The 70,366-nt window shown below is 47.8% G+C and overlaps 4 protein-coding genes and 1 long non-coding RNA gene across 9 annotated transcripts in view; 2 read left to right on the forward strand and 3 right to left on the reverse strand.

Annotated features, from left to right (window-relative positions):
* The first annotated feature begins 1,489 nt into the window (after positions 1-1,489).
* On the forward strand, positions 1,490-8,626 carry LOC106866079. Of its 2 annotated transcripts, none has more exons than XM_024459366.1 (2): positions 1,490-4,295; positions 4,798-7,822. In XM_024459366.1, the coding sequence occupies exons 1-2, from the start codon at positions 4,260-4,262 to the stop codon at positions 6,067-6,069; spliced, it is 1,308 nt and encodes a 435-aa protein (XP_024315134.1). In that variant the 5' UTR covers positions 1,490-4,259; the 3' UTR covers positions 6,070-7,822. The 2 variants fall into 2 exon arrangements, 1 of the variants encoding a protein (XP_024315134.1); XR_002963427.1 differs by lacking the exon at positions 4,798-7,822 and adding an exon at positions 8,146-8,626 and having other exon boundaries at positions 1,506-4,295.
* Positions 8,627-9,007: 381 nt separating this feature from the next.
* Positions 9,008-11,389, reverse strand: LOC100830313. 3 transcript variants are annotated; one of them, XR_730801.3, is made up of 6 exons: positions 10,749-11,386; positions 10,551-10,619; positions 10,401-10,447; positions 10,041-10,306; positions 9,609-9,956; positions 9,008-9,272 (listed from the first exon to the last, which is right to left on the reverse strand). It is a non-coding gene; the product is annotated as an uncharacterized LOC100830313 (long non-coding RNA). The 3 variants fall into 3 exon arrangements; XR_001405898.2 differs by lacking the exon at positions 9,008-9,272 and having other exon boundaries at positions 9,381-9,956; positions 10,041-10,295; positions 10,749-11,389; XR_001405897.2 differs by lacking the exon at positions 9,008-9,272 and having other exon boundaries at positions 9,381-9,956; positions 10,749-11,387.
* A 1,167-nt stretch (positions 11,390-12,556) lies between these two features.
* On the reverse strand, positions 12,557-17,377 carry LOC100836150 (IAA-amino acid hydrolase ILR1-like 1). Its single transcript, XM_010233627.3, has 5 exons — positions 16,925-17,377; positions 15,618-15,743; positions 14,420-14,734; positions 13,529-13,657; positions 12,557-13,231 (listed from the first exon to the last, which is right to left on the reverse strand). Exons 1-5 carry the CDS (start codon positions 17,279-17,281, stop codon positions 12,824-12,826), a joined length of 1,335 nt encoding a protein of 444 aa, XP_010231929.1. The 5' UTR covers positions 17,282-17,377; the 3' UTR covers positions 12,557-12,823.
* A 37,283-nt stretch (positions 17,378-54,660) lies between these two features.
* LOC100837077 (vesicle transport v-SNARE 13) lies at positions 54,661-59,344 on the forward strand. 2 transcript variants are annotated; one of them, XM_003569174.4, is made up of 5 exons: positions 54,661-55,309; positions 55,412-55,470; positions 55,764-55,952; positions 56,754-56,924; positions 58,946-59,344. In XM_003569174.4, exons 1-5 carry the CDS (start codon positions 55,216-55,218, stop codon positions 59,096-59,098), a joined length of 666 nt encoding a protein of 221 aa, XP_003569222.1. In that variant the 5' UTR covers positions 54,661-55,215; the 3' UTR covers positions 59,099-59,344. The 2 variants fall into 2 exon arrangements, with proteins under 2 accessions (XP_003569222.1, XP_024315524.1); XM_024459756.1 differs by lacking the exon at positions 58,946-59,344 and adding an exon at positions 57,452-58,307.
* Positions 59,345-66,368: 7,024 nt separating this feature from the next.
* The window catches only part of LOC100836768 (UPF0587 protein GA18326), a 4,596-nt gene continuing 598 nt past the window's right edge, over positions 66,369-70,366 (reverse strand). The window contains exons 3-5 of the mRNA XM_003569173.4: positions 67,793-67,960; positions 66,832-66,942; positions 66,369-66,715 (exon numbers count right to left, since the gene is read on the reverse strand). Coding sequence (XP_003569221.1) covers positions 66,674-66,715; positions 66,832-66,942; positions 67,793-67,960 — 321 coding nt within the window. The 3' untranslated portion in view covers positions 66,369-66,673. The remainder of the gene's footprint in view (positions 66,716-66,831; positions 66,943-67,792; positions 67,961-70,366) is intronic.

The following is a 70,366-nucleotide window of genomic DNA, read 5'->3' on the forward strand; positions in this document are numbered from 1 at the left end:
GTGGGCCTGTGGGGGGGACACATGGCCATCGCTAGCTCAACTGACAAGCTGCGAATCGTTAAACAAAAGAATCGGTTTACGGAGGGAAAACTACTGCTCTGTCTCGTTCAGTTCACAGAGAATCATGTACATGTGTGATATCTGTACTGTAACCGTGGGTCAATAAAAAGGGTTGATTCCGTGAGCCGTTACGAGAGTCGGTGCTATCACGCCCGGACAATACGTGTCGATGGCTTGGTAGCTACGGCATGGAACTGAAACGTGACCCAAGCACGGAGCATCCTCAGGCCTCAGCCGTAGCCCGTAGGGTCAGCACCCATCAGCGACCAAACTGTTGGTGAAATCCGATTGCCCTGTCCGACCTGGCGAACTTGCCGTGCACGACGGGCTGGAGAACTTGCGCTAGTAGAGGGTACGAGAGCTCCGACCTTGAAGGTGGAAAAATGTCGAGAAACAACAAGCAGCAGCCAAACTAGCATTAAAATGGTTGAACGAGCGAAAAAGTGTGATCAAGGGGAATGATCAAGGTACTTCGCCGCTCCACCTGTCTTCCTGGGTACACTGGAGAGGCCGTCTCGCCGTTATGCGTTATTACAGAGGGCACAATCTAAGCTTATCCCCGGGTTTGTCGTATGCAGATTCAAGATCCCTCTCATGCCGCTCTCCTGAGCGGCTCTGCCAACAATGGCACATGGCGACAACAGGCAGGGTCGCAGGTTAGAAGCAATGAAAGCTTTTTTTTAAAAAAAAAACTTCTACCGTGACATCATTATAATAGTATAAGATGATTCAATAGTGCGAACCATATATCCACTAACAAACTGAAATTCCATGTTTTCTTTGTCACGGATGCATACGGTTGTATTTTTTAGATTGCAGCGTTGAATCATCTTATACTATTGTCATGACGTCGTGGTAGAAATTTCAAGATTTTTTAGAACTTTTATATTGCTTAACCCTCCATGGGCGCAGGTTATACATGTGTACTGCTAGTAATTCTAGCTAGTTTTCTTAATGTTAATCACGCACTGTTTTGAACTAAACATTATGTACATATTATATATGATCTGTATAAGGGACTCTTATCAGCCAACCAACTTCCCTAGCGAGAGCGTGTGCAAGAGCGAGAGCGCGAGGGCTCGTCATGAGGAGGCTTGGCACCATTTTAAGCAGGAAGGGACGGGCGATCTCCCGATCGCGGATGATGGTGGTCGTCTCGTGACTAATGATTGGATTGAGAGTCAGCGCTGGTCGCTTGGTCGATCTTCGACGAATCACGCACCATTGGAGAGATTTGTTCACACGTGTGTGACACAGGGGGTGGCGGAGGCGCTCCGTGTACCGTTGGAGTCATACCGTAACCCTAATTCGAATTCTTGTGGAGACTGGGCTGGTGCCGGGTCCGCCATTGCCGTCGGTGCAATTGGAGAAGTTTCGTGGCAGTAGGCCTTTTAAGCCTTGTGTGGTGGTGCATGTTCATGGGCCGGATGTGGGGATTGGCCACCATGGAGGTCTGTCGGAGGTGGGATTGGACCATTCCAGTGGACAGGTGGCTGCGGGATTCCCAGACCACGGAACCAGGGTTTCAGCGAATCCCGGGTTTGGCGTGACATCGCATATACTAGGAAGATGCGGGGTGGTGTTTGTTAGGGTTCCAACTCGCCTAGTTGCATCTGTTCCAGTTGTTTCGGTTCCACCAGTGAGATACGGCGTCGCGGGCGATTCTAGGTCATACGCGGCTGTTGCGGCGATTCCTCCACTTCCAGTTCGTGAGCCAGGACGACACATGGAGAGAGATAGAGAGGTCGATTACAACCACGACAGTTCCAAGGGGATCGGAGATCTCTGCCGCGTCCCGGACGCGAAGGTGGTGCGCGCGGTCGAGGCCGCGGTCGGCAAGATTGGCGAGATGTTCCTGAGTTACGGATTTGTGAAGAACGGCCGTCGGGAAGCAGATCTCCTCCGCGCTGAGCGCCGGGCGGAGGAGCGGAGGTTGGATGAGCTTCGCCGTAAAAAAGAGCGCCGTCAAGCTGCTGAGCGTTGCAGATTGGAGGACATCCGGAGGGGAGAAGAGATCCGCAGGCTGGAGGCGCTGCAACGGGAGCGGGTGGAGCGCGAGGAGCACGAGGAACTGCGAATGCGCGAGGAGCAGCGGATCCGCGAGGTGGCTCTCGAGAACAGGCGCCGCGAGGAAGCTGCCGACCATGCCGCCTATGATCGGCTGGGGCATCGGAGGGAGATCTGACATACCAACGTTACCTCTTCAAGTTCGTCCTTGCCATCGGCTCCTCTGGCTAGAGGTCACGCTGGTGCTCTTCGGGAAGGTCAGGCTGCAAGCACTTCGTCTGCCAATCTGAGGTATGATTCTGCTCTAGCTTCATCGGGGGAAAGTTATGGACATAAGAGGGCAGTTGTTTCTGAAACTGTTCCTGTGATGCCTGTGATGGAGATACCTATACCTCACATCCCTCTGGGATGTGGGGGTTGCGATAATTTGGGAAATGAGGTGATGCAGTGTCCTGAACGGAAACCATGGGATTATGTGGCGCCATACTATGGTTCTCCAGAATTTGATCAGGGCTTTTATTCGATTCCAGTTCATAGGGCTAGTGTTGCTGTTAAGGAGAAAATGTTCTATGGCTTGATTACTGTGATCAAGGGGCCGGTGGGTGCCAGAGATATTGAAGCTAAGCTTCAGGGCCTTGCTGGGCCAGAATGCACTTGGCGCTTTTTTGCTAGATCTATCACTGATTCTCAATTCCTGGTACGCTTTCCCACTGAGAAATTGTTGTCTGATGTTTCTTACTTCCCAAGTGTGACCATGCGCTCAATTGCTAATGCTCTGATGAAAGTGGAGAAATGGAGAGATGATATTCAGCCCAAAGCTAAGCTCCAGGTGGCCTGGTTTAGGGTAGGGGGCATACCATCTAGTTTTAGAACTAAGGAAATTGCTTTCTTTGTGGGAAACCTGGTGGGCAAGGTCAAAGGAGTTGACAGGAGCAGTTTATTTAATGAGGCTTATGTCAGCGTTCAGATTGCTTGCAAACATGTGTCATTGATCCCTGCTACAAGAGAGGGGGAGATAGAGGAGGGCATCTATGAGTTCACTTACACCAGGGAGTTACCTGGGGAACCAGCCAGGGTGAATACGGAGATTCAGGTGTCTGAATCGAACTGCTAGATGACGTCGAGTGATGAATTCAACGATTCCAAAAAAACTAAGAGATGGATGAAATTACGCAAGGAATCCAGGTCTCAAAAAAAAAGGAAAATGGGGATATGGCGAAATCGGTAGACGCTACGGACTTGATTGTATTGAGCCTTAGTATGTTGGTGGGGGTACTACTTCTGATGCTCAAACACCAAAGAGACAGAGGATTGGGGATACCTGTACTACTACTGCTTCTCAACAAACCAATGTTGGGTGCTCTACAGTGGATTCTTCTCATATTCATAACCAGTGCATGACCATGATTCCATACGATTTCGAAAGGAAAAACAAAGGCATTATTATTCAACAACCCCAAACTCTAGCTCCTGTTGCTGAGGAAGTGGAAGAGGATGAGGAGGAGCTAACACTGGCTGACAGAGTTAGATTGCTAGGTTATGGGGATTTCAGCCAATGTCCTTCTGGCATTGGAGATCCTGGACAGTCTTCTTCTGGTGGCACTAATGCTCAGATGCAAATTATGGTGCATAATCAGGTTCCTCTGCTTGGTGACCTTCAACATACAGTGGCCAAATCTTTTGCAATGACTGACCCTTTGATGGCCCAGATAACAGGAGATGCTCAGGATACCGGGGGGGGGGGGCTAACATATCTTTCAATAGCTTCATGGCACAGCTTTTGAAATCTGGAAGTGATAAGAGGTACATGTGGGCTGGGACCTATGGAGATGTTGCAGGCTAGCAACCTGTTGTGGAACACTCTGCTGATAGTAGCAGTTCTGCACCTTCTCAATCTGGTAGTTCTGAAGGTCATAGTGGCATGTCTGTGGAAGTGGGTGAAGAAGTGCATACTGGAATTCCAACAACTGTGATTCATGAGTTGGAGCATGTTGTTGACCAACCTTTCAGCTCTTAGGAGGATTCTCAGCAGGATATTCCCATATCTCAAGAGGTTCAAGAGGAGGCTTTTGTGGAGGGGGCAATGGACATCCCAATTTCCCAGCATGATGCTCTTGCTGTTTAGATACCACAGATCAGGGTCAGTGAACGATTGAGGAACATGGGTGGAGGCAATACAAGAGGTGCAGCTCATGCTTCTTCACTTCACACTTCAAGAACCATGGAAGGTACCAATTTAAATTCTGTTAATTCTTTTGCTATTCTTGCTGATGATGAGATTCAGTCTAGAGCTCTTGAGCTTGGTATACATGTTGATAGTTTATCTTTAGATACTATTCAGGTCATGAAAGAATTAGAAATTGCTAGACATAATCTTGAATTAAAAAAAAAACAACCTCAACCAGCTGAGGGCATTGCCATTGCTGATGGGGAAGTAATCATTTTAGACTGGAAAAAAGATCATGTGGATGAAGAGGGATTCACACCTGTCATATCTAAAAAACCCCAAAAGAAATGCAAATATGTGTGCAAGGTGAAGCAGGCTGGCAACAGGAGAAGACCAGTCTCCTCCTCTGTAGGGACTGGTGCTTCAGCTCACTCTGAGTGTGAGTCTTTGCCTGTTGTCAGGATAAGAAAACCAAATCCTAAATATCTATGATTGGGCTCATATGGAATAGTAGGGGTGTGGGTAAAAAAGGATTTAAGTCATATTTGCAGAATGTGATACAGGGTTTGGAGGTTGATTTTCTGGGCATACAGGAGACAATGAGGAAGACTTTCACTGCTGGTTTCTTTAGGGGCATTGATCCTTTGAATCAATTTGCCTGGAAATGGGTTCCATCTTATGGGAAATCTGGGGGCATTTTGGGAGGATTCAGGATTGAAAGATTTGACATTCTTGATCACTCCATGGGGAGATATCATATCAAAGTGAAGGTGTGGGATACGAAATTGAAGTTGAAATATTATGTTATTATTGTGTATGGATCTGCTCAGGAAGAAAGGAAAGATGAGTTTCTTGTTGAATTGGGAGCTGCTTGTGGAGATCAAGAACTTCCCATGCTAGTTGGAGGGGACTTTAATATCTTAAGATTTGATAGTGATAAAAATAGAAACAGGAGAAGGAGATGTAAGAAAACTGATATGCTCAATGCTATCATCAATACTCATGAGCTGAGGGAAATTGTTATGAGTGGAGGACAATTTACTTGGTCTAATAATCATGTTATTCCTACTTTAGAGAAATTGGACAGAATCTTGGTAAGTTCTGATTGGGAGGATCTCTTCCCTTTGATGACTGTGAGGAAATTAGTTAGAGAGCTCTCTGATCATAATCCTTTAATCATTGACACTATGGAACAGGCTGAACCAAAAAGAAAGAAGGAGTTTAGATTTGATGTTAGCTGGTGCAAACACCCTGACTTTTTGGAAAGAGTTAGAAAAGTCTGGGAGGAACCTATTCAAGCTGGAGATAGCCTTGGGATCATACAGGGGATGTTGAAAGAAGTTAAAAATTCTATGAAAGGTTGGGGACATAATCTGAGGGGCCAGTTAAACAAAAGGAGAAAAGAGTTAGCTGATGAGCTACATGATCTAGAGGAAATACAACCTCTATCCACTGAGATGCTAGCCAGGAGAGGTGATATCAATGCTGCTTTGTTTGACATATATGATGAGGAAGAGGAATACTGGCAGAGGAAAGCTGGGCAGAACTGGCTTCAGAAAGGGGATAATAACACAACTTACTTCCACAGAATTGCTAATGGCAGGAAAAGGAAGAACACCATCTTTTCTTTACAAAATGGGGAGGATGTGATACAGGGTACTTATGCTTTACTTGAACATGCTACAGATTTTTACAAAAAACTTTTTGGCCATGCTGTTGGTTTTCAATGTCAGTTGAGGGAGGACATGTGGGCACCTGCTGAAAGATTAACTCTGGAGGAACAGGACATGCTTGATGTGCCATTTACAGAGGAAGAGGTGAAAGGCATCATTTGATTCCATGGAGAAGAATAAAGCAGCTGGTCCTGATGGAATTCCTATTGAATTTTATCAAACCTGTTGGGAGATTATTAAAGAGGATATGATGCACCTTTTCTCTGACTTTCATGCTGGAACAGTTGATATGAGCAGAATCAATTATGGCATTATTACTTTAATCCCAAAGGGAGCTGATGCTGATGCCATCCAAAAATATAGACCCACATGCTTGCTCCAAGTTCTGTTCAAATATTTTTCCAAGGGAATGACTATTAGGCTGGGCCCTTTGATGCCCAAGCTTATTAATCCTTGTCAAAATGGCTTCATAAAAGGGAGAAACATTATGAATGGTGTGTTAGCTTTGAATGAGATACTCAGAGAAGCCAAGTGCTGTAAACAACAAGGGGTGGTGCTGAAACTTGATTTTGAGAAAGCATATGACAAAGTCAACTGTCAATTTTTGTTCCATTGTGCTCAAATGAAAGGTTTTAGTGATAGATGACTGGGTTGGATCAAAGCAATAGTGACTAATGGGACACTAAGTGTTAAAGTTAATGAAGTCCTTGGACCATACTTTGGGAGTCATAAAGGTGTCAGACAAGGGGATCCACTATCACCATTCCTGTTCAATCTGGCTGCTGAATGTCCTTGGACCATACTTTGGGAGTCATAAAGGTGCTGAATGTCTTGCTAAAACTATGTCTGGGTTGAAACTAAACTTCCTAAATAGTGAGATTATGATGATCATACCTGATGATGAGAAGTGCCAGGGTTATACTGAGATGTTTAATTGTCAGACAGGAGAGTGGCCTATAAGATACCTGGGAATGCCTGTCAGTGTTGATAAAATAAAAGTGGCTGACTGGGTGATGTTAGAGGATAAGTTGGAGAAAAGACTGACAGGTTGGAAAGGGGGAGCTTTGTCCATTGGTGGCAGAGTAACTCTGCTGAATGCTTGTTTAACAGCTACTCTCATCTATCATATGTCAATGACCTTGTTACCTAAAACTAACCTGAGCAAAATGGACAAGATCAGAAGAAGATTTCTGTGGCAGGGTGGGGAGAGAAAAAGGAAATATCATTTAGTGAAGTGGGGACTGATATGTAGACCCAAGATAAAAGGGGGGCTGGGTGTGAAAAATTTAGAATTATTCAATATCAGCTTGATGTGCAAGTGGTGGTGGAAACTAGAGGCAGAGTCAGGACTATGGCATGACTTGATCCAACAGAAATACTTGAAAGGCAAAGGCATATATAACATCCAGAACAGAATTCATGATTCCTTCTGCTGGAAGAATCTGTTGCAAGTTAAAGATCTATATCTGAAGGGGAGAAGTGTGATCATAGGAAATGGAAAACTAACTGATTTTTGGGGGGATGCTTGGTGTGGCCAAATATCTTTTGCTCAGCAATTCCCTAGGATATATGATATCTCCAATGAGGTGGGGCTGACAGTACATGAGGTAGCTGCTAGGAGATGGAGATTGACATTCAGGAGGTGGCTGGATGAGCAACTACAGGAGAATTACAGGAAGCTGAGAGATAAGTTGATGGGTGTGCCTCTAAATGATCAAAGAGATACTTCAATATGGAACTGGTCTAAAACTAGTAAATTCACGGTTAAATCGATGTATGACATGCTTACCTATGCTGGACCACACAGATCGTTTAAACACATCTGGAAAGCTAAAATTCCATTAAAGATCAAAATCTGGCTATGGTTAATCTGGTACAATGCAATAGCAACTAAAGATAATATTAAAAAAAAAAATTGGGAAGGGGACACTACTTGTCGTTTTTGTGCCGAGGAGGAAACAATTCACCATCTGTTTTTCCAGTGTGCCGCTGCGCAATACACCTGGAGTGTTGTTGGTTTGATGCTGGGATTGAATAATCGACCCACTTGTTTTTCTCATTATTTTTGGTGGATGGAGACATCTACAACGGTTGGGCGAAACATTCAGGTGGCTTGGTTAGCTGCTATGTGCTGGGCTTTGTGGAAACTTCGAAATAGAGCTTGTTTTGAGAAAAAAATGATTAGATCACCGGCTGAAATAATTTGCCTGGCTTGTGCATATATGAAATATTGGGCAGGACTTCACACGGCTGGTGATGATGATCGTCTGCGAGCGGGAGCTGCTGCCTTACAACAGGAAGCGTTGAAGCACCATCCAGCTCAAGCAAGGATCGATGTACCCAGAATCCAGGGGCGAGATGATGGCGAAGATGCACAGGAGAGGTCGGCTGACACCTGAAGGAAGATGGTCATTGATGGTTCAAGTCGCAGCTAGTCTTTTTCAACAAACTTTTATGTGGCGATCCTCTGTATTGCATGTAATGATCTCCTACTTTGAACTTCCCCTTAGTGGGCTTTTGTGTATGTGTGTGTGCTGGACTGCCCCTGCAGGCAGCAACTTATTTTGCTCGGCGGCGTGAACCTCTGTTCCGTTATCTTGATAATGGAACCCGATCGAATGATCGTATGGGGAAAAAAATGATCTGTATAAAAAAAATTAGTGCTGCGATGTTTTTGTCAATAATTTTGGTAAATATTACGAGATCTTTTTTGTACTAATTTGTTGTAAATATCATGTGTGTTTAATCGATCGGTTATACATACAGACCCCTGATGCTTCCTACGCTTCAAAACGACCGTCAAAGCAGTACCAACACATCTCTGAAATTTCCTAGAGGACAAGGGTCTGAGTTGACACCAAGCGTCCTAGATGTGCTAGTCACTTTTGACGAGTTTTAGGCAAGGAACCATCAGAAGTACTAGATGGGATAGCGGCCTTTGCTGCGCCGTAGAGTTTATCAACGATCTTTCCGGAATATAGCTTAGCATCTCTTCCTAATGACAGTGCAAAGAAAGTGCACAGGGTAATGCTCGCTGGATGAAAGAAATACCTTCAATGGACTGAAGATATAACTCTTAATTACAGTGCTAAGACCAATATAGAACAAATTTGACAACGAATATATTTACATATTCACACCTAGACAATGGCATCTTAAATAAATATATTAGACTGATTGGTGGCAAGACTATGCCAAAGAGATATTCAGAATTTGGACAAATGAAGCACCAGATTCACTTGAAGTAGCATGAACACAATTCTGGCCATAAAACCTAATTAGAACTTGCCTCCGCAAACAAAAATAAGTTTGATAATTTACCCCAAACACAGCCAAGACAATCTTTTCGGCAAAAGCCATTGGACCTGTTATAGAAGATGGTAATCTCATCAGACAACAATGCATGTCCTTGAGCGATTTAGATTTAGATTGTTTTCCACCAAAAAGTACTGGAACTGAAACTTGATCCAATCTCCAATCAGAATCATCTAAATGCTCAAATTTCACGGGAAGTCAACAAAGGTCAACAAGGTCAGTCGCAAAGAGTTAAGAAGAGGAAAGTCAAACCCATGACGGCACACTGTATTATCTTATCATGAACTGTGATGTGCCCAAAGCCTGAAGCATTTCTCACTGGATAAATTTGTATGACTGGAAACTTGAAACACATTTGATATAGAAATTTATAAAGAAAGTACAACCTTTTTATCCTTCTCAACATCTCCAGGCTGACCTCAGCGTCAGCATCACCGGGCTGGATCCTCTTCCCGAGGCCTTTGTTCCCCCACCAGAGGCTCTCCACCATCATCTCGCCGCACCACTGTATTCCCTTGGCCAGGTTCTCAGCACCCGTCGCAAGTGAATATTTTGATACATGGCAAAAAGAGACCACCTCTATCGAAATGAATCAAGTAAATATAGTTAACACCAGGTTAAAATTATAGGTGAAGGGAGTTTAGGATATTCAGGCATCTGCAGAGAGCTGCTTCTTTTGCTTCGACAACTTTGCTTGCAGTTTGTCGATCTTTTGTTAACAAGATATTGGAACACTGCAAATGCAACAGGAGACAAGGAAATGTTAGGCAATGGTAGTAGTACCTTACAAATGAACTCATCGAGGCCGGCAGTTTTACCTTGAAGTGATGGCGTAGCACACGATTGCAGTGCAGATAGCTAAGGAACAATAGCAATTGTGTGAACCACCAGCAAACCCTCTTCAGATAACACAATTAGTAGTACCAAACAGGAAGGTAAGTTTCTGAACTCTGAACAATTCCTTGTCTACTGCTCATGTCTGTAGGTGTAAACACTGTAAACACTACAGACTACACCAGTGTTCTTACTTCTTCAGAAAATAGGACGCCCCTTGCCTTCTTGATCTCGCCGCTCTGGTGAACCCCTAATTAAGTCATCAGTAACTAAAAACCAGCGCATACCTCAAAACGGAGAATTTTTACATGTGGTGGCAAGGAAGGCGAACGGCAAGAGCTTACATTTCACCTCCTTCGCAACAACTTGTAAAGATGCACGCAGAGGTCCTCTGCAAGTGACCACGCAGTAAGTTCAGTCTGTCTGGGCGTCATAAATCGAGAGCACGAACAATCCCAACCAAATTTACTGCTTTCGAATGGTACTTGCACTACCTCGTCGACCCATCCGTCCTTGCACTCGATGATGTGGGGGTTGCTGCAGAGGCTCGCCATCAGATATATCTGCAGAGCAAGCGTGAAAACAAAAGCTTCAGAATCCATTAGCTGCCAACCAAACCAATCGTCCCCACGAGACAGCTGTTACCCGAGTGGGGAATTTGCGAGGGTTTAAGCTTCTGGTAATTAGAGTACCTCCTGGTAAGCAGTCCGCTAGAACGTGTCGTTGTGCTTCGACAGGCGGATCTTCTTCATCACTTACCTACCGAGTGAAAACACGAAGAAAAAGAAAAGAGAAGGAGGAGGAAGGAAGGCGCGGTGTGGGAGTAGGTAATCCCTCGTTTGCCTAGAACAAATTCATGTGCTCAAGCATCAGCGCAAACAAAGGGAAGGAGATAACCTCCAACGGCCGCGCTTCCAGCCCCTGTCTCCTCGTCGCCAGGCCGCCGCGTGTCCAGACGCCGCGGGCCTCATCTCCGCCCGGCGCGTCGTCAAGCCGCCGAGCCGACGCGCGGCTCCGCTCCCTGACCAGCAGCGCCCCCCGTATTCTGCAGGCTGGCTCTCACTGCAGTACACAGCGCGCACACCGCGTCCTCTGCCTCTGCCGGCCCAGTGCCGCCACCTATCTGCAGGTACGATGCGAGATCCACCAAGGGGCGCCGGTTCTGCGGAGAGAATGGAGACGGCGGCGGCGATTTGGCCGTAGGAAGCCGGATTGACAGGAAGCAGCAGCTGCAGTGGTGGGGATGAGAAGAGGGACGGGGGCGGCTGCGCTGGAACAACGAACGGGTGCGATCACAACACACCAACGGCCAGGATAGGAAAACGTGGACACATAAAAAGAGCCTCAGATCCTCCGCCTTCAGAGAAGAGAGATATTTAGAGTCAAGTGCGACCACTCCTCCGACGCTTCCTTATCTCAGGGGTTAGAGATGATTTGACTCCTCTGTACGAGCATAAGAGATGACTCCTCCTGACGCTTTGGCTTTGTGCGTCAAAAGTGGCCAACTTTGTTTAAATAATACAAATTAAATAATCATGTTTGAAAATAATAAGCGTTTTTCAAAACTTTCAAAAACCTAGCAATTCGACTGAAATTAAGACACGACTGAAATTAAGAGAGCAAATTAACAGAAACTGGCTACAGAACTGAGGCACGATTGGACTGAAAATAAAAAATTTCGTCCAATCATGCCTCAGTTCTGTAACCATCAGTCAATCGTGGCTCCGTTCTGTAACCAGCTTCTGTTAATTTGCTCTCTAAATTTCAGTCGAATTGCTAAGTTTGTGGACGAAACACAAGCTATGTTCATTTAAACATGCATTGACCATGCAACTAAGTAGCTTGGGGAAGATTTAAACATGCAACTAAGTAGCTTGGGGAAGTTGATTAGTTCAGTCGGAGATGATTAGTTCCAATCGGCTTGGGCGAAACCAACTGGAACTAATCAGCTTCGGCCAGACCAACTGGAACTAATCAGCTTAAGCTGAAACTAATCAGCTTCGCCCAGACCAACTGGAACTAATCAGCTTAAGCTGAAACTAATCAGCTTCGCCCAGACCAACTGGAACTAATCAACTAATCGGCTTGGGCCAGGCTGACAGGCCCTAATCGGCTTCGGTCAGGCCGACTGGAGCTAATCGGCCTGGCACAAACCGAGAGAGTTATTTTTGAAAATTCTAAAAAACGTGTATTATTTTCAAAAATAATTATTTAATTCGCATTATTTAAAAAATAGCTCAAAAGTGAACTTAAAGGAATGACGAGTTTTATAGCAGTGGATTCATGTGAATTTAGCTTCATTTCAGCACAGGTAAAAATTGTCATGAAATCCCAACTAAATGGTAAAATGCAGCAAAACATTTTGACTAGTGTAAAAGCTGTCACGAAGTCAGAACTAGAGGGGCAGAAGTGGAATTACTCCAAATTAAATACTCTACCATCATACAAGCTCCTGAAAGACAACTGCCGAGCATAAAATTGCAGCCGGCGCACAAGCTGATTTCATGTGATTGCTTAAAAATTTATTCTTCGCAAGAGCTTTGACAAATGGTAGATCCAAATGGTTATAAATTATCGACGAGGCATTTTATTTTGTCCCAGTACTGCACCGAAGATTACTAGTCGACTCGGATAAATGCTTAGAAGTCAGGAAATTATGTACAAACTGTTGCACAATCACCTGGTGACTGCGCGAGTCCGCTTGATTTGGCACAGAATCTTTCTTTTTAATCAATTGCAGTTCACATTAACCAGATTTGGGGCACATCTACAGCTCGTCGCGGGGTTCCGACTTGGCAGCTTTAACAGGCTGGTGCTCAAGCAGGTAGCGAGCAGCCAATGACGTTTGCATGGCCGCGCCATACGGCATTGCATCCTCGTTGATGGTGAAGTAGGGAGAGTGATGAGGCGCCTGTGGTCCGCGGGTCTCGTTGAGCATGCCCACGAAGTAATAGTATGTCGTGGGAACGGCTTCGGCATAGAAGGAGAAGTCCTCAGCACCCATCAGTGGCTGCCTGTCTCTCACGTTGTTGGGGCCAACCATCTCACTGGCCACCTTCCCAAAGAAATCGTGCAGCTCCGGGCTGTTGATTGTTGGGGGGAAGAAAGGGCGATCTTTCTTGAGGAAGTCCACGACAGCGCTGCACCGCTGCACAGATGCCTGTGACACTATGACCTGAGACAAGAAACACAACTTGCATAAAGGTTTAACAATGAATTGCAATATCATACCGCAGTCAAGCCACATCAATGAGGATCTCGTTAAAACAGTGAAGTAGAACGACATGTCCGTGAAAACTAAATCCACAATTTCAGTTTTAGGGTTATGAAAAGATGAAAACTAAATCCACAATTTCAATTTTAGAGCTTTTAATCAATTTTCGTAACTCAAGAGAGTATAATGCCAAGCAGAGAATACAGAACTAAACGACCAGAAAAAACACTGAAAAATTCTAAGTTCTAATGCTGTTACCTCTTCAATTCGTTGTTTCAATTGATTAAAGCTCTCTTTTAAAAAGGCTCGGAAGGTGCCACCTATTGTAACCGAGTCAGGGATAACATTGAAGGCTCCACCTCCTTGAAACTTTCCAACTGTTACCACCTGCAAGACAAAGCCAACCAATGGATGGAAATAAGACACTGGAGTACAGAGGAATGATTACGACCACTACCTAACTAATATAGCAATGCTAAAGGGGTGACTAGTAATATCCCCACTTACCAAAATAGTGCTAGTAACGAATATCTATATCCTATAATAGTAACGAATATCTATATCCTATAACAGCCCAGAACATGACAAGGGGAACATGATGAATAGATATAATCTATAATACTGTATTACTGTAATGTGCAGAAAATCGTTTCATGCATGAAATCATGAACAGCTAGATCAAACAGTTCAGGAGTGAAGGTGGCAAAGCTTGAATGATGAAGCATTTGATGATAGTTATATGCTAATAACTATGGAGATGACAGTTTCCATGTAAGGATGTGTAATTCATTATCGAAAAAAAATGTTAGGATATGATTAGCTAGCATGCAGTAAATCAGAACCAACAGTTTTCCAGAAGATGGTCTTGTTAATCCTCAGAATCCTAAAAAGTTTTGATTGTTAGCAAATGGGTTTGCCGACAGCCCGACACACCATTAGGTTCACTTGTAAATTCCAAGCACATGTACATTATTCCCTTTCTTTAGTCCCATATAACACTAGAGTGAAAGCATACATGGAACTTCCACCAAAATAAACCATTTAAATCACATAAATATCTATACAGCAAAGGCCAATAAAAAACTATGTAATTCACATAAGATGTACACATCATTAAATGAATTGAGTAGCTTAAGGATTGAATGGCACCTGTGAGTCCAAGGGATCAGCTTCTCGGGAAACAAGTTGCTGAAGGCTAACGATGACATTCGATGCAGCCAGTATCGGATCTATAGTGTGATGAGGAAGTGCAGCATGCCCTCCCTTTCCACTTATTACTGCCTCAAAGAATCCACTCCCTGCCATAATAGGCCCAGGCCTGGATGCCAGCACACCGATAGGAACAATGTCAGCTACGTGAAGCCCAAACATGGCCTCTATGTTTTCCACAGCTCCATCTTCTACCATTTTCATTGCGCCCCCACCGCCTTCCTCAGCTGGTTGGAAAAGGAGAACTACAGTACCCTACGGTAAATAACAAGACATTCATAACACTGATATTTCGGGGTTAATTAAATTTCATGGCTACAAGATAGTTTTGTTTTTTTGGCTGAGGATTGCAAAATCTCAACAAGAACAGATACTTCGGCAGCCACATGGTTTAGTTTGTGTAGGACAAGAACACAGACCTATAGGGAAGTGGGGACGAAACAATTCTTGCAGCAGCTGTATGCTGTCTGACCAGAGCTAAATGATCAATTATTGACCAACTGAATGACCACGCACATTTTCCAGGAAGAGTGTCATAAAAAAAATGATATCGGAAGGCTGGTTTGAAACATCAACCAATGAATCACCAAATTTGTGCATCTGTTGAACAGAAGTGTCGAGAAAAGGAGAAACCCAAAACCATTCCAACTATCATTCGCCAAAATCTCCAAAGCAGTTCATAAAACCTTGCATGCTGGAGTGGGAATTAAGCACATGCCAAATTTTACCTCCTTTAGTTAAGAAACTAAAATTCGTTTAGTATATCTGGTATACAGAATCAAGCACTGCCTGAACTATGAAAGTTGATATAGCTGTCAAAATACTGCATCACCACATTTCTGTGACATGAACATCTAACGTTTGCAACTAGTTTGTACCAAGAGTAGGAAACCGCAAGCATGATGGGGCTTAAGATGGAACGATCTTATGACTACATTTTGTTAAAATTCTTTGCTGGGAGACTACTGTTAATGGAGAAATTCTGAAACAATGAAATGATGAACCTATCTGAACTGTCAATCAACAAACATTCTTCCAGTATTGAAAGAGATAATTAAATTCCTCTTGCAGCTTTTCATTGTAAAATGAGGAATACGCAATCCTTTTTTAGAAACACGGAAAGAAATTTGTAACCAACCTGCAACTCATCACGGTGCTCCTGAAGAATCTTGGCAGAGCCCAATAGCATAGCAGTATGTGCATCATGGCCACACCCATGCATTTTCCCAGGCACTTTGCTCTTATGCTCCCACTCCACACTTTCCTGAAAATGGAACAAAAGGGTAACTTAAGTAATATGACCTTTCAAATGGATAGAGTGAGTGAATGGCAGCCAAATAAAGTCTAAACATACTTCAGTTTGGCCAGAGGAGGCTTACAACACTTATACTAGCACCAATAAACAATTCAATGAAAAAATACAAATGTCCAAAAACTGGGAGCAGAAATTATGCTACCCTTCAAGACAATGTATGGTCTAAAAGCAGGACGCCAGAAATTCTTAAGTTCCTAAGTAATTATGTATTTGTATATCAGAGTGAGGAAAAAAAGATCTGATGCATAGATTCTGATAAAATACAGCGACCTAGTTCTGATACAATCAGATGTTAAATGATGTGAACAATTATTATCGACTTATATAATAGCAATATAGCAAATTGACTCATCAACACTCGGGACAAGATTCAAGCCTAATCATGCACATAGTCAATTCACGTGGTTCATTACCACAATAAGCAAATAACTAATGTTGTATGATCCTAGTCATAAGACGAGGAAACTAGCTAGGACTAAGTTAGTGTATTTCCCCCCTTTTTTTGTTACGAAAAGGAATGTTTGCCTCAAGCCATCTAGCGAGACTCAAAACTTCAATACTCCCTCCGAATACAGATCCATAATAAGTGTCTCAGGTTTAGTACAACTTTGTACTAACTTTGTAATAAATCTGAGACACTTATCAGCATTAGTTTGCATTTCCCTGCTCTCAGTTTCAAAGATATGAATCCTACTGAATTGAAGGTTTGTTTACAGTTCAAATCTCCGCCACAAGCTTTTCATTACTTTGCTGTTCCTACACCTTTATCTCAATCCTTTAAATGTGAAATATGACCTCTCAAACAATATTACTAATAAGGTGTATCAATCCAGCTGGTTTGCTTTCGGATATTTCTGAAAAAAGATATGTTGCTATCTCACTTCACTGATATATTGTGCCTAGCATCAGAAGAACAATTCGTCTGAAAAACTTACTCATAAAAAGCAGTACTCAAGAAAGCCTGCGATTCTGTGATCGCAAATAAAGTAACTATAGAAATGGATCGAACAACCAAACCAAGAAAAATTACATCTACCCAGCGTCAGCAAGCCAAAGAGCGATGGCCCAATAAAAACTTTAGAATTCAGGGGCAAGAAAGGACAGGTGAAGGCAAAGCATAAGGTAGCGACCTGCATGGGGAGCGCGTCCATGTCGGCCCGGAGCGCGACGAAGGGCGGGCCGCCTGTGCCGACGGTGGCGACGACGCCGGTAACGGCGAAGGGGTGCCTGTAGGGGATCCCCATGGCGTCGAGCTCCCGCCGCACGAGCTCGCTGGTGGCGAACTCCTCGTAGCCGAGCTCCGGGTTCTCGTGGATCCGCCGCCGCACCCCGACCATCCAGTCCATGAACTCCGCCTCCTTGGCCCGCCGCAGGAGCCCCGCCGGGTCGTCCAGCCCCGCCGCCGCCGAGCTCGGCGCCGCGGCGGCGGCGAGAACGATGGCCGCTGGCAGCAGCAGGAGCAGGAGAGGCGAAGCACGCGCGGCCATGGTCAACAACAGTAAATTCCGCCGCGCTGTTCGCGTTTTAGTTTTGGACTCTTGTATCGATCAGGCGAAACGTGCACGATTCAGGCCCGGCTAAGGCTACTAGGCTATCAAGGCTCTCTGCCTGATGGTGCTACTAGGCTAACTAGGCTCCCTAGTCTTTTGTTTTGAGACGTTTTGGTTCTATGTGATGTGTAAATGGTTGGTGGATTATCTAGTTGGTTCTCACTAAGTGACTAAGGCTCCGTTCATCCCTCAAATTAGGAAGACTGAGACGGATTGAGAGAGATTTTAGTTCATTTTCTTCTAATCCTTCTCAATTCAGGGCAAAACACCAGAAAGACGAGCCAGTCCTAAGGCTATTTCATTCTCCTTCAAATCCCCTAAATGTAGGGATTGAGAAGAAGAAAAATTTACATTCTCAACCCTGTCATTCCCTTTGAGTTGGTTTGAACGAGGACTAAACATGCTAAAGCATCGTAGAAGAACTACCAATCGTGCTACAGTAAGTTTTACGTCAAAACAAGAGTAAATTTCATTTCTTTACTGAATATTAGTGACAAAATTTGTCATTAATATTAGTGACAAAAGTTGTCATCTTAGCAAATTTAACTTTTCGCACCACAGATGAAGACAAAAAAGGATTACGAGAAGCCGCCATAATTATGACAAAAGTTGTCATCTTAGCAAAAGTCGTATATTTTACAACTTAGATAGAGTATGACACGTTGGGGCCACCATCTTGGCTAAGCTAGCTAAAATTTGTGCATTTCTTTTAGCAGTATTGTTTTTTGGGGTACATTATCTTCTTAAACCTTACTACAGTTCATTTGGTCCAGCAATCATCCATCGAAGATCGATCGATCGACTCATGAGGCCATGATGATTCTACCATTTTCAATTGGGACTTGGTAGAAATACTTTCAAATGCATGGCCAGAGTTAAACTGAATTTGTTGTTCCCTTTGAGGCATGGGTTGAAAATTGAAATGCTTTCTTCTCAAAATTTCACATGTGTTTAACATTTGCCGAGACTGAACAAGCAAAAGCAACTCGCATAGGAAGCCTTGCTGCCCACTGCAACACTAGGAATGTAGCATGGAGGGCCACATTCGACTACGAGAGCTTGCTGTCTGGTGGCCTGCCCCAACGTTCTTTGCTGCTCAAAATTATATTTCGGGTATCTCAAGTTGCTCCACTATGCTGTGGTTTATTATTTAACAATTGACACGTTGCAAACGATTATGCTGTAGCATTGTTAATCGTAGCAATTGATTGTTCGCCAAAGTGCCTGACCTCCCTTAATGCTTTAGTCTTATATGCAATCATTGTCTCGAATAGCCTGTGCTCGTGAATAACAACCTAACCTCTAGTCACAGACATTTCAACTCCGGCAGGTTCGGGGCCGGATCCACCCATACCAGACCAGCCACCCGTGGGCATTCCCGACACTGTGGCCGGCTGCTTCACGGGGCCGCGCGTTAAGCGGATGACTTTATTAACTTGCTAAAACTTGCTTACAATCAGTTCGCAGACTGTGATAAAGAAAACTAGGTGCAACATCTGTCCAATCTTCTGCAACGCCGTTCAAGGCGCCAAACCTAGCACACTCATGCGCTGGCAAATTCGTCCCAGGCCTAACAAACGAAATGTCAAAACTAGTAAAAAACTGACTTAACTCCTCAATTTCACACAAGATAGGAGCAATAATTGCTCGATGCTTCCTCCTCTCTACCCAGAGACGCACAAGGTCAGCACAGTCCGTTTCAAGGATGAAAAATGCAAAACCCTTCTCCCTGACAAAAATGCAGGCGTCCCGTAAGGCCAAAGCCTCGATGATCAAAGGATCAATAATCTTCTGGTAAACACGACATCGCGCCGCTATGAAGCCAACACCGCCCCGGATCACCATCCCACCTGCCGCCCGGTCATCAGATTCATTGATCGCACCATCACCATTTACTTTGATAGTTCCCATTGGCGGTCCATGCTAGGTACATGCCGGCCTAGGTTGCTTCCCCGAGCTCCCAGCCACCTTCTTCTCCAACAGAGATCACGACTCTGTAATTGATTCAATGGACTTAATCGCATCAAAACCAATATCTTCATGCGCCCATCGATTTCTAGAATCCCAGATCCCTGCCATAATAGAGATGATCAACTCCCTCTTCCCTGATCAAAGTTCTGGAGACACATAATATCAGTTGCCCATGTATCCAGATGCAGCCGTGGAGTCTGTAAGTGAAGCATATTCCTCGCCGCTGCCCAGAATTGACGTGCATGGGGACATTCCATCATTGCATGCAAAAGTGTTTCTACTGAAGATTTACACAAATGACAGGTGCTTAAAACCTTGACATGCCGCCGGGCTAGAGTTGCATAATCGGGTAAGATACCTCGCAACACTCACCACCAGAAGACCCAGACCCTTGGTAAGACATCCATTTTCCACAATTGCTTCCAATGCTGTTGATCGCTGGCCATCGAAATCGACGCCGCACCACTCTTGGCACTTTCAGTTCGGTCACGCACTGCCACCAGACTTCGGTATGCCGATCTGACAGAATAAATGCCAGATTTCTCACCCTGCCAGGCTAGCCAATCACTCCCAGCAGTCAGCCACAACGTAATTTGCATGATGAGATCCACATCAGGTGCAAGGAAATTGTCCCGGATTTTCTGCTCATCCCACTTGAACAACCTCGGCTCAATCAGATCACTCACAAACTCCACATTGCTTGCTTGCAATCCTCCAAGTGGCTTCATCGAGATGGAGCCCGGAATCCATCTATCATTCCAGATCGAGATAGAAGAGCCATCGCCGACCCGTTTAATGAGTCCTGATTCGAGGGCACGTCGCCCTGCTAAGATCGCACGCCAAGTCTTTGAGGCAGTTCTGGGAGCAACCGCCTCCATGAAATCAACATTGTGATAGTATCTACCTCGTAGCACTTGCGCACATAAGGAGTTTGGCGCCATTAACAGCCGCCACCCCTGCTTACCAAGCAAAGCTAAATTAAAAAGCTGCAAATCTCGGAAACCCATACCTCCAGCACACTTCGGCTTTGTCAGTTTATCCCAAGAAATCCAGCGCATGGCCCTTCGATCAAGCGAGCCACTCCACCAGAAAGTAGAAGCGATGGAAGTCAGCTTCTGGCATGTCCCCTTGGACAGCAAAAAACAGCTCATACTATATGTGGGCATAGCTTGAATAACAGCCTTGATGAGCACTTCCTTGCCGGCATAAGAAAGTTTTTTTTCCGCCTAGCCATTAACCTTACTTCGGACACGATCAGAGATATAATCAAAAGATCCACTTGTAAGCTTCCCGACTGCAGTAGGCAAACCAAGGTATTTCTCATTGAAAGCCTCAACTGGAATATTAAGTTCCCCCTTGACTAAACACCTTGTTGCCTCCTGAATGCTAGGACAGAAGAAAATACTATTTTTGTCGCAGTTAACAAGTTGTCCCGAAGCTTCATTATACATCTGTAAGATATTATTTAAGCACCCAGCTCCCTCAACTGATGCATCGATGAAGATCAGACTATCATCCGCAAATAACAAGTGGGTAATCCACGGCACTCGGTTGCACACTCTGAGTCCACGATCCACGAATCCGCCAGTGTAGTTATTCAGCATCGGGAGTTCAGGACGAGGACGAGGAATAGGGTGGCTGGGTGGGTTGGCCGATTAGAGGGATTGGGCCTTAAGGCCTTTTAGGCTTATGCATTGGGCCTTGAGGCCTTCTAGGCTTATGCATTGGGTATTTCCGTATTTGGGCTAGGCCAAATTTTAGTAACTCAATGTTATTCTGAACCAGGTTTTCGGGTTTGGGTAAGGCACTGCCATACCTGACGGGTCCGAAAACACCCCAATTACTTCTCCAGAACCGCACTCTAATCGGGCCTAGACCCATCGAGTAATCGGGTTTCGGGTACCCATTGCTATCCATAATTCAACCGACACGTTTGAGGTTTGAGTTCGCCCCACTGCCATCTTCGTGTCCGGCTGCAATCCATATATAGTCCCTACCTAGTGATGCGCGCCTTCACATGTTCACAGAAGATCTGCCCGTTCTAACCTTGTTGTCTACTAGTCACCGGCTACCAATACACACCTCCTTTCCATGTTTTATCCATTTTATAAGATAGAAGCAGTAAATATATCGTCGTTTTGTCTTATTACGTTATTGATTTGATACTGATATAGAGACATACCCCCCACACCCATACAAGAAGCCTCACATCCAATCTCGGAGGTTTGACAAGGGTCAGGTCAGCATCGAAGCCCTGTGCCAAACGGTAAATGAGGCCTCCTATCTCACTAGAAATAGTTGCTTTAAGAAAAACCTTCGGGTGAAAACCTAGGTCCTTTGGACCGGCCAGCGGTGGCACATGGGTGTGTGGGCTCCTAGGAGACGTTATTTTTCCGTGGATGCAGTGACTTTGGTGGACGGCGTGGAGCGACCTATATTGGCCTCTTCCATCCATTGTCATAGATCCTATGATTCGTGTTTTGCGATGAGCTTCACGTTCCTCAGTACTACAAAACCCCTTATCACTTACGCGTTCAAAACCCTCTAAGCTGACGCAAATAGAAAGCGTTAGGAATCAAGTGTCAGAAATGACTCGGGTACTATTAACGTTTTGGAAGGCGTCATAGATGAGGACAACCATCTGACGCTTCTTTCGGCGAAGTGTCAAAAGTGAACTCCTCCAAGCCTGAAATTAACACTTAGAGATCCCTCTTGTCACTGCAGAAGTGTTAGTGGTGATTATCCGCTGACGCTTTCTTGCTTAAGAAGCGTCACATGAAGATTCTCCAGGAATGCACGCGCGCCCCAGGTTACTGCTTTGACGCTTTTACGCCTAAGAAAGCATGAGAGAATATGCTCTCTTGACGCTCTTTGTGCTTTGAAGCGTCAGCAATCGAGCGTGCGGTTTAAAAAAATTTAGACCACTAGTGTGTTTTCCTCCCAACATCAGCGCTCAGGATTTTAAACACAATTAAATTAATTGCACAGAGCCACTGAATCGAATGCAGGATAAAAAAATTTCATTCCTTTGAAGGTCGAACATTCATTGCATTGCATACAAGATCCAAACATAAATTGCATTGCATACAAGATCAAAGGTACATATAAGCATCTATGAAAACATCTAATTAGATTGCATAGATCGTCCCATGGCACATCGTCGATGGCGAGGCGATGGTAATGCTGCATGGACGATGTGGATGCTGCATTGGCGATGGTGATTGTGCCATAGCATGTCGTCATCGGAGGTCGCGCTAAAGCACTCCTTGACGGTGAACGGCGGCGATGACGGAGTACAACATAGTGGTGATGGACTACGAGAAGGGAGAGCATGCGTATAAGAATCATGGAAGTTGATGGCCAAAGGGAAAATTTCTTAGAAATAGAATCCTCAAAATTTCCTATAAAATTCCTTCGAGTCAAAGAGGCCTTTTCTTCTACACACAACCAGCTGGCTACCTAATGATATGTTGATAACAACTGACGCACACATGCATGCCCTAGACCCTGACTCACAGATTCTCTCGTCTAATCTCGTAACTCACAACTACATGAAGCCGGGGCCCTTAGGCGAAAAAAAGAAGACAACCGAAACAGGCCCGCCTGCCCGATTGCTTGAGACGCCTGTCGGCGGTAGGCATCGTTCACTCGTTCAATAGGCCATCGCCGGCCCCCACCGTTCCAATGCTCCACTTGGGCGACAAGAATCCAATTACTAATTGAAGTGATAATCAATTGATGGTAAGATTTTATTGAATTGATTTAGCAAATTTGTAGCTTCGTATTATATTCTAGTTACTAATTGTTTCATAAAATTGTGATTTGTAATCTTTGGAACGAGCTGTTAAATAGTTTGACAATTGTTTAGGTTGAGAAAAAATATCCCCGGATGACATTGATATTGAGATCATCGCTTTGTATCTAGCAAATGTTAGAAGTTTTAAGTTAACAATACTAAAACTACTCCGTACTTGATATGAGTATTGTTTTTTGATGCAATATATTTATCATTGTCTCGAAGTTTATATTAAGGGGCCGGATTCTAGTTTTACCCCAGCCCCCAAAAATCTCAGGACATTGCCTATCCAACGGCCACAAAGATGGCACAACGGCATCTCCCCTTCATGTCGCATCGCACGGCAGGCATCTCTAGCATGTTGCAACTTTGTCGGCTTCTACATGCAAATAAAAATAAACATGAAGATACATAATCAAGATTAAGGGCAACAGTTTCCGTCTCTTCATTTTGAGATCACGATGCTACAATTTCTTGTTCTAGCAAATTGTCTAGATTTGCACCATTTATCTTCGATGTTTTGTTCATCGTCTGTAGTAGTTTGTATAGCTAGTTTAATTTATGTTCTTGCGATCATGATTTATCTACTCTCTTTATTACTTAAATCTCATGGTAAATTGCTCATGTTTTCAATGGTGTCAATGGCGTGCTTGTCTCTGCCAAGACCGCGGCGAGAAGACGTGACGTCAAAAAAATGCGACCGCCTCCGTCGGGGAGCGTGCCGATACGATATACTCCCTCTGTCCCATATTACGTGACTCAAATTTGTATAAATATGTATGTAAGTATATACTAAAAGGGTCCACATATGGATTTGTTTTCTGAGAAATAATCAGTTGACGTATTTGCACCGTCCGATGTCCCATCGGCACCGATTCCCTGCGAGCGCTCGTCCGCCCTCTTCAACGAACCAGCGAGATGTGTTGTATCGTGTGTGTTTTCTTTTTTTTAGGCATCTCTTACATTACAGCTATACAATCTGAACTCACGCAATAACACACGCCACACGCACACCACACGTACACACGCTACCCCTAGTGCGCAAGACAGACCTTTCAAACTAATACACGCTTACTAGATTCCCAGAGTCACTGGACTCTGTCGGCAACAAGTACGTTGCACTACCACTAAAGTACATGCGTGGGAGAGGCGGAAGCAGGAGGGAATTAAATCCCAGAGAGACTCTCAGGAACGCCCCAACCGGGGATCAAACCTGATGAGGACATCCTAGCCATTGACACTACACCAACAGTCAATGGACCTATCACACGAAGTCGTGCCAAACTGATAATCGATCAGGTGAACGCTAACTTAAGTTTATCTCCCAGCTTCCACATGTTCTCGAACCTGTAGTGTCGTAGCCCAGGGCTTAGACACCGGGGATGCGAGGCACCCCCTTTCAGGTTCGGCAGTGGGCGTTGGGGATCGCTCCGGCGATCGCCGGTGAGGCCATTGTCAAGCGTAAAGATGCACAAGACCGTTTTACCCAGGTTTGGGCCACCCTGAGGTGTAAAACCCTACGTCCTGCTTCTGAGCTTGTATTAGCGAATGAACAAGCGTTTACAAGTTGCTGGGGGAGTCCCAGGGCGCTCTCTCCTTTCCTGCTAAGTGCTACTTGCTATTTCAGGGCTTAAACTAGTAAGAACCGAACCGAACCCTTTGACCGTTGGCGATGGTCCTCCTTTTATACTCAAGGGGATACCACAGGTGCCTTGATGCATGGGTGACAAGTGTCGAGCTTAGACCTTAGGCAGCTTGCCCTTGCTGCGCTGTCATGCATGCACGGTACAAAGCACTGCACCCAGGGCGGTACGTGCCTTGGATTCACTAAGAGCCACTCACGGTGGCCTGACTTGACAAGGAACCACCCTTCTATCGGAGCATTTAATGCTTGCTTGTGCCACACTCCTCGCCCTGACGAGTCCTGCGCACAGGTAGCCTGCCGGGGCGGCCACGTGGCGCAGATGCTCTGCCTGGTGGGCACCGGCCCTGTCGTAGGCGCCAGCGCCCGGGAACACCCTCCCGGCAAGTGACCTTCCCAGGGGGGCGTCCTGACCAAGATTCCCTTGTTGCCTTCGGGGTAACCCCGTATCCCGGCTAGTCCCGCTAGGCCGGTGACTTCCCGGGCAGCTCGAGCGGTGCTACCTAGGGTGTTGTCCTGGCGGGAAGCACGTGGAACGACCCATGTGTTAGGCAGCGGTGGTACCCCGGGTGGCACTGGTGCGACAGTAGCCCCCGGGCGTGGGCCGGCAACGCCTGCTCCCGGGCGAACTCATTCTTGGTCGGTTGCCGGGCTACGCCCTTAACCGACGCGTGGGTCCCGAGCCGCTTCAGGTGCCCGTTTATGCGTTACTCCAAGGACTCCGCCGTTACGGGCAGAGTGGTGGGGGCGAGGTTTCCGCCCTAACCTCCCCTTAATCGCGGGTGGTTAAGGCCACGTCCCGCATTCCCCCTCTTTAAGCGTAGTTATCCCCAGCGCACCCGTAGGGTGCGGATGCGACCGTTGCTTAGCGCCCGGGTGCTATAAAACCCCACCGCTGTGATGAGGAGCAAACACTTAGCCCCCAGCCCTTCTTCCTCATCCCCATTCTTCCTTGAGCCCCTGAATCCTGCTAGTCTCCGCCCACATTCCCCATGGCGCCCACAGCCCCCAAGAGAGGGAAATGCTCCAAGAGTTCTGCGGCCGAGGAAGGCGAGAAGGCTCCCAAGAAGCCTCTCTCGGAGAAGGACCAGAAGAAACAGGAGTTGAGGGCCATGCAGGCCTTCTTCAGGCTCGGCTACAACGGCGAGGGGCTTGACAAGATCCGGCACGCCGTCGCCTCCCGGTTCAACGAGTACGGCGAGACGCTCGTCTTCCCTGCCGGCGCCGACCACCAGGACAACGACTTCCGGGTCTTCGCCCGCTTCATCCTTGCCGGGCTGGTGCCTCCATACTCCCTCTTCCTCCACGCACTCATGGCGGCATACCAGCTCCGGGTTGCGTAGCTCCACCCCACCGCCCTCTTCCTTCTCGCCGTCTTCCAATTCCTCCGCGAGGGGTTCGTTGGGGTGATGCTGTCAGTGGCGTTGTTCCGGCAGTACTTTTACCCGCGCATCGAGCAATCGGAGGCGATGTCGTCGGGGGTGGTGTTCCGTGCCCACGACAAGATGAAGTCGGAGTTCATCGTGCGGACGGAGAAGAAGATCGAGAAGGAGTGGCGCGCGGATTGGTGCTGGGTTCGCGTGGAGGAACCTGATGAGTTCATCTACATGCCCACCGAGCTGCCGGTGAGCAACGACAGTTGGCAGGACCGCTACGGACGCGACTAGCGGGGCTCACTGATCTTGACGTGGCACGCACCTACATCAGCCGGCGCATTGCACCGCTGCAGCCGCGGTCTCGCCCCGCGTGGATGTACACGGGGCCCGGCGACAACACGCGCCTCCAGAGCGCGGGCGTGACCCCGGATGCGATCCGGGCGTGGGTGAAGGGGATCACCGGCGAGGATGCCCCATTCACGGATCTGCCCCCGGGGGCTCCATCCCTCCACGCCGGCGTTGCGGGGCTGCACGACATCGTCAGCAGCTACCCGCCCTTCAACGAGTGGGGGCTGATGTCCGATTCCCCTACTCGAGCCCCGCAACCTCCGCCACCCGCAGCCCGTGCGAAGCGAGTGGCCGAGGAGAGTGGTGGGGGGGGGGGGATCAGAACTCAGCGGGCCCGACGTCGAGTCCTCCGGTGACGAGGCTGGCCACGTTGCCGGGGCCCAGACGGCCCTCCCTGCGGCGGAGGAGGAGGATGAGGACGACGCGCCCCTTGTGCGGAGACCAAGGGCGCCCGTGGTAGCGGCCGCAAGCGCCGTGGCAGCTTCCCCGGCAACCGGGGCTGCGGCAACCCCACGAGGGTCCGTGGCTCCGCCCAAGCGGGGAATCTTTGGGGGCTACTTGCTCAAGCTCAACCCCTCTGAGGTGAGCTGACGTCTCTCCCCTCTTCTTCCTTCAAGTTTTGCGCCAGCTCTGGTTTCCTTACTCCTTTGTTGGCGCTTTGCAGGGACAGCACCCCGGCGGGAGCCGGCAAGAGGGGGAGGGCCGACACTGCACCCGTCACGCCGAGCAAGAAGCCGCGCACCCGGGCCAGCGTCAGTCAGGCTGGCGCGGGGGCCACCGACCCAATTCCAGTGGAAGAGGAGCCCGCAGCAAGTACGGACCCTTCCCCTGACTCCAATGTCCATGCTCTTTCTTCACATTGATCCAAAACCGCGCGCTCACCTTGGCACGCAGGCGAAATCCGGCCGCCAGCGGACAGCCCGGCAGTAGAAGCCGGGACAGAGGGGGATCAGGCTCCCCCTATAAGCACGGCGGCCGCGCAAGGTACCTATCCAGAGCTCCCTTGCATTCGCCGCCGGGTACCTCAGCTTTAGCTTGAAGCACTCATTTTGCCCTTTGTCGCAGGCCCCATTGCGCCCACAACGGGGGCGGGCGACGCAGTGATCGACCTCACCTCCGACGTCGAGGACACAGGGTTGAGGGACAAGCCAGAGGCGGCTCCCGCGCCAAGCCCCGTTGCCCCAGACACAATGGTGGCGGCGCCCACTGTCGCTAGCGGAGCGGGCCCGGCAGCGCGTCCCCGGCCTCGCAGGCCGGAGGCACGGATCCCGCGGCTGCCTAGCAGGAGGCGACTCCTGCCGGGAGCGCGGTTCCTCCACCAGACCCGCAAGCTACGGACGCGGGGGTGGAGGAGGAAGTGGCGGGGGAGCGGCAGGTGGCTCCCCTGCAAGGGGACGATGCTCCTCCCGGCCAGACCGTTGCGGCAGGAGTTTCGTCGTCGTTCGTCGCTACCTCCAACCCAGACCTTGGCATTCTTGCCGGGGCAACTTGGGACCCAATCACATGGGACCCGAGCATCTACGACCAGTGGCACCAATTCCTCGACGCCATCAAGGAGCAACAGCTGGCGTTCGTCACCTCATTTAACAAGGTGAGGGAGCACCATGAGCTCGTGAAGGGCCAACTCGGCGTGGTGCGGCAAGATGTCGAGAGGGAGTGGCAGGAGCTCTCCCGGCTACGGGAGGAGACGCGCCTGTCTCGGCAGGCCAGGGACGAGGCCGCAACGCCGGTCGTCCCCGAGGCAGAGCTCCATCAGCAACTGGAGGCCCAGCGTGCCGAGCACCAGCAAGCACTGGACACACTGGCCGTGGCGTGGGAGAAGGCCAACAAGGAGCACGAGGAGGTGCTTGCTACGGCCCAAGCTCGCCTCAACGAGAAGAGCCAGCTGGTCAGCAGCTACTCCCAGCTCCAGGCGCTGCGCACAAAGCTGGAGGAGCAGGCCAAGGCCGCGAAGGACGCGGCAGCAGTGTCAGCGCGGGGAGAGAAGGAGCTCAACTCCGTGAAGGAACGGAGCGCCCATCTCGAGTCGGAATTGTCCACCGCCCGGGGCGAGCTCGTCAAGATGGGCGAGGACAATGTGGCCAAGGCCAAGGAGATCGTGCGGCTCGCGGAGCTCATCCGCAAGGCCAAGCACGCGGTGGCGCTGGCACGCGGCAACCACGACAAGCTGGCGGAGCAGCGGCGGAAGAAGACCGAGAGGCTGCACGAGATCGCCCAGACCGTGCGTGAGTTGCTGCCAAGGTTCGAGCTGCATGCCGCGAAGGTGGACGGCACGGACATCAGCACCCTCATCCCGTTCTTCTCTGACATGGTGGGGAAGCTCGTGGCGCTGGATGTGTGGCTCTCCAAATTCTGCGACGGGGAGATAGCGTCGTGCGCCAGGGAGATCGCTGAGATGATCCTCCCCCAGGTGCAGTACCACCACCCCGACTTCCCCTTCGAGACGCTGCTAGACACGTGGTCGGACAGCGAGGACGGCCCCTCCCACACCAGGGCGGTAAGCCGGTTGTCGACGAAGTGGTGGACCGGATGAAGAGGAAGCCGGAGCCAGAGCCTTCAGCGGAAACCCCCGGCAACCAGCCGTCTTAGTTCCTTGCAAGCATTTGTTTTTCCTTTTTGTTTCCTGCAAGTGTTGCGCTTGGCGCCGTGGAACAATTAATGCTTTATTAGCCCAGATAATCATTCGCTACATTTATGAATTTTGTTTTCTAGTTCTACTTGGTTCTTGTTCCTGAAACTGACTCACGGGGTGGATCTTCTTGTCCCCGTGAGTTGCGCTTTGTGTTGCCGATGACTCGCACGCTACCCACTTAACCGGACCAGGGACCCAGGACGGACCCGCAGTGCCAACCTGGGGCCAAGTAGCAGCGGCAACCCACTCCGCTTGCGGGCTAGCTACTCCCAAGCACGCGCCCATAGGACGGACCCGCAAGCCGCATGAGGAGCCACTCCCCCCGCAAGCGTCCTTTTAACACTCCAGCCACACGCAAGACCAGACCCACGCCAACAAGCCAGCGTTGAGTATTAGAAAGCTAGGCGGCTAGGATCATGCACTTAGCTGTCTGTTCTCACGTCGATCGCATTAGTTCTGCACCTGGAACGCTTGCTGGAGGGATGCGGCAAGGACGCTATGGCAGTGCACCCATCAGCGCTCTACACCACCACAGTGTCTCCGCGGCAACCCTCGCCTTGGAACCGCCTGTTGGAGGGATGCGGCATGGGCATGGAGCGCTGATGGCATGCACCACCACCGTGTCACTGCGGCCTCCCTCGCCCTTGCAGCCATCTTCTTAGCTCCGCTCTGAGTTGCTCCGTGGCCACCATGCCCTTTTATAGGCGTGGTGAAGAATGTTGCCGCCGCGCGTGCCAGGCTACCGCAGCGCACGTGGCGACACCCTCCTGCGGTAAGAACCTTGAAGCGGTCGCCATGCACCGGTGGCTACCCGCTAGATGACACGGTCCGTGAGCACTCCACGAGCATCATAGTGTGTCTGACCCCCATCCTTATACTGCATGTGAGATTCTTACCGAGCCCGAGATGCTGCAATTTTTTTCAAAATGCACGAAAAAAGGTACAACACAGATAGCCCTCCTGCCTCCCAGCCCCCGGGCACAGAAGGGTCGATACCAAACTTGGGTGTGAGCACTCTCCTACTCCCAAAACGCAGCTGCTGCGTGGTGCGCGTTGCGGGGAACCGGCAACGGGATTTTTGTTTTCGAGGCTCCGGCAGCCCCGCTGCTCATAGCCAAGGATGGAAAGAGACTTCTGTCAACTTAGAGCAGGAGACAGAAGAAAAAACACGCAATAAACGAATCGACTTGAAATTCAGAGGAAAACACTTATCTCTATTCACAGAAACTAGCGGTTTACAATCGGGGGTTGCCCGCTACACTAGTTCGAGAGGCATGCTGCACCAGCATCACCCGTGGGTCAGGCTCCGTCGCTTCATGGGTAAAACTTGCGCAAGTGCTCAAGGTTCCAACTGTTTTGCACCGGCAAGCCTTCTTCGGTTTCAAGCCGCACAGCCCTCGCCCTGGTCACCTGCACTACCCGGAAGGGGCCTTCCCATTTCGGAGCGAGCTTGTTCCTGGCCTTCGTTCCTTGTATTCGGCGCAGGACAAGGTCTCCGACCTCGAGCTCCCGGGGACGGACCCGCCTGTCATGATAACGGCGGAGTCACTGCTGATAGCGTGCAGCTCATACAGCAACCCGGCATCGGAGTTCTTCGATGAAGTTCAGATCGTCAACCCTCTGTTTGTGTTGGCTATGGTTGCCGTATGCGCATACCTGAGGGGATCCATGCTTAAACTCGAGGGACAGCACCGCTTCTGCCCCGTAGACAAGGGCGAAAGGAGTTTCGCCCATTGCCCGGCTAGGTGTGGTCCTGATGACCACAACATGGGCTGGAATTCTTCGACCTAATGCTTCCCGTGGCCTTTGAGCTTGTCAAAGGTTCTCGTCTTGAGCCCCCGCAGCACCTTTGCGTTGGCTCGCTCCGCCTGTCCGGTCCTCCTCGAGCGAGCAACAGAGGCGAAGTGGATCTTGGTGCCCATGCCCTCGCAGTAGGCTTGGAACACCGCGCTCGTGAATTGCGTGTCATTGTCGGTGATGATGCCGTTGGGAACACCGAATGGGCACACAATGCTCTTGAAGAATTTGATGGCCGCCTGAGCTGTCACCTTCCTTACGGGCTCCACCTCCACCTGCTTGGAGAACTTGTCGATGGCCACGAGCAAATACTCGTCGCCACCCACCGCTCTTGGCAACTTGCCGACAATGTCCAGCCCCCAGACCTTGAACGGCCAGGAGGATGGAATGACTTGCAGGGCCTGCACCGGCTGGTTACTCTTCTTCGCGTGGAACTGGCACGCCTCACACGTTTTGACTAGCTGCTCGACATCGGCTAGCGCTGTAGGCCAGTAGAAGCCGTGCCGGAAGGCCTTGCTGGCTAGAGCCCGGGAGGCCACATGGTGCGAGCATGTGCCTCGGTGTATGTCCTCTAGAAGCACACGCCTTCGTCTTGGGGCACGCAGAGGAACTTCACTCCATTTGCACGCCTCCGGTAGAGATCCCCATCTACCAAAGTGTACATCTTGGCTTGCCGGGCTACGCGCTCCGCGGCAACGTCGTCTTTCGGGAGGGCTTCCCCCTTGAGGTAGCGGGCGATGTCCACCGCCCAAGGAGGGGTTTCCCTGCTCATGTATGCCGCCACATCAGCGGCATGGACCTCCGCTGCTGCTGCGGGGTTTCCTTCGGTTGCCGAGAGGGCTTCCCCGGCAGCCGGCTTGGGAGTGATTGAAGGCGCAGTCTGCCTGTGCCAGAACACCCCCGACAGGACCTTCCGGCGCTCCGCTGCCCACTTGGATAGTTCGTCAGCCGCGAAGTTATCCTTGCACTTGACGTGCTCGAATCGCAAAACCTTGAACTTGCGTTCTAGCTTGCGGACTTCATCCACGTACGCTGCCATCTGCGGGCAGTCGTAGTCCTTGGTAACCTGGTTGACCGCGAGTTGGGAATCCCCGCGAACAACCAAGCGCTTGATAGCGAGCAGCCCCTCGTACTCAGCCGTGTTGTTGGTGGAGTTGGGGAAGTCGAGCTGGATGGCGAATTTCAGCTGGTCTCCCGTGGGCGACTCGATGACGACTCCGATGCCAGCTCCCTGCAGGCTGAAAGCGCCGTCGAAGTACATGATCCAGTGGCCTTCGTCCAGCTTCCCGGGCAGGCTGGTCTCCGGCGGCTCTTCTTCTATGCCTATCGAGGTCCACTCTGCAACAAAATCTGCTAGAGCAGCACTCTTGATACTCTTGGTGTTAGTGAAGTGCAGATCAAACTCCGACAACTCCATCCTCCACTCGGCCACTCTTTTGGTGGCTTCACGGTTCGTGAGGGCCCGCTCGAGGCAGAACCCCGACACCACCGTGACGCGATGCGCCTGGAAGTAGTGGCGCAGCTTGCGTGATGCAAGCAGAATCCCCAGCAAGAGCTTCTGCACTTGCGGGTACCGCGTGCGGGCATCGCGCAGCACCGTGCTGACGAAGTACACCGGGTGCTGCACAAGCCGCTTGAGCAGTGTTGGCGCCGCCGACTCGACGGCGGTTCCCGGGTCCGAGGCGGTTGCCGGGGCTGACTCAGCCCCCGGGAGATCTTCTTCTCTCTCGGCAACAAGCACCGAGCTGACCACCTGGGCCCTTCTTCTTCATTGGCAGCGACTTCAGGTACTGCTTGAGATCCTTGAATGTTGCCTCAGCCTCGGGGGTCCAGTTGATTGGACCCTTCTTTTTCATCACCTTGAAGAAAGGCAGGGCGCGTTCGCCCAGCCTTGAGATGAAACGCCGCAGCGCGGCTACGCAGCCGTTGAGGTGCTGGACGTCCCTCACCCTGTAGGGAACCTCCATCTTCTCGATAGCTTCTATCTTCTTTGGGTTGGCCTGAATCCCCCTATGCAAAACCAAGAAGCCCAGAAGTTGCCCTGAGTCTACACCAAAAATGCATTTCTCAAGGTTCAACTTGAGCTTGATCCTGCGAAGATTATCAAATGTCTCCCTCATGTCATCAATAAGCGAGTCCCCGCGCTTTGACTTGATGACGATATCATCCACGTAGGCCTCAATGTTCCGGCCTAGCTGGGGTCCCAAACACTCGCGCAATGCACGCTGGAATGTTGAGCCCGCGTTCTTCAACCCGAAAGGCATGCATGTGTAGCAGTAACAGCCAACCGGGGTGATGAACGCCGTTTTTTTCTCGTCCTTGACTGCCATCTTGATCTGATGGTAGCCGGAAAAGGCATCCAAAAAGCACAACAAATCGCAACCGGCAGTGGAATCTACTATTTGATCAATGCAAGGTATAGGGAAAGGGTCTTTTGGACATCCACGATTAAGATCGGTAAAGTCTACACACATGCGTAATTTATTCTCCCCCTTGGGCACTACAACTGAATTTGCTAACCAAGTGGGGTACAGTACTTCCCTGATAGCCCCCGCAGCCTTCAGCTTTTCCACTTCTTGCTTGATGAAGTCTTTGCGCTCCTGTGCTTGCCGGCAGATCTTCTGCTTGACGGGGCAGGCGTCTGGACTTACCGCAAGTCGATGCTCGATCACCTCCCTAGGGACTCCGGGAAGATCCGACGGTTCCCAAGCGAACACGTTGGCGTTCTCCCGGAGGAAAGTGATGAGGGCGCTTTCCAGAGCGCAAGCTCAAGCTTGTGCTTCCCCCGGCAAGTTGTTGCGGGGTAACACGAGCCTTCTTCACTGCGGGGCAGTCGCCCGGCAGCAAGCCTTTGCTTTTGGCGACGCCTTCGTCACCGGAATCAGCTACGGCGGCGGCCCAGACGACCTCGCCAACACACCAAGCCGCGTCCTTGAGATCGCACTTGATGGAGAGGACTTCATAAGTGGATGGCATCGTCGTCATGCCGTAGGCGCAATGGGTTGCCGCCATGAACTTGATCAGTGCCGACCGACCAAGGATCCCGTTGTACGGCAACGGGGTCTGAGCCACATGAAACACGATCAGCTCAGTTCTGAACGCCTCCCGGGACCCGAAGGTAACCGGCACCGTGATGCGCCCCAGGGGGCGAACGATCCCGGGGTTCACCCCCCGGAACGGGTCGGTGGGCTTCATCTGCTCCAGCGGCAGCTAAAGCTTCTCCACCAACCTGGCGAACAGGAGGTTTAACCCCACTCAGTTTTCCACCAGCACATTGGTCACCGTCATGTTGTTGATGATCGGTGAGACCACGAAGGGCAAAACTCCTGACCCAAGTTGCCGGGCTGGGTAGTCGTCACGGCTGAAACCGATCGGCACGTGCGACCACTTTAGCGGCTGCTGCGGCTCCATGTCCAGCAACAGCGCACACACTTCCCGTGTGAGGCGCTTCACCGCGCTATGGGATGAGAGAGAGTAAGCTCCCCCATGAATGCAGGCGACGCCACGAGGCTCCTGGAAGCCGGGCTCGTCGCCCCCCGCTGTAATCGGACTCGCGCCGCTCCTCAGCACGAGCCTTGTCCCATCCTCGGGGAGGCCGCTCCCTGCCGGCTCGGGCTGGGGCGCGTCCCCCTTGGGCTTCTTCTCTGCCGGCATCTCCACCGGCAGGCTTCGCCCCATCTCTGGGGTCATTCGGGCAATCCCGGGAGAGATGCCCGATATCCCCACAGTTGAAGCAGGCGCCGGCTGCTCGGCGCTCCTCGTGGCGGTACTCACGCCTCTGCTTGATGCCCTGCAGGATGTGACAATCCTGCACGTCATGTGTGGCGTTGGCGTGGATGGGACAGCGGGGTGCGTCGCCCGGCTTGCCACCAGACCCGCCAGCGGGTGAGGCCTTCTTCGCAGGCCTCGAGGCAACCCCGGGTTCCGCGGCAAGCACTTGCTTTCCGCTGCGCTTCCGGGAGCCCTTCATTCTGCTAGCCCTCAGCGGGACTCGCGGCAGCCTTGGCTGCAAGTTCGGGCGCCAAGCGCCCTTCCTCAGCCATGGCACACTTGTGCGCCAAGGCGTAGAGCTCTTGCGTCGTCCGGATCCGGTGCGTGCTTAGCTTCTCATGCATCTTGGGGTCACGGACGTTGATGGCAAAGGTATTGATGATGGCGGCAGCCTCCGCCTAAGGAATGGAGTAGGAGAGACAGGAGAAGCGGTTGACGAAGCTCCGTAACGTCTCCCCTGGCTTCTGCACAACGGTGTGCAGCTCCGCCATGGTTCCCGGACGCTTGTAGCTGTTGGAAATATGCCCTAGAGGCAATAATAAATTTGTTATTATCATATTTCATTGTTCTTGATAAATGTTTATTGCCCATGCTATAATTGTATTGATTGGAAACTCAAATACATGTGTGGATAAATAAACAAATACCGTGTCCCTAATACGCCTCTACTGGATTAGCTCGTTGATTAAAGATGGTTAAGGTTTCCTAACCATAGACATGTGTTGTCATTTAATAACGAGGTCATATCATTAGGAGAATGATGTGATGGACAGACCCAAACCTAAACATAGCTTTTGATCGTGTCACTTAAGTTTAAGTTGCTTATGTTTTATTATGTCAAGTATTATTTCTTTAGACCATGAGATCATGCCACTCCCTAGTACCGGAAGAATACTTTGTGGGCATCAACCGTCATCTCGTAACTGGGTGATCATAAAGGTGTTTTTCAGGTATCCCAGAAGGTGCTTGTTGGGTTGTATGGATCAAGACTGGGATTTGTCACTCCTTGTGACGGAGAGATATCTCTGGGCCCTCTCGGTAATATAACATCCTAATGAGCTTGCAAGCATGCGACTAATGTGTTTAGTTGCGGGGGTATTATATTACGGAACGAGTAAAGAGAACTTGCCGGTAACGAGATTAAACTAGGTATGGCGATACCGACGATCAAATCTCGGGCAAGTAATATATCGCGAGACAAAGAGAATTGGATACTGGATTAATTGAATCCTCGACATAGTGGTTCAACCGATGAGATCTTCGTGGAATATGTGGGAACTATTATGGACATCCAGGTCCCGCTATTGGTTATTGATATTTGATCATGTCCACATGTTCTCGAACCCGTAGGGTCACACACTTAACGTTTCATGTTGCTTGGGTTAGATGAGATAAATGATGATGATATCGAATTATGATTCGGAGTCTTGGATGGGATCCTAGACGCAACGAGGAGCTCCGGAATGTTCCGGAGATAAAGATTTATATATGGAAAGTTGTTTTCAGGGTTCTGGAAAGTTTGGAATATTTCCCGGTTTTGACCGGGAAGCTTCTAGAAGGTTCCGGAGGGATCCGGAGGGTTCCACCTTGAGGCCCACGTATCCCTGGGCTAAATGGGCCTGTGAGGGAGCACCCTGGCCTTAATGGGCCGAGGGGCTAGCCCACAGGGCCCATGCGGCCAGGAGGAGAGTCCTGGCCGCGGGAGAGTCCTGGCCGCGGGAGAGTCCTGGCCACGGGATAGTCCTGGCCGGCCACGCCTCCTCTACCCCTATATAAATAGAAGGGGGCGCAAGGGAGAGAGACACCCCAAGCTTTCAGTTGGATCTCTCTCCCCTGAGCCCTCCTCTCCTTCTCTTCTCACGCGCACGGCGTAGCCCTGCCCGCGAGAATATTCACCATAGTCACCACGCCGTCGTGCTGCCGGGATCTCGTCTACCTCTCCCTCTCGCTTGCTGGATCGAGGAAGGAGGAGACAACGTGAAGCTGAACGTGTGGATACCAAGGAGGTGCCGTCCGTTCGGCACTGAGATTGATCTCATTGAAAGTTCCACTACACCAACAACGATGTCGTGATCGTAACGCTTAGCGGTCTACGAGGGTATGGTGTTCATGATCCCTCTCGTTACATACATCTAGTATATATATTCTTGGGTTTTCTTCCGCACTTCTCGTAGGAAATTTTTTGTTTCCTATGCAACGAGCCCAACAGTGGTATCAGAGCTAGATCTATGCGTAGATGTTTTGTACGAGTAGAACACAATTTAGTTGTGGGCGTTGATGTTCATATTGCTACCTTCTTTGTGCACTATCGGATTTTGCGGGATAGTGGGATGAAGCGGCTCGGACCAACCTTACTTGTCTTCGCACAAGAGACCGGTTCCGTAATTAACATGCAACTTGTATTGCATAAGGCGGCTGGCGGGTGTCTGTCTCTCCCACTATAGTTGAAATCTGATTTGCAATGGGAGGCCTATATGGTTAATAAGCAATTTGTATATCACCGTTGTGGCTTTTGCGTAAGTAAGAACGGTTCTTTTAGTGCAGCCCCTAAAGCCACGTAAAACATGCAACAACAAAGTAGAAGCGTCTAACTTGTTTTTGCAGGGGCATGTGATGTGGTATGGCCAAGATATGATATAATATATTTGATGTATGAGATGATCATGTTTTGTAATATTTCACGACTTGCATGTCGATGAGTTTGGCAACCGGCAGGAGCCGTATGGTTGTCTCATTAATTATTGTATGACCTTCGTGTCAATGATTTAATCGCCATGTAATTACTTTACTTTATCGCTAGTAGTAGCAATAGTCGTAGTAGCAATAGTTGGTGGAGGCAACTATACATGACGCCCGAGGACCTAGGCGCCATGCTGGTGATGATGGAGATCATGCCCGTGCTTTGGAGATGGAGATCAAAGGCACACGAAGAGAAGGCCATATCATGTCACATTATTTATGCATGTGATGTTTATCCCTTTTATGCATCTTATTTTGCTTAGTTGACGGTAGCATTATAAGATGATCCCTCATTGTTAATATCAAGATAATAATGTGTTCTCCCTTAGTATGCACCGTTGCAAAAGTTCGTCGTTTTGAAGCACCACGTGATGATCGGGTGTTATAAACTCTACGTTCGCATACAACGGGTGTAAGCCAGTTTTACACATGCAGGAATACTTTGGTTAACTTGACGAGCCTAGCATGTACAGACATGGCCTCGGAACACAAGGAACCGAAAGGTTAAACATGAGTCATATGAATGATGTGATCAACATGCTGATGTTTACCATTGAAGCTACTCCATCTCACGTGATGATCGGACTTGGTGTAGTGGATTTGGATCATGTGTCACTAAACAACCCGAGGGATGTTGATTTTAGTGGGAGTTCATTAGTAATTTGATTAGCTTGAACTTATTATCATGAACTTAGTCTAATTGCCTTTGCAAATATGCTGTAGATCAATGGCTCGTACTACGTTCAATATGAATACTCTCCTAGAGAAAGATAAACTGAAGTCCAATGGAAGCAACTTTACGGACTGGTTCCGGAATGTGAGGATTATCCTCGAAGCTGCCAAAAAGGCTTATGTTTTTGATGCAGCGCTTGGTGCAGAACCCGCAGCAACTGAGTCTGCTGACGTTAGGAACGTTTGGCTGACTCAATCTGAGGACCACAATGTAGTTAGGTGCGGCCTCTTGCTTGGTATGGAACCTGAGCTCCAAAAGCGTTTTGAGCACCACTCGGCATATGCTATGATTGGGGAACTGAATACTTTATTTCAAACCCAAGCCCGTGCGGAGAGGTATGATGCCTCCGAAAGGTTCTTTAACTGCAAGATGGAGGAGAACAGCTCTGTTAGCGAGCACGTGCTCAGAATGTCTGGGTACGCCGACCGCCTGGGACAACTGGGAATTGAGATTCCTAATGAATTAGGCATTGACCGGGTTCTTCAGTCATTACCACCTAGCTATAAAAGTTTTGTGGTGAACTACAATATGCAAGGGATGGATAGGACACTTCCTCAGCTCCTCGCGATGTTAAAACCCGCGGAGGTGGAAATCAAAAAGGAGCATCAAGTGTTGATGGTCAATAAGACCACCAGTTTCAAGAAGGCAAAGGGTAAGAAGGGAAATTTCAAGAAGGGTGGCAAAACTGTTGCCACTCCCGCGAAGAAGCCCAAATCTGGACCTAAGCCGGATACTGAGTGCTTCTACTGCAAGGGGACTGGCCACTGGAAGCGTAACTGCCCCAAGTACTTGGCAGATAAGAAGGCTGGCAATGTCAAAGGTATATTTGATATACATGTTATTGATGTGTACCTTACTAGTACTCGTAGTAGCACCTGGGTATTTGATACTGGTTCAGTTGCTCACATTTGTAACTCGAAACAGGAGCTACAGAATAAACGAAAACTAGCAAGAAATGAGGTGACTATGCGCGTCGGGAATGGATCAAAAGTTGATGTGATCGCCGTCGGCACGCTCCCTCTACATTTATCTTCGGGATTAGTTTTAAACCTTAGTAATTGTTATTTGGTGCCTGCGTTGAGCATGAACATTATATCAGGATCTTGTTTAATGCAAGACGGTTATTCATTTAAATCAGAGAATAATGGTTGTTCGATTTATATGAGTAATATCTTTTATGGTCATGCACCACTTGTGAATGGTTTATTTCTATTAAGTCTCGATAGTAGTGACACACATATTCATAATGTTAATGCCAAAAGGTGCAAAGTGGATAATGATAGTTCAACATATTTGTGGCACTGCCGTCTAGGTCATATTGGTATAAAACGCATGAAGAAACTCCATTCTGATGGACTACTTGAATCACTTGATTTTGAATCATTTGATACATGTGAACCATGCCTCATGGGTAAGATGACTAGAACCCCGTTTTCAGGCATAATGGAACGGGCCAGTGACTTGTTGGAGATCATACATACTGATGTGTGCGGACCAATGAGTGTTACAACGTGCGGTGGATATCGTTACTTCCTAACCTTCACAGATGACTTGAGTAGATATGGGTATATTTACTTAATGAAAAACAAGTCTGAGACATTTGAAAAATTCAAGGAATTTCAGAATGAAGTGGAGAATCATCGTAACAAGAAAATTAAATTTCTACGATCGGATCGTGGAGGTGAATATTTGAGTTACGAGTTTGGCACGCATTTAAGACAATGTGGAATTGTTTCACAACTTACGCCGCCTGGAACACCACAACGCAATGGTGTGTCCGAACGTCGTAATCGTACTTTATTGGATATGGTACGGTCTATGATGTCTCTTACTGATTTGCCACTATCGTTTTGGGGTTATGCATTAGAGACAGCCGCATTCACTTTAAATAGGGCACCATCTAAATCCGTTGAAACGACACCGTATGAATTATGGTTTGGCAAGAAACCTAAGCTGTCCTTTCTTAAAGTTTGGGGATGCGAAGCTTATGTAAAAAGGCTACAACCTGATAAGCTCGAACCCAAGTCGGAAAAATGCGTCTTCATAGGATACCCTAAAGAAACAATTGGGTACACCTTCTATCACAGATCCGAAGGAAAAGTGTTTGTCGCTAAGAACGGGTCCTTTCTAGAGAAGGAGTTTCTCTCGAAAGAAGTGAGTGGGAGGAAGGTAGAGCTCGATGAGGTTATTGAACCTTCTCTCGAATTTGAGTGTAGCGCAGCACCAGAAACTGTTCCCGTGCATCCTGCATCAGCTAGAGAGGAAGCTAATGATAATGATCATGAAGTTTTGAATGAGACAACTACTGAACTTCGCAGGTCGACGAGAACACGTAATACTCCTGAGTGGTACAATGTTCGTGTCATGAATGTCATGTTGTTGGACAACGATGAACCTGCGAATTATGAGGAAGCGATGATGAGCCCAGACTCTGAAAAATGGTTAGAAGCCATGAAATCCGAAATGGGATCCATGTATGAAAACCAAGTATGGACTTTGGTAGACTTACCGAATGACCGAAAGGCCGTTGAGAACAAATGGATTTTCAAGAAGAAAACAGATGCTGATGGAAATGTTACCGTCTATAAAGCTCGACTTGTCGCAAAAGGTTTTCGACAAATTCAAGGAGTTGACTACGATGAGACTTTCTCACCCGTAGCGATGCTAAAGTCTGTTCGGATTATGTTAGCAATTGCTGCATTTTTCGATTACGAAATCTGGCAGATGGATGTCAAAACCGCATTCCTTAATGGTCACATTGAGGAAGAGTTATACATGGTTCAGCCCAAAGGTTTTGTCGATCCTAAGGATGCTAATAAGGTATGCAAACTTCAGCGTTCCATTTATGGGCTGAAGCAAGCATCTCGGAGTTGGAATCTCCGTTTTGATAAGGTGATCAAAGGGTTTGGATTTGTCCAAACTCACGGAGAAGCTTGTATTTACAAGAAAGTGAGTGGGAGCTCTGTAGCATTTCTAATACTGTATGTGGATGACATATTGCTGATTGGGAATGATATAGAACTTCTTAAAAGTGTTAAAGGCTATTTGAATAAAAGTTTTTCAATGAAAGACCTTGGTGAAGCAGCTTACATATTAGGCATCAAGATTTATAGAGATAGATCAAGACGCCTGATAGGACTTACACAAAGTACATACCTTGACAAAGTTTTGAAAAGGTTCAAAATGGATCAAGCAAAGAAAGGGTTCTTGCCCATGTTGCAAGGTAAGATATTGAGTAAGACTCAGTGTCCAGCTTCGGCAGAAGATAGAGAAAAGATGAATAGTATCCCCTATGCCTCAGCCATAGGCTCTATTATGTATGCCATGCTGTGTACTAGACCAGACGTGTGTCATGCTGTTAGTTTGACTAGCAGGTACCAAAGTGATCCAGGAGTGGAACACTGGACAGCAGTTAAGAATATCCTTAAGTACTTTAAAAGGACTAAAGAAATGTTTCTCGTTTATGGAGGTGACGAACAGCTCGTCGTAAAGGGTTACGTCGATGCTAGTTTTGACACTGATCCGGATGACTCTAAGTCTCAATCCGGATACGTATTTATTTTGAATGGTGGTGCAGTTAGCTGGAGGAGTTCCAAGCAGAGCGTTGTGGCAGCATCAACAACTGAAGCGGAATATGTGGCTGCTTCAGAAGCGGCACAGGAAGGAGTTTGGATGAAGGAGTTCATATCTGAACTTGGTGTGGTTCCGAGTGCGTTGGATCCCATGGACATCTATTGTGACAACACTGGTGCCATAGCCAACGCCAAGGAGCCGAGGTCTCACAAGAATTCCAAGCATATTAAACGCCGGTTTCACACTATTCGTGAATATGTCAAGGATGGTGACATAAAGATTTGCAAAGTACATACGGATCTGAATGTCGCAGACCCGTTGACTAAACCTCTTCCACGAGCAAAACATGATCAACACCAAGACTCCATGGGTGTTAGATTTATTACAATGTAAACTAGATTATTGACTCTAGTGCAAGTGGGAGACTGTTGGAAATATGCCCTAGAGGCAATAATAAATTTGTTATTATCATATTTCATTGTTCTTGATAAATGTTTATTGCCCATGCTATAATTGTATTGATTGGAAACTCAAATACATGTGTGGATAAATAAACAAATACCGTGTCCCTAATACGCCTCTACTGGATTAGCTCGTTGATTAAAGATGGTTAAGGTTTCCTAACCATAGACATGTGTTGTCATTTAATAACGAGGTCATATCATTAGGAGAATGATGTGATGGACAGACCCAAACCTAAACATAGCTTTTGATCGTGTCACTTAAGTTTAAGTTGCTTATGTTTTATTATGTCAAGTATTATTTCTTTAGACCATGAGATCATGCCACTCCCTAGTACCGGAAGAATACTTTGTGGGCATCAACCGTCATCTCGTAACTGGGTGATCATAAAGGTGTTTTTCAGGTATCCCAGAAGGTGCTTGTTGGGTTGTATGGATCAAGACTGGGATTTGTCACTCCTTGTGACGGAGAGATATCTCTGGGCCCTCTCGGTAATATAACATCCTAATGAGCTTGCAAGCATGCGACTAATGTGTTTAGTTGCGGGGGTATTATATTACGGAACGAGTAAAGAGAACTTGCCGGTAACGAGATTAAACTAGGTATGGCGATACCGACGATCAAATCTCGGGCAAGTAATATATCGCGAGACAAAGAGAATTGGATACTGGATTAATTGAATCCTCGACATAGTGGTTCAACCGATGAGATCTTCGTGGAATATGTGGGAACTATTATGGACATCCAGGTCCCGCTATTGGTTATTGATATTTGATCATGTCCACATGTTCTCGAACCCGTAGGGTCACACACTTAACGTTTCATGTTGCTTGGGTTAGATGAGATAAATGATGATGATATCGAATTATGATTCGGAGTCTTGGATGGGATCCTAGACGCAACGAGGAGCTCCGGAATGTTCCGGAGATAAAGATTTATATATGGAAAGTTGTTTTCAGGGTTCTGGAAAGTTTGGAATATTTCCCGGTTTTGACCGGGAAGCTTCTAGAAGGTTCCGGAGGGATCCGGAGGGTTCCACCTTGAGGCCCACCTATCCCTGGGCTAAATGGGCCTGTGAGGGAGCACCCTGGCCTTAATGGGCCGAGGGGCTAGCCCACAGGGCCCATGCGGCCAGGAGGAGAGTCCTGGCCGCGGGAGAGTCCTGGCCGCGGGAGAGTCCTGGCCACGGGATAGTCCTGGCCGGCCACGCCTCCTCTACCCCTATATAAATAGAAGGGGGCGCAAGGGAGAGAGACACCCCAAGCTTTCAGTTGGATCTCTCTCCCCTGAGCCCTCCTCTCCTTCTCTTCTCACGCGCACGGCGTAGCCCTGCCCGCGAGAATATTCACCATAGTCACCACGCTGTCGTGCTGCCGGGATCTCGTCTACCTCTCCCTCTCGCTTGCTGGATCGAGGAAGGAGGAGACAACGTGAAGCTGAACGTGTGGATACCAAGGAGGTGCCGTCCGTTCGGCACTGAGATTGATCTCATTGAAAGTTCCACTACACCAACAACGATGTCGTGATCGTAACGCTTAGCGGTCTACGAGGGTATGGTGTTCATGATCCCTCTCGTTACATACATCTAGTATATATATTCTTGGGTTTTCTTCCGCACTTCTCGTAGGAAATTTTTGTTTCCTATGCAACGAGCCCAACAGTAGCCGCCTTGGAATGCGCTCACAAACTGCTCGCGCAGGTCAGCCCAGGAGGCTATGGACCCGGCGGGCAGGTTGAGCAGCCAGGTCCTCGCTGATCCTTTGAGGACCATCGGGAACCAGTTGGCCCTGACCTTGTCGTCGGCACCGATGGCGTGCATCCCCAATGTGTAGGTCAGGAGGAAATCTTTCGGGTTCACGGTGCCGTCATACGTTCCAAGCGCTGGCGCTCGGAACTTGCATGGCCATGTTACCCGGTGCAGCTCGCGGGTGAACACGGTGCAGCCGTCCTCGGCGCCCATGGGAGCATCCTCCTGCTACTCTGGGTGTTGGCTCTGTGCCTCACGCCGGCGCTAGCGCTCCAAGCGCGGGCGGAGGTCCTCTTGCTGGCGAGCGTTCAAGACGGCCTGCGCATCACCCCGTGTGACGGTCGGTGATGAATCCGAGGACCCCTCAGGATCCTTGCCTCCTTGCCCTCCCTGCAGGGGAGGGTTTTCTCCCTGCCCCGAGGCGCGGGGCGCGTCTCCGCGTCCCGGGTTCTGCCCATGGCCTGAACCGGCCGGGACGCCCTCGCCTTGCGGCTACTAGGCGGCGAGCGGAAGGAGCGCATCTAACTCTGCACTCCATGCCACGTGCACCGGCGTGCCTTGCGGTGGCTCATAGCGCACCATGACACGCGTGGCGATGATGGCCTCCGCCGGGATTTGAGCGGGAGGCTGCCGATTCTCCGACCGGCTGCCCTCCTCCGTGTCCCCCGGTGCCCCTGGGTGAGTAGGGCGAGATCCCGACGGCGTCACGCGCGACACGGTATGCTCGTGGCGCAGCAGCTGCTGCGCTTTTTCGGCCCGCGAGTGGAGTCGCTGGCCGGCGCGGGCAGCGTCGTGGCCGCTTGCGCGACTAGCTCTGGCGCTGGGAGCCGCTGGCCCCCTCAGCTGGTTGTCAGCCGACGGCCGAGGGGGTGGGGGAGGCAGCTGCGACTGCTGCTGCTGCACCCGATAGGGCTCAGGGTTCTCCTGATCCTGCGACGCGGGTTGCACGTCGTCTGACAGCGTGTGCGCCGCTAGGGCACCATGCGGGTCGATCCGAGAGTTGCCAACCTGCTTGGTAGGCATGGCGACGGGTTCTGTCGTCGGAGAAGATGAAGCTGGCGTAGCTGCAGATGACGGCACCGGCTGTCACCGGCGAGCTCTCCACACGCGCCCCCTACCTGGCACGCCAGATGTCATAGCCCAGGGCTTAGACACCGGGGAAGCGAGACACCCCCTTTCAGGTTTGGCAGTGGGCGTTGGGGATCGCTCCGGCGATCGCCTGCGAGGCCAATGTCAAGCGTAAAGATGCACAAGACTGTTTTACCCAGGTTCGGGCCACCCTGAGGAGTAAAACCCTACGTCCTGCTTCTGAGCTTGTATTAGCCAATGAACAAGCATTTACAAGTTGCCGGGGGAGTCCCCGGGAGCTCTCTCCTTTGCTGCTAAGTGCTACTTGCTATTTCAGGGCTTAAACTAGTAAGAACCGAACCGAACCCTTTGACCGTTGGCGATGGTCCTCCTTTTATACTCAAGGGGATACCACAGGTGCCTTGATGCATGGGTGACAAGTGTCGAGCTTAGACCTTAGGCAGCTTGCCCTTGCTACGCTGGATGCATGCACGGTACAAAGCACTGCACCCAGGGCGGTACGTGCCTTGGATTCACTGAGAGCCACTCACCGTGGGCTGACCTCACAAGGAACCATCCTTCTGTCGGAGCATTTAATGCTTGCTTGTGCCACACTCCTCGCCCTGACGAGTCCCGCACACAGGTAGCCTGCCGGGGCGGCAACGTGGCGCAGATGCTCTGCCTGGTGGGCACCGGCCCTGTCGTAGGCGCCAGCGCCCGGGAACACCCTCCCGGCAAGTGACCTTCCCGGGGGGTCGTCCTGACCAAGATTCCCTTGTTGCCTTCCAGGGTAACACCTGCAGCCCGGCTAGTCCCGCTGGGCCGGTGACTTCCCGGGCAGCTCGAGCGGTGCTACCCAGGGTGCTGTCCTGGCGGGAAGCACATGGAACGACCCACGCGTTAGGCAGCGGTGGTACGCCGGGTGCCACTGGTGCGACACGTAGGGTCACACACTTAACGCTTAATGTCGCTAGGGTTTGATGAGATAAAAGATGGTGATATCGAATTTTGATTCGGAGTCCCGGATGGGATCCAGGACATCACAAGGAGCTTCGGAATGGTCTGGAGATAAAGATTCATATATGGAAAAACTGTTTCAGGGTTTTGAAAAAGTTCGGGATATTTTCCGGTATTGACCGAGAATATTCTAGAAGGTTCCAGAATTTCTCGGAAGGTTCTGAAATATTCCGGATTATTCCTGAGAATTTAATTGGGCCTTTGTAGTAATTAATTAGAGAAAGCTAATTAATTATCCCCTGATGGGCCTAAGCAGGCCCATGAGGGGAAAAGGAAGCCTTCGGTGGAGCTCTCCACCATGTGGTGGAACTCCACGTATGTGGGGAGGCCGGGCAGAAGCAGAAATCCTTCCGGGACTTCCTTGGCCGGCCCTAGCCCCTTGTTGGAGGAGGGACAAACCCTGGCCACCACCCCTATATAAATAGAGGTGAGGGGCAGGGGGAGAAAACACACCAAGCCCTCAGCTGGATCACTCTCCCCGAGCCCCTCTCCTCCTCCTCTCTCGCGCGCAGCAAAGCCCTGCCCGCGGAGCTCTCCACCATAGCCACCACCACGCCGTTGTGCTGCTGGAATCTCATCGACCTCTTCCCCTCGCTTGCTGGATCAAGAAGGAGGAGACGACGTAAAGCTAAACGTGTGGATACCAAGGAGGTGTCGTCGGTTCGGCATTGAGATTGATCTCATCAAAAGTTCCACTACGCCAACAACGATCCCGTGATCGTAACGCTTTGTGGTCTACGAGGGTATGATGCTCATAATTCCTCTCGTTACTTACATCTAGTAGATATGATCTTGAGTTTCTTCCGCACTTCTTGTAGGAATTTTTTTATTTTCCATGCAATGAACCCATCACAAAGATCATCAGGGACTTTTGGTGGGGAGCGGAGCAGGGGAAGAGGAAAACCCATTGGGTTGCGTGGGACGCCATGCTCCAGCGAAGAACATGGGTGGATTGGGCTTTAGGGATATGCAAACTTTCAATCAAGCTCTCCTCGCCCGACAAGCATGGCGTCTGCTTGACAAACCAAACTCCCTGTGCGCGCGAGTGCTAAAAGCAAAATACTACCCCAATGGTATGCTGGTTGATACTGTCTTTACGGGGAATGCCTCTTCCTCGTGGCAAGCAATTGAGTTCGGGCTTGAGCTGCTCAAGAATGGTATCATCTGGAGAATTGGGAATGGATAGGAGGTCCGTATCTGGGGGACCCTTGGATTCCAAGGAACTATAGTCGAAGACCGATATCGCAAAGGAGAAATTGCCGTCTAAAGTGGGTTTCTGAACTCCTAACCCCCGACGGCAATTGGAACATGGAGCTGCTAAGGAATTTTTTTTCTCCCGGTCGATATTGACTACATTGTAACAATCAAGCCGTCACACAGGAACGAGAAAGACTTTCTGGCGTGGCACCCTAACAAGAGAGGCCAATTCTCTGTGAGGTCGGCGTATCACCTTCAGCGCTGCCTCTCGCCCAATGCCTAGGATTTGGGGGCAACGAGTAGCAGACCAGACGGAGACAATGCTAAGTGGAAAACTGTTTGGAATGACATTGTGCCAAGGAAAGTCAACATCTTTGCGGGGAAAGCTAGCAGGGATGCTTTGGCCACGCAGGTTAATCTCCATAATCAGAGGATGAAAAAGGTGAGAACTTGCCCAATCTGCGGTGTCGAGGATGAAGATTTATTCCATGCCCTGGTCCGATGCCCTAATGCCCGGGCCATTTGGCATGCTATGAGCTCTTATTGGGACATCCCGGATCCTGGACTCATGCAGAACACGGGGCCGGGCTGGCTGTTGCATGTTCTGTCCCCCTTGGACAAGACGAAGGCTGCGATGTTGCTCATGATGCTTTGGCGGATCTGGCATGTGCACAACGATATCACGCACGACAAAACACCTGCTCCTGTTGTGGCTTCTAGGCGTTTCCTTTGCAGCTATATGGACTCACTCCTTCTAGTCAAGCAGAACCCGGTGGTTGATGTCGAGAAGGGAAAACAAGTTGGCTCCTACTCTGCTAGAGCGAAGGCAGGCCAACGGCGAATGGGGCAACTCTGTTCCAGTGATTCAGGATGGAAGCCGCCGGACCCCGATTCTGTCAAGTTAAATGTTGACGGATCCTTCTCTTCGGCTGATGGTTCCGCGGGAGTTGGCCTAGTGCTTCGCAATGATAAAGGTGAGGTTATCTTCTCAGCCTACCAGAGTCTCACGCATTGCACGGGTGTCCTTGAAGCTGAACTGGCGGTGTGTGAGGAAGGCTTGCGGGCGGCAGCGGGCTGGACTGACAAGTTCGTCGTTCTGGAATCAGATTGCGCTGAAGCTCTGTCGCTGATCTGCGCCAAGAACGCCGATAGATCACCCTATACCATGTGTGTCAGGGAGATCCGTTGCTTGCTCGATGAACAGCCTACTGCTGTGCGTAAAGCGGGTCGATCCCAAAATTGTGTTAGTCATTTGCTTGCAAACTATGCTAGAGTTAATAATTGTACGGATAGCTGGATCCAGCATGGTCCAGATGTGATTTCGGAAAGTGTAATGTTTGACTGTCCTGATGATTAATGGAATTCTCCTTTCACAAAAAAAAAGTATAAACTTGGAACAGTAAGTATGCCCAAGGAAAAGGATAGTTCCTTCAACATTAAACCAGAGAGTAATTGACTACGCTGCTATACCGATTATTATAACTTTGCCACGAACAGAAGGAAATAACAACATGAGAAAACAATAAAGAAACAATATATAGAATAGATTAATTGTCCACTCATATGTTATTGGATACATTCAGTTTTGTTTCAAAAACAGAAAGGATACTAGAAACTTTTGCCCTTACACTACAAACTCCATCCCTCCTCCATTGTAGGACTAATATAATTTGTTTTCGCACAACGTAACTAGTTGCCATGAGATGACTAGCTACGTGGGAAGATCAACCCTGAAGGTTTTTCTTATTTTGTTTGCTATGGTGACTCATATGACCACCATACGCCTGACGCAAGTTGAATGTGGCATTACAAAACCTGCATATGTGGCCTGACCTCATGGAATCTTGCATGACATCACTGGCAAAACTTATAGTTTGGCCATCTATTAGGGTCGTATCTTCTCTTGGGGTACTTGGGAATATTGCGGATGGACCAGAAGGGGTACGAACACCATAAATATCTTCATTGTAAAGCGCCCCGTGTTGTATCTGTTGTGTGTATATAGTATTTGAACTGAAGGGATGAAGATTTGGAGGAGAAGAAGCATAGCCCAATGGTACCCCGGTGAATAGCATTGTTGGGTTCTCAAATATCGGTCCATCATCCAACCCTCCAATTGTATTAAGGTGGGCATGGACACTAGCAATGGGATCTCCTTGGAGTAGGGATGTGATTGATGGAGACTCCATGGAAAAAAATCTGCATTTGCTGAGATGGGTTGATGTAGTTCTGGATTGGGGTTGTAAGAAATTCTTGCTGTGAGAATATTTCTTGATTCCTTTGAGAGCTTTCCATGATAGTAGGTTCTGATGTAGAGGTTCTGCCAAGAGATACATGATAAGTATTTGTATGGGGTAACACTGGAGGTTGTGCTGATGGAACATTTGTTTGGTCTTGTAGGTTGGACTGATTTTTGGGTGGCATAGGTACTTCTAATGCATTGGCGGTAGGTGCAGTGTTTCTCATCGAATTAGAATGCGGTGGCGGCTGGAACGTAGGGGATACAAACTCATCCAACATTGGCATGGCCGTTGTGCCACTCAGAGCTTCATGCAAGGGGGAAATATCGGACCCACTTTCACTAAATATGGCATAATTGTGGTAGGAACCGTTTGGATCCATGGCTCCTAGATCGGGGATTCCTAATGGAAAGCTACCCAAAACAGATGAATCATTTGCTCGGATGATGGAAACTACTATCGATGGTTGGATTTTCCTTGGTACTAGATCTATTTTTCTGAAAGAATAGCAACACTATTTATAGGGATATGAAATTATGAACGTTCTTGGCCTCATGCAATCATTAATTACGACAAATCTAGAAGATTTGACATTTATTCACTACATTCATATAAAATATTAATAAATGAGTCATCAATTTGTCTAATAAATAATGTAATCTTGCATGATATGGCCTTGGAAAATCCAATATTACCATTGTTTGGCATAAATGTTGGCAAGCTCTTATATTTCTATGGATTTCTTTTAAACCGCTCTATGAACAAAAAGCTATTGCCCAGCATAGTATGGTGTCCCTATATTATCTATACCCTTCATTTCCCTTCACCGCCTTGAGATTGGAGCTAGAAATTTTGCATACCCTCCTCCGACAGTGTGTTTTTTTATTTCCTGCATGTGCACAAGGCTTGTTGAAGCACATTTTCACTAAACTAATTATACTTGTTTTTATATTGTCCTAATTACGAGCAGAGGCGAGTTCCATTGTGAGTGTTTTGGTTGCACATAGGTGTCAATTGTATCCAGTGAATTGACTATTGTGGCATATGCAATTGGGGATTAAAATTGCTAGAACTTAAAGTAAAACAGAGATTAGCAAACATAAAGTAAACCGGGGACTTAAACGGTATTTCTTGTAAGAAAGAAGTTCGGACAGAGAGGTTCTGGTCATGCTAATAAGTGAATGTGCCTTTTTGCCTTATATTGGACGTTCAGTAGGCAAGTCGCCCGTGAATAGCCAAGCTCCTCCTGTCAGAATCGGTTACCATATATCATCAATGGTCCACTCATTAAGGTGGTAAGACCGTTCAATGCTATGGGCATTCTGGCTTCTCGTTCCCTTCTTATTGTCTTTGCTCCTCATTGATATCTCCACATGCCACGTCACAGATTTGTTAAAGAATAGATGCTTACCCATATTGGTCTTGAGAACACTAGTATTTTGGAGGTAAAAAGGGATTTTTTTTAGAGTATTGGCTGAACACTCAACCACCTCAAATACCAATGCGCTAGTGACTAAAAAATACGCCTAAACGGAATAAGACTGGGCATTCCCCTCGTTATCCGTACGGGGAGTCAGGAGCCTGACGGTTACCGAACTAGACAAAGAGGGGAAGAAGAAGAAGACCCTCGTCTCACTACTGCCCACCCTCCCCGACCATGATGCCGTAGAGAAGATCGACAGCTTCATCCAGCACGAGCTGCTTCTGTAGGAATTGGGAGAAAATCAAGTTAGGAAGAAGAGTAAGAACCCTAGAAATTATATGTGAGAAAGGAGACAACGGGGAAAAACCTCTTGCGAAAATTCCTGCCTCACTACTTGACGAGGACCAGCAAGGTCAGGAGAGACGGTGGCATGACCGGCGGTGGCAGTTGGTCTCATCGGAGTCGCCACAACTTGTTGCAGACTCATCGGCGTCGCCTGAGGATTCATCGGCCGCCGCGGAGTCATCGCAGGCGCGGGTTCGACGCCTGGACAGTGGGGCGCACGGGTCATGCTTGGTATCCTCCCCTCGCGTGAGAGCTCGCTGTGTCGTCGGCTCAAGTGGAAAAAACGCGACCCCCAACCCCCTACTCGTGTCTCAAAACCATCCCGAGCGAGGTGTATTTAGGGTTTTATTCGGACTAACACTTCTCAAAACCAGGGTGCCAAACGGACCGACAAGTGGATTGACGTGGCCCGATAAACTACTACGCGGGTTTCATCTAAAATCCCAGCCTACCAAATGAGGCTAAGAGCAACTACAGCCGCCCCCCGTAAAGGCCCCCTAAACGGGTGTCGTACCAGTGGCCCACGGGGACCCACTGATACGGGACGTGTGGGTCGCCAGTGACGAAGCCTCGTCAGGAAGGCCTCCCGGGAAGCGATGAGTTCGGGAAGCCTGACTCAAGGAGACGGCCCTTGGTGAAGATGAAGCTAAGGGCCCAAATATGAGAAGCCCCCGAGAACCCCGGTCCCGGGAAGCTGAAGAAAAGCCTCCCGGCAACTAGCCAGGTGCGCTAGCTGGGAAGGGGCACCCTAGCAACCCACGCTCGGGCATGCAAGCGGGACCCGCAGAACAGTGAAGAAAGGACAAGACGGCGGGCGCAGTGCATTTAATGCACCGACAGGAGTCTTATTAGCAGGCCTAGTCTGTCTTATCAAGGCTAGGGCAACTACTCCGCGAAGCATTTTTTCTACCGTGTACAGTGGACCGGGCGCTGCATGGCGTCCAGCGTGGATCAGCGGGAGTATTTTTCATATGGCTGTGACACGCGTCTGGGAGACGTGTCCTGCTGCATGCATTGGCACCTGTGGTATCCCCTTGTCTATAAACGGAGGACCAATGCCACCCGTCAAGAGGTTCCAAGGAGTCTTAGTTTGAGCCCTAGTTAGAGCCATCGCCAAGTAGCTTCCCGGGAACTCCCGGGACACCTTGTAAGCGACATTTGCAATTTTGAATACAACAAAAAGCAGGACGAAGGGTGTTACACCTCCGGGTGGCCCGAACCTGGGTAAATTCACGTGTCCACACTTCGTGTCTATCGTCACGTCGGCTCAGCGATCGCCTCGCCCTCCACCTAACCAGAAAGGGGGTGCTCGACATCCCCGGTGCCGGAGACCCGTGCTCCGACAATGGGTTTGGGGGAGCCGGCGCCCAAAAACCCACCCACTGGCCTCCCTAAATTGTTTTTTTAGCCGGCGCGGCCCAAAATGTTTGGCGTGGGCCTACCTTGTCAGCGCCATTTACTGCCCTCACCGGCTTCGCCTCGGCTTCGCAGGCGAGTTGTGGCGGTCGCCGGGTCAAACCGCCGCCCAATCTTGTCAGCTTCCACACGGCGCGCCCCTGCGTTCACCCCCCCCGGCGACGCCTATAAAAGGCAGCACCGTCAACCTCGCCATTCATCCACCTCGGCCATCTCCTTCCTCACCTTCTCTCCTCTCCCTCACCCTCGACATCGCCATGGCCCATGGAGACGAGCGCCGCTGGCTCCGCATCGACGAGGCCGTTGCGATTCGGACGGCTGGCTACCGGTCGCCGCTGGACTACCGCCTCCCACACGGCTGGCAGCTCAGCTGGGGCGGCAGGGCCGTCCCGCCGGTGCCGCCGGGTGCATGACTGCGGGAGCGCATCTGGGAGCGCTAGGTCGCCCTGACGCCGGAGCAGCAATCGTCGGCGGAGGGGGCTCGGGAGACCGGCACCACCTAGGACGGTTTCTTCGCCATCGAGCACCGGCGCGTGGTCCGTAATGTGCCGCACAATCGACGGCATCCTCGCCCACATCGTCGCCGGCAATCAGCCGCGGCTCGATGGAGGCGCGCCCCTCCCTCCTCCACCGGCCCTCCCTCTCCCTCCTCCACCGGCCGGACGCCACAGCTACCTGGGCGGTGGCTCCGGCTCGTCCTCGCGCACGCCCCGCCGGCTCATCTTTGATGAGCCGAGTTCATCCTCGGCCGGAGCACGGGTGCCGACGCCGGAGCTGGAGGAGTGGGCGCCTCCTCCGAATTACGAGAGCGCAGCCATCGACCACCGCGGAGACTCCGACCCGGAGGAGTACCCGGGTCCGCGCGCCGCCGAGCACGCCAGTAGGGACGAGGCGGAGCGGCAGGCAGAGGAGCGGCATGCCGGCTCCTCGACTAACGCGTCCGAGGCCGAGGTCCAGGCCTGACTGGCGGCTGAGGCGGCCAAGGAGGAGGCGAAGAAGGCGGCGCCGGCACTCGTGCCGGTGAAGCGGGAGTCATCAGTCATCGCCATCGACTCCGACGATGACTCCGGCTTCAATTTTGACACCAGCGACGGCGACTTGTGGATGGACCACCTAGACGACTAGGTTTTTTTTTTCAATTATGTAAATTATTGCAAGTTTAATGAAATGTCGCCGAACTTTATAAAATGTCGCCTAATTTGATTAATTTTTGCCTAATTTGATGAAATTTCGCAAATTTAGATTTTAGTATCGTGGGGCCGGCTAGGACGCGGCGGGCCCCCAAATTCCCTTTGCGCCGACGCCCCCATATGGCCTAAAAATATGGCAGGCCGGACGCCATATGTGGGGGATGGCTGGAGATGCTCTGAGAGCAACTCCACCCATCCTCCCTAAAGACCCTCGAAAGGTCAAATGGGGGAGCCGGCGTAAAAAAACCTACCTTGCTGCATCCCTCAATTTATTTTTTGAGACGGCGAAGCCTAACAAAACATCGGGCACCCCGGCCAGCCCATAGCCAAAGGAGGGCAAGCGGGGGCGCCGGTTAACAGCGTGCACCAACAAAACGACGACGCGTGTCCTGTACGAGGACCACACGCGGAATCTTTCTCCTGCCCACCCCCGACCGCCTCTTCTTCCCGAGATCGAGCTGCCGACGATTCCCGGTGCGTTCCAGGACGGTGTATTTCTCCTGTACGAGTCGTGGCGACGTGGCCTTCGTGCTCGCCCTGGCACAGCTCGACGTGCCGGTGCTCCCTCACTTCTTCTTCTCCACCCGAAGATCCCCCGTTTTCTCCTTCGTCTAAGGCGAGCGCCGCCGCTCCAGTGCCTCCCGCGCCAATCCGACGAGCCCTAGAGCTCCGCCCCGCCTCCCTGAGCCCGTTGGTCCCCTCGGACTCCTCCCCCGTGCCCTGGACTGCCCCCGCATTGAGCCCCGCCGCCGTCGCGCGCCTCCTCTGTCGCTTTCGACGTGGGCTTCCTCGCCGTCTGGCCCACGTTGCGGGCGTGCTGCGGCGGGGCGTGCGGGCGTGCCCTGCGCTGGGCGTGCTGGCGTGGCGGGCGGCAGGCGCTGCGAGCAGCTCGGGGCGAGCGGCGGCAGAATGAGGCAAGCGGCGAGGCCGGGTTGGAGCGGCGGCTGCAGCTCCGAGCGCGGCTCGCCCCCGTCCATGGCCACTCTCGGCTTCTTCCCCTGCTCGCGCGGCCACGCCCACAAGGTGTTTATCAAAATGTCAGGCAAAACTATTTTTGGGTATGAGGATTACGGCTGGGTCTATACTTCCCCTCGGTCAAGGGACACGTACAAGGGACACGAAGACGAGTGGAGATGCTCTACGCCCCGGCGTTTGCCCTCGTGATTTCTGTTCGGATGGCTACTTGGAAGTTGGATCTGACGATAGCCGACGCCACTGGACAATACGCTTTCGAAACTGATTTGCGTAAACAGGTTATCCTCCTCGGTCTCCCTTCCCATTTCCCCTTCTCGTTCCTTCGTCCCGAGCCACCCTCTAGGCTCTAGCCTAATCGGAACGTGGAAGATTTCGAGAGGTTTAAGCCGGCCGGCGACCGGCTTCGGATCGCCATGAGCGAGGTATTCGAGGGCTACGAGCGCCAGTACTGCGAGATCTCGGCCTCCCTCTCCCGCAAATGCACCGCCGCCTCCTCCCTCTTAGGAGGTATGTTGTGTCCCATGAATCGTCTCCCGATCTTTGTTTCCTAGATCTTTCTCGCCTCGGATTGTTCGATCTTCTTCTGCTTTTTGGTTGTATCGTACGCAGAGAAGCTGAAGCAGAAGGCGTCGGAGATCAAATCCGGCATCGATGGCGCCGAGGCACTGGTAACCCTTCTTCTTTATAACCAATTAAATAATATGTTATCAGTCCAAACAAATTTTCCAAGGAATTCGATTGATTTATGGTATACCAAGGGGTTGTATTATTTAACCCATCACGGAAATAATTAAATTTCGCAGGATTAGGTTATAGTGTAAATCAAAGGAACACTCTGTTCTTTATCGTTTTTAAATTAGGACATCGCGCAAACAAATTGCTCTCATCTAGGATGAGTTAACTGTATGAATCGATAAGAGTTTTATGTTTAGAATGCCTCAACGTGGTTTTCCTTTTGTAGATAAGGAAGATGGACCTTGAAGCAAGAAACCTCCAACCGAGCGTGAGGGCCGGGCTCCTGGCGAAACTGAGAGAGTACAAGTCAGATCTTAACAACCTGAAGGGAACGTTAAAGAGAATCACTACTGGCAATGCTCAACAAGGGACCAGAGAGGAGTTGCTAGAGTCAGGAATGGCAGATACGTTGGTGGTATGATCTTTATTCTGAATTCATGGATGGTTTCTAATTTGGAGGTGAATCATGTTTTGGTTAACAATGTGATGCATTCATGCATCTATTTTCTTAACCCGCATTTTACTGGTTGTGCATGTCAGAAATGGTAAACATTACTACCTGTTTAATTAAAAGTAGCCCCAGAATCAGAATACCTGTCCATTCTGTAAATCAATCTACATCTGAACAAAGCAGATTTCTGGAAAAGAAACAAACATGGATGTTTCACTTTTTTTATCCAACAATTTGGATGCACTGATGTAGTCTCTAATTTGTAATTTTCCCCATGTCGCTAGAATTCTTAATACATTTTTTCAGGATGTGTAATGGTGAGTCTGAATAATGAGGTACAAATTGTCCAATGATGCTCGGATATCGATATTAATAGCATAATATGTATCTATATTTGTCACTCTGTTGAAGGATGCAAATGTCAATATTTTGGCAAGTTAAAGAAATGTTGTTTCGTGCAGACAATAAAAAACATTGTTTCCAGTCCATCTGTGATGAATCTCTACTGAATGTTTTTTTTTTCTATGCTCATTCTATCGCATATGCTGTCCATATGATTCTCTGCGATATTATTATAAAAGACTGAGAAGATAGAATCCAATCAAGTAAATATCACCTTGCGACATTTATATTTTGGTCAAGTCTGAGGTTACTGTACTCACATGTGCATCTTTAGTTCTTAATCTTACATTTAGTTACAACAGCTATGACTAATTTTCTATCCCATTAAAGTCCAGTGATTTCTTTGGATGTTGAATCTTGCAGGTATCTGCTGATCAGAGGTCAAGATTGCTCAGGACAACAGAAAAGCAAAACCAGACAACTGATCGGATCAGAGATAGCCACAGAACTATGCTGGAGACTGAAGATCTTGGAGTCTCCATCTTGCATGACCTACATCAGCAGCGCCAATCTCTCTTACGTGCTAATGATACGGTAACTATTTAGTTGATTCTCCCTGTTTTGGCCTATTGGTTTGTAATTTGGTACTATCTTTCATAAAATATTTGTACGCTCCAATGCTATGCATATTGTATGCAATTTGCTAGAAGGAAGTCATGATGAAATCATTAATCATGTGTTGTCACTCTACCTTAAATGTTTTTATGCTAGATGTAAAGTGATATCCTTTGCGGTAAAATTAGCTAGTCACTGAATCTCGAAAAACATAGATAACATCCTGATGCTTTACCTAGGTTGTTTTTGCATTTTATTTTCAATGCACAATGTTTTCCTTGTGCCTCAGCGGACCTAACTTATGTTGTAGTATGAACCAGAATGTACAGTGTGCAAATTTAGGAGATCATATAATTTTTAAACTTAGGTTGGTCATGGTAGAACTTGTTCTTCAATATCAACTGTGAAGGTAAGTTTAAGGGTCCCTTTGTTTAGGCTGGAGCTTCTGCTTATTTAGCTTCTAGGGACTACAAGCCAACAAGTTAACACGAACACCTCACTTGCAGCTGGCTGGAGAGGAGAAGCTACAAATTCCCACGCCCCAATACCCTTCTCACTTATCCTCTATTTACGTTAGAAATGCCACTCGACGCCTGAAACGTTTTCTTCCCAAACGACACTCTCCTCGTCCCCCAGATCCCGATTCCCTCCCTTTCCCCTTTCACGAGAGGCGGCCTCGCTATGGTTCGGGCGCCACCGGGACGCCGCCTGAGATATGCGCTGCGCCACCAGCCTGCGGCCGGACCGCATCTAGGATATCACCAATGGCGGCCGCCGCGCACATGAAGCGCGCCGCCCCTTGGTGCTCTGCTCGCGTCTCCCTCTTCACAGACGGCGTCTGGCGAAGGAGGGCAGCAGCATGGATGGCTGATGGTGTGCTGGGGCGCAGTGGCGGAGCAGCGGTCGTGCATGGATGAGATGGTGCTCTTCTTTCTCAACGGCGAGACGACGACCAACGACTGAAGCCTCCACGGACGCCGGCCCGGCGGCGATTTCGTCCTCACAGACCGCCGGCAACAGCCTCCCTATTTCGTCCTTCTGAACCAGCGCCACACCCTCCCCTGCAATTTCTCCAGCTGAACTTAGTTTTCCTTTTTTGGAATTTACAATTTCTGATTTACTCCTATGAATCTGTACAGTACCTAGCGGAAGGCTGGGAGAAGCTCTGATGCATTTTACGTTGAGTCATTTGTATGTATGTACTGTATAATTTTTAAGCTTATAAAATACACAACATCGTTGATGGGTATTAAATGTAGCCTGTGGTTATCATTTTTGTGTGTTTTGAAACAATTCACGGATGCTACAGTCATACTCGATTCCTTCAATCTTGTAAAATGAAAAAAAATCATGTGTATGTTTGATTTTTAGTCATCTGATCTAAATTGTATTTGGGTTGAACAACTAGACACATTTATTACTATTATCTGATATGACACTATATGGTTAACTTTTAGAATATGACTATTTTCTATTATGGGCTCAGCCAAAGTTGACTAACATATGAATTAACAATTTATGCTGAACGTAGCCAAAATACACACTTGCAAATCCCGTCAGAATTATGCATTTTACGCCAAAAACAACTCTTCGTTGTTTGCGCTAACTCAGCATTTAATCAAAATTTGCGGCAAACAGGGACATTTCAGACATTCCACTCCCATCCAGCCACAGCCTAGTTTCACTGCCACCTTAAATGAACAACAAGTCAGGGTCAGGGTTCCTTCCAGCTCCAGCAAAAAAATAGCTTATTTCAGCTCCATCTAGCTTGTTTTCAGCTCCAGCCTAAACAAAGGCAGTGCGTAAAAGCAATATGATGATGGCATAGCCCATATTCTATTAACCATATCCAGGGAGTTAAATATAGCCGCCATTTTTTTTTAACCGAATATAGCCGCCATTACAACTGAGTTATTATGTTCTACTTTATATATGGCCTTTTTTATGTGCATGTTTTTGGTTTCTAACCTATTACTAAAAGTTATGTCTTGGCACTACAGTTGCACAGTGTGGACGACAACATTAGCAAGAGCAGAAGGATCATGGGGGCCATGGTAAGGAGGATGGATAGGAACAAGTGGATCATCGGTTTTATCATGACCCTCCTTGTTTTGGCGATCCTAGTCATCCTGTATTTTAAGTTTGTGCACTGAAGGATTTCCACAGCATCCGACATCAGCTTTCTACACCAATCAGAACTGACGAAGGCAGTTTCTAGTGTGTTTCATGTCATTTGTTTTGTTTGTTGGTTTCGATGAACAGTTTCTTGTGCTTGTTTTTGTTATGATGAATGTCTTGGTTATGAAAAATATGTTGAGACCATTTGACAGCTTTGTAGATAAAACAGATTGTGTATGACAGACAGAGAATATATGTGCATTTTGGATTCTGAATCGGAAGTTTTGGAATTAAGTTGAAGATCTAGAGGCGACTAAAGAAAATTGAGTTATCTTGTTGAACTATATTTTTCACACACAAACTGGGAACCGAAATCATTTTCTTAAAAGTTACTAGCCTGTAACTCTCATTTGTTTGCTTGAATTTACACTCCTGAAAATGCCCATTTTTCAGAAGTTGTAATACTCCAAAAAAACTGGGTTCTGTGTTGACATGTGAGGCATGCAAAATGTCAACGTCAAACTCTGTAATAATGCTTAAAAGGAAAATGGAAAAAAAATGACTACTTAATGGTGTCATCACAGGTGAGCCCTCAGATATTGGGATCGAAATATTCGCGCTTCCGTTTGGGACATCATTTTCTGGAGCTACGGTTGGCCAAAGGGACCCATGATAGTGGCAACGGGTTGATTCTGCGGTTTGTTTGGCAACGACACCACGTGTTTGAGGGTTTCTTCAAGGTCATACTCGGCACAAACCGTCATACTCGGCACAAACCTTCCACATCTACGACACAAAGCTAGTTGTCAAAATTGGAGTTGTCTTATTGTGGTCTTCATCTTCTCTGTGACCATTATTGTGGTCTTCATCTTCTCTGTGACCATTCAGGGTGAAGTCCAAGACAAGAAAAACACAAAAAATGGACGTAGTCACCGCCCCGAGGTTCTAGGCCATTAGAAATGCAGTTGACGATGGTGAGACAGAAAAGACGAAAAAATCACAGGACTTCAAATCCAGTCGGATGGAAGTGTTAGAAGTATCACGTGTTTAAACTAGAGGTATAGGAATAGAAATGATTCAAACATTGCACAATTGGTTTTATACTCCATGTCATCTCACCATCGCAGAAAATATACATCCACGTCATCTCGCCATCGCAGAAAATATACCCTGTATCAAAGAATCATTAGAGATCCATTCTATGTTTCCACGCCAATGTCCAACGATGGAACCATTTCCCCTTTTCTATTCCTCTTCTCCCAAAGCCCGTGCTACAGCTCCGAACCCTCTGTGACGCGCCTTCGCTTCCTCTCTCCCTTCTCTCCGGCGGAAGGAGAGTGGTTGAGGGGGGGCAGCCTTCTCTAGTGATATGTAGTACTCCCTCCGATCCAGATCCATAATAAGTAGGGGGGGGGGGGGGGAGGGGGGGGCAGCCTTCTCTGGTGATATGTAGTACTCCCTCCGATCCATAGCACTTATTATGGATCAGAGGTTCATTGCTTTAGCTGTCTTAGGGACGTTTTCTAGAGGGATTTCAGCACTGGCAAACAGACGTCGGTGGCTCGTCGGTTCCTCTAATCTGATTCCTATCTGATTCCTCTTTCAGTAAAAGCCTCTTTCATGATCTGGTTTCCTCAAAAAAGCCATCTCCTATATATCCAAAATAAATCCATGTTATCTTCCTCATGCGATCTTGTGGATTTGCTCTCCATCAATCGTTTTCCCCGGAGATCTTGTTTCGTTCTTTCATCTATGACCACCTTGAAGATCTTATGGGCTGGTTTGGAGTTGGGGCATGATTTCTCTTTGAATCTTTTGGCCCCTTCTTACTGCTGCTCCGGTGATTTGCTTCCCTGCTATTATTTGCATCGGAGTAAAACAAGTTATGGTTGTTGCTTATGTTTTCTTGGTGGTTGCTGCTCCTCTCAACCCCCCTTTAGCAGGACCGCGTGGCGGCTCCGGGGCAAGGCCTTCAACACGCAGAAATGGCGGTTGCTCAAGACTTTTTTATTGGGATGGCTGTTTTGAATAGTTTTTTTTCTCTAATGAAAATTTTGGCCCCGAAAGTCAGCACGTATGTGCCAATTTTGGACATTATTTGATTATAAAATTTGTCAGAAGTTGGCTTCAATTTGAACCATAACAGTCCACAAAAAAAATAAGAAGGGTAAGATGGTAAATTCACAGGTGATTGAAAAGTCAACTTTCCTTGTTTGGACAGAGGGGTGTCTTTTGACAAATGGCTTGAGAATTGTAATGGTACCGGGCAATTCACAATCGGGCGGTGTGTTTGGGCAAAGGCCGCAAACTGTGTCGTGTGGCAAATTTCCTCTTGTAAATTTTAATCTTTAAGCCTGGATTGTACTCGAATTGTATTCACACTCTGCAGGACTTTCGTCCTACTGTTTCAATGGAGCAGGGTCCCTTTTACAAAAACGATGGAACCTGGTAATGCATTGAAGTTGAAGCAAGAGAGAAACACACCGAGCATCCGACTGTGGCTAATGCATTGAAGTTACGATGTGTTTGGTTCTGGGGTAGTGCGGGGCGACCGCGGGCCGTGTGGTTCCACAGAATTCGGCGGGCGACACAGATCGTTTTTTCAGGCGATATTTCCTCCGCAGCCGCTCCGCTCTAGGTGCTCACACATCCAAACATGAAAAAAATTATGCGCGGCGGACCCAACCAGTTCACCCCAGAACCAAACGCATCCTAAAACTGTCGTCCGGAAGCAAACGAGGGGGATGCGTGGCTGAGGGATTCTAGCGACGCCACATCGAGCAGGAAGAGGCGATCGTGTCCACGGCAGAGCACGTGAGGACCAAGCTCTAGCGGCAGTGTAGGTGAAGATGTGAAGCATGTAAAACCGGAATTACATTGAGTTTGAGTTAGGTTTAGTTTTGACTGTGCTATGACTGAACTTATTTTATAATTGTTTTTAGAAAATACACAAAAAATAAAAAATGTTGGTTAGCCAAACACGAAAATAGCCAAAAGCCGGTTGAAAAGACTAGATTATCCTAGTTTTCTCTCAATGCCAGACGCAGCCTCAATCGGTCACCATTTTCTTTCAACTTTCTCTCCCCGCAAACTGGGTGAAGCATCATATCAATTTTCCGTACTCAAAGACAAAAGGAGAAAAAATACTGTAAAGTATGTAGAGGTATGCTCGTGTGCCCGTGCCAGAACCAAGGTTCCAACAAGTATGTAATGAGCTCTATTGTTAAACCCACTCAATCGGCTTTTATGTCAGATCGCCACATTCTGGAGGGTGTGGTTATCTTACATGAGACAGTTCATGAGTTGCACTCAAAGAAAATGGATGGGGTAATTTTTAAAATTGACTTTGAAAAAACGTACGATAAAGTTAATTGATCTTTTCTTCGACAAACCCTACGGATGAAGGGCTTTGCTGAATTATGGTGCAAGTAGATTGATGGGTTTGTTAGGGGTGGCAGTGTTGGTGTCAAGGTTAATGACAACATTGGCCATTTCTTCCAAACTAGGAAAGGTTTGCAGAGTTACACTTTTGAATGCTTGCCTTACCAACACTCCTACATATCACATGTCTATGTACATCCTACCTAAAACTACTATTAAGAAACTTGATAAAATTAGAAGGAGGTTCCTTTGGCAGGGGGTCAGCAGAAGAGGAAATATCACTTGGTTAAATGGAATTTGGTCTACTCCCCTAAAAAGAAAGCTGGCTTGGGGGTCAAGGATTTACTCAGATTTAACTTTGCTCTCATGGGGAAATGGTGGTGGAAATTAGAGCATGATTCTGGCATGTGGCATGATATTATTAAGGCCAAATATCTGAGGGGGCAAGGGATCTTTTATGCTAAACGAAGGCCTGGTGACTCTGCTTGTTGGGGGGATTTGTTACACCTCAGGCAAGTCTATTTGAAGCGCAGATGTGTGATGATTGGGAATGGGCGAACTACTGATTTTTGGGGGGACACTTGGTGTGGTCACACCCCTTTTTGCCAGATGTTCCCTAACCTAAGGGCCATTAATCAGGAAATAGGGCTTACTGTGAAGGAAATGTATGAGCAGTGGTGGCATCTCACGTTTAGGAGATGGTTGGACCCTGCACTATAGCTGGAACTGAACGCGGGGGGGGTAGAGATCGTTCCTTTAGGCATCTATGGAAAGCCAATATTCCTCTTAAAATTAGAGTCTGGCTTTGGCTGATTTGGCACAATGCCATAGCAACAAAAGATAATATGACTAAGCGCAACTGGGTTGGGGATACCACTTGTAGGTTTTGCTCGGACCCTGAAACAATACATCACTTGATTTTTGGATGTGGGGCGGCCAAATATACTTTCGGTATTGTTAGTATGACTATTGGAGCTCAGACTAGACCTGCTAACTTCTCACAATACTTCTGGTGGATCACACAACATATCCCCATTTCTAAGAATCTCCAAATTGTAGGCATGGCAGCTATTGGGCGCTGTGGAAACTACGCAATAGGGCTTGTTTTGAACGAAAACTCATCCGATCTCCTGCTGAGATTGTTTGCTATGCTTGTGCTTTTCTGCGTTACTGGGCAGATCTCCAACAAGAGGAGGACAAAACTAATCTTCTGGCAGGTACTGCAGCTCTGCAGGCAGAGACGCTGCGACACCATGACATGCAGGCGCGCTTGGATATGGATCAGGAACGTGAATCACGCCGGAACGACCAAGATGACAGGAAGGGCAAGCGCAAGGCTGATGATGGTGGAACCAACTGAACAGAGGGGACAATGTCGGGAAGACATGATGGGCAGCTAGAAGCTGGCGCCTCTTGACGGAAAAACAATCTAACTTTTGTACTAGCCCTTGGTGCTAGTTTATGTTCTGTTTGATAACTGTTGTTTCTGTTTTAAGTACTTTTGTGTGTGTTCTTGTTAGCCTTTGGCGGCAAGTATGTATGGACATACGTGGGTGAACTTGGTGTATTCCGTCCTGATAGTGGAAACAGATCAAGTGATCGTTAAAAAAAATTGCCATTTCTTCCAAACTAGGAAAGGTTTGCGCCAGGGGAATCCTTTATCCCCAGTTCTTTTCAATATCGTGTCTGATATGCTCGTTGTTCTTATTGAGCGCCTAAGGAGAATGGTCGGTTGAATGGGGTGATTCCCCACCTTGTTGATGGTCGGGTTTCTATCCTTCAGTATGCGATGACACGGTCATTTTTTTAGAACATGATTTGAAACAAGCTAAATATCTTAAGAGGCTTTTGTGCGTCTTCGAGCAATTGTCTGACTTGAAGATTAACTTTCACAAAAGTGAATTGTTCTGTTTTGGACGTGCTAAGGAGTCGGAGGCCCAATATATGCAACCGTTTGGGTGCGGGATTGGATCGTTTCCCTTTCGTTATCTCGGAATAACAATTCATTATAGAAAGTTGTTGAATAAGGAGTGGAAAAGCGTGGAGGATCGCTTTGAGAAGAAGCTCAACAGTTGGAAAGGAAAACTCCTCTCGAGTGGTGGGAGGCTTGTCTTGATTAATCCGGTCCTCACAAGTCTGCCTATGTTTATGTTGTCTTTTTTTGAGGTTCCAAAGGGTGTAGCTAAGAGACTTGATTTTTATAAATCTAGGTTTTTTTGGCAATGTGACGAGCATAAGCGGAAATACAGACTAACTAAATGGGACATCATCTGCAGACCGCGTGAACAAGGCGGTCTGGGTGTTGAAAATTTAGAAATTAAAAACATTTGTCTGCTGAGCAAATGGTTGTTTAAAATTCTGGATGGGGAAGGACTTTGGCTAGAGTTGCTTCGTAATAAGTACCTTTATGCAAAATCTCTGTTCCAGGTTGAGTCAGAGCGTCTGACTCCCATTTTTGGAAGGGTTTGTTGAGGGTGAGACCATTTTTTCCCCTCATGTTTCGTTTACTGTCAACTATGGTTTGGCAGTGAACTTTTGGAAAGACAAGTGGTTGGGGCACATTCCTCTCAAGGATCAGTTTTCCTCTCTTTATAGGATTGCGTTGAATCACCAGGCTTCTGTTGCAGAGGTGATGACGATTGTGCCTCCAAATATTGTCTTTCGGAGGAATATTGTTGGGGCAAGATTATTTGTCTCGGAGGAGCTGTGTGCAAAGCTTGCTACAGTTCAGCTTGTTGACCAAGCAGATTCTTTTTCCTGGGTGTTGTCTTCTTCGGGGTCGTACTTCGTGAAATCTTTTTATCAATTCATGATTAATACTGATTGTCAGATTCGCCATAAAATTAATTGGAAACTTAAGATGCCTCTCAAGATTAAAATATTTGCATGGCTCCTTTGCCGAGGGGTTGTACTCACTAAAGATAACTTGGCTAAAAGAAATTGGCATGATTGCAAAAGGTGTGTCTTTTGTGATCAAGATCAAACTATTCATCACATTTTTTTCGATTGTCCCATGGCGCGATTGGTGTGAAGAGTTGTCTTTGTGACTTTTAATATACCACCACCAACTTGCATCTCGAATATGTTTGGTCGTTGACTCCATGGGATGGAGAAATCTCTCAAATCGCTCATTCTTGTTGGGCCTCGTGCGATTTGTTGGTCTATTTGGAATTTTCGAAATGATCTTATTTTTAAAAAAAAAAAGTTTCCAATTTTTTATAGGTGATCTGTCGGGCAGCGTACTAGCTCCGTACTTGGTCCCCACTGCTTCCGACGGGGCCAAGGATTTTATGGATTTTGGGTGCAGCAGTATGGAGACGGTAGCACGGGCTTTCTATAACCAGTTTGGGTGGCACGCCGAACGTAGTCTGGATAATGAATGATCTTTCAGCCTTTATGTTTTTCTTTTGAACATTCTTGAGATACTTGTGGATGCTGTTACGATACTTGACTTAATAATATTATGGCTGTGTGGATCGATTGATGCAGAGGCCGAGGGTATTCCCTCCTTTTCAAAAAAAAATAGTACTCCCTCCAACCGGTATTACTTGTCTCAAATTTGTCCAAATACGGATGCATCTATGTGTAAAAAGTGTTAGATACATGTAATATTTCGAGAAGTAATTCCGGCCCGAGGAAATATGTTAATTCCTATCCCGAGAGAATCTCAATTATGGCAAAACCTGGTACATTTGAACAGAAGTTTATCATGCGTTATATAAGACGAGGAAGCAACAAAGAGGCGCGGATTGGACAACAAAATCATTACCACACAGGCAACTGTGAAGGGAAGTTTGAACGCTACACATACCTCTCATGTCTCCTCTCAAAGAAAAAAAAAACCTATCCTGTCAGAATTTTTTACCCATGAGACCGAGGACATCAAATATGAAAAACCAAAGTAAAAGATAGTTGGATGGGGACGAAAGGAAGAAAACTTATGATTGATATGGTATGGGCGTACGAGATCAAAGACCAGCTCAGACAACCAGTGAACAATGGCAACGTGACGTAACAGGTTAATACCACTGGGTCCTAGCAGAGTAGCAGGTCATATCACTGCAAGCTCAACTAAATTCATCAGGACATACCCACCGAATCAACAGAAGGATATCATGTATGTGCACAAACTTAGTTCATATAGAGATTGACAGCAAGGTTTCGTTTTTGTAGATAAGCTTTATACATCTCCAACTGCAATGCTTCATGACCCCCAAGAGACAGTGGTTCTAGACATATCTAGCCTTCCCGTGTGATCCCTGCTTCTTCACCTGTAATCATGTGGATATGTACAAACATGTCAACAATTGATTGATACACCTGGAACTATGATCTTAAGGATGAGTTGCACCAAGTCTGCTAATGTAGGAAATGAGTGTCTCTTTACCACTTTGAATGTTGACTGCAGCTTGGATAGAGCGACAGGGCACTCTCCCTTCTCATCGTACTCATCAAACTCCCCCTCAGAAAGATCAATGTCAAATGATGTCCCATGTACCTTATAAAAGATGATAGATGTTAGAACACAATACACCATATCAAGCACGCTGCGACGGTGAGGCACAAGATACTCCGAAAATATAGAGCAATGCTAGTATGCTCTCTCCGAAACTACCTTTCGCATATCCACACCAGTACAGAAACTGCAAATCAAGCTCTGGATTTGACTACAAGTTGTGCCTTTCATTTGAGGAAGGGCATTGACGAATTTAGTTATATTTTATTATGTACTAATATAATACTCCCTCCGATCCAAAATAAGTGTCAGTTTTGAACTAAGCCTAGTTCAAGCCTAGTTCAGAACTGCGACACTTATTTCGGATCGGAGGTAGTACATGATCAAGAAAACACATTTTGACATTGTCACAGTAGAACATGCAAAATTCACAGATTTTTTATTGGAAATGAAACAAGGTTTGCTGTCCTCCATTTTGTGGGGGAAGGCAGGTAATAATGTGCGAACTACAAGAAATTAAGGATACATGTGTCCTTTGATGAAACGAAAGCAGAGATATATCATCCTATTGTAACACCCGATATTAAAACATAAAAGGGACGAAAAACAATACAAAAATGCAGGAAATATTAGAGGTTTGAATTCAACAAGTAAACAACAGTGAACCAACAAATCAAGTTCGCATAGCAAAAAATGAAATAGATAGTTCATAGCTCAATTCTACCATATGAATTGTCCAGACAAGATTATTTACTCTTACAGATAAGCCTTCAGGATTGGTTCGGTATTATCTACGATGTTTGCAAACAGAATCCAGTATTAAGACAAAAGAATAACAAACTGAAACCAGCCGTACAAGTTAATTCTTGTGGTGGAACACCAATTTACTTACAGATTCAGCCTTCCAGCCATTACCAAAAGCAAAATCAACAGGTTCAAAGCCTCTGCATTCAAAGACCATCAAGCAAGCTTTCTCTCCTTTCTGGCTCTGCTCAGCAGTGAGTGGTGTTCCCTGCCCAGGAATCATCACAACTGATCCCTCCCTCCCACAAAGCTTGCACTGAAAGGAAATAGAAACAAGATAGAAGAGTTGAATATGTTAATAAAAAATGTGGCATCTAAGCAGAATAAGAAGTATCTACTGAAACAAGAATGTAGCACCTTTACACCTTCGATAGTAGAGAGCAAAGACAGACAAGAAGCCTTTTGAAGGCCATTTAGCAGTAAAATCTTGGATTGTATAAACCTTCAATTCAGCAGAACATAAAATGGTTTGCGACAAAAGTAATGTTTTGAAAAGAAATAAGATGGATGAGGCCCCTCAAAATGTTAATAAGAAATGCTTAAGCTTCCAAGAGAACAAACATAGAGCAGAGTTATGAAATCTTGCCACATTAATAGGTTAAACATAAGTACTTGCTCTAAAAAGTTGTGGGCATAGTGATATGAAGAATTGAATGTTGGATACCAAAATGTTTGCATTTGGTCATTTTATATTAACAGCATGAGATCATTTCTATTAGGTAAAGCACATTTTCCTTTTAGTCTTAGAGATACAAGAGATTGCCCTTCTACAGAAGTGATAGTACCATGATAACCAACAGAAGGAGGGGCAAAATTTGAGGTGCAAGCATACTTGATGTTCTCCATTACAGCATTAGGAGACGCAGCAGTAGCAACAATGATAACAAAGAGAAGGGGGGATAATTCCCAGTTAGGACACAGTGCACACAGGACTGTTGTCGAACTACTTTTCATCACAAAGTTGTTCAGAAGGGTACAGGAACAACTATAGCTCGAAAAAGATGGGTTAACAGAAGATAATAATTTTAGTTAATCTTCTGTGGCCTAACATGAGAGCTGCCTCCATCTCAATATATAGACTATCTATCTGTCAAGACTCGGGACACATATATGCAAGACAGTGGGGGTGCGACCTCCTTCTAAAAAAAGCATAATTATATACATCAGAAAACATAGCACCGATCATGAATTTTCAGCAGCAAACAGAGAAATAAAAAACAGTTGTGCATTATTGCATTCTTACAGATCTTCAGAACAGACGTTTTTCAAAGGAGGAACATAACAGTACAGAAACACAAACAATGACCAGATTAATTGCATGAAACGTGTGCAGACGTATCAATGACTCATATAGAAAATACAAAGCAAAATGGCAACAGATGGAGGTACAGAAATGGAGGCACTCATCCCATTATGCACCCTGGCAGTGGCAAAGCTACATTGCGTCCTACAGGCATAACGGATTCCATCGGAATTTCTGTATTGCAGAATGTCAAGTATAAGACATGCACAGAAAAGCCAAAACATGCACTTTAATATAGAGAAGGGTCTCATTATAATACTATGTTATGACAAAACTGCCTAAGACATGTTCATTAGTCTGCCAACAATCACAAATTCATACCTCAAACTTTTCTAGCAGAAGGGGAGAGACCTATTCCTATCCACTAAAGAACTGGTTTAGTGAAGGTCCATAACAAGAAAAGAAAAAAACATACATTGACAGCCCAGAAACCAATGCACTCTAACTTAAAAGTATCCTGACCAGCGCTGTCAGTAAGAAAATAAACTGTCTGGTTGAACCAAAATTATTCCAGCAGGAAAACCAAACTTCCATTAAGTTTTCTTTTTTGGCAAGACCATTCAAGCTTTAGTACTCATCATCCCAACAAAGCAAAGTGTCATCCATTAATTCCAGACAGAGCAGAGTCTCAGCAACAGGCACAGGGGTGCAAGCTATGAAGCTATGCATAACACGATTTACAACAGTCAAATCTTCCTAACTTAGTAAAGCAATGTAAGCATTCCTACTAGGAAGTAGGTCCATTCATCTAGGAATTTCCTTATTAGACTGGAATACCTTTTTGCTAGAATGCAATCAAGACAGACAATGCTATCTGCATCAGGAAATTGAAGATCCCAAATCCCATAAGACAATTTTTACTATTTTCACGTTAACAAATAAATATAAAAAACTCCAGGAGAAATTATTAATGAACTAAAGTGTCCCAAAAGAAATGAGATAAACCAAGGGGTGAAAACTAGTGCTGAAAATAAAATTATCTGGTCTACAATTTCCAAATCCCATTTAAGACCACTAAATAGCATACATATACAAGGGCTTAACCCAATCACAGCTACAAATTTCCTTGCAATGTACTCCAATCAGAGAAGATAACAAGCCTGTGTTCTTAAATTTCGGCGCAGATATCCATCACGCAACCCAACCCCAGTTTAAAAAAGAAAGAAACCAAAAACCATCCGTCACATTCCACGTTAAATAACGTTGTAAACAAACAACACATTATCAAATCCCACACGAAAACCATAACCCTCCTACTTCCTGCAAGCCCCAGGACAACAAACTAACGAATCGCACACAAAAATTCTCAGCCCTTCTAGCCCCTGCAAACCTTCCACACGAACAACACAGTAGCAAGCC

Source organism: Brachypodium distachyon, chromosome 2 (assembly GCF_000005505.3).
Source record: "Brachypodium distachyon strain Bd21 chromosome 2, Brachypodium_distachyon_v3.0, whole genome shotgun sequence".
Taxonomy (NCBI): Eukaryota; Viridiplantae; Streptophyta; class Magnoliopsida; order Poales; family Poaceae; genus Brachypodium; species Brachypodium distachyon.

Excerpts from the sequence above, each read along its gene's own strand:
- LOC100836150 (XM_010233627.3), bottom strand. The coding sequence starts at position 17,281 with ATGGCCGCGCGTGCTTCGCCTCTCCTGCTCCTGCTGCTGCCAGCGGCC. Across the intron at positions 15,744-16,924 it reads TGGACGCGCTCCCCATGCAG|GAAAGTGTGGAGTGGGAGCA; the intron begins GTCGCTACCTTA and ends TTCCATTTTCAG. Across the intron at positions 13,658-14,419 it reads CTGATCCCTTGGACTCACAG|GTGGTAACAGTTGGAAAGTT; the intron begins GTGCCATTCAAT and ends TTTGTCTTGCAG.
- LOC100837077 (XM_024459756.1), top strand. The coding sequence starts at position 55,216 with ATGAGCGAGGTATTCGAGGGCTACGAGCGCCAGTACTGCGAGATCTCG. Across the intron at positions 55,953-56,753 it reads GAATGGCAGATACGTTGGTG|GTATCTGCTGATCAGAGGTC; the intron begins GTATGATCTTTA and ends TGAATCTTGCAG. Across the intron at positions 56,925-57,451 it reads TCTTACGTGCTAATGATACG|CTGGCTGGAGAGGAGAAGCT; the intron begins GTAACTATTTAG and ends CCTCACTTGCAG.
- LOC106866079 (XM_024459366.1), top strand. The coding sequence starts at position 4,260 with ATGCTTCTTCACTTCACACTTCAAGAACCATGGAAG. Across the intron at positions 4,296-4,797 it reads CACTTCAAGAACCATGGAAG|GGTTTGGAGGTTGATTTTCT; the intron begins GTACCAATTTAA and ends AATGTGATACAG.